The 64,960-nt window shown below is 55.5% G+C and overlaps 8 protein-coding genes across 10 annotated transcripts in view; 4 read left to right on the top strand and 4 right to left on the bottom strand.

Moving 5' to 3' along the window:
• The window catches only part of IRF6 (interferon regulatory factor 6), an 8,443-nt gene extending 5,643 nt beyond the window's left edge, over positions 1-2,800 (bottom strand). Inside the window, exon 1 of one of the 2 annotated variants that reach the window (XM_059487882.1) lies at positions 2,786-2,800. The gene's annotated coding sequence lies outside the window, so the exon portion shown is untranslated. Of the gene's footprint in view, positions 1-1,692; positions 1,885-2,785 lie in introns of those variants that run through there. The other variant, XM_059487881.1, reaches the window with a different exon arrangement.
• A 3,936-nt stretch (positions 2,801-6,736) lies between these two features.
• GUCA1B (guanylate cyclase activator 1B) lies at positions 6,737-10,506 on the top strand. The gene is made up of 4 exons (XM_059488006.1): positions 6,737-6,940; positions 8,118-8,267; positions 9,131-9,245; positions 10,379-10,506. The coding sequence occupies exons 1-4, from the start codon at positions 6,737-6,739 to the stop codon at positions 10,504-10,506; spliced, it is 597 nt and encodes a 198-aa protein (XP_059343989.1).
• Positions 10,507-15,480: 4,974 nt separating this feature from the next.
• On the bottom strand, positions 15,481-20,299 carry GUCA1A (guanylate cyclase activator 1A). Of its 2 annotated transcripts, XM_059488035.1 has the most exons (5): positions 20,102-20,299; positions 17,972-18,121; positions 17,388-17,478; positions 17,047-17,155; positions 15,481-15,502 (listed from the first exon to the last, which is right to left on the bottom strand). In XM_059488035.1, the coding sequence occupies exons 1-5, from the start codon at positions 20,297-20,299 to the stop codon at positions 15,481-15,483; spliced, it is 570 nt and encodes a 189-aa protein (XP_059344018.1). The 2 variants fall into 2 exon arrangements, with proteins under 2 accessions (XP_059344018.1, XP_059344017.1); XM_059488034.1 differs by lacking the exon at positions 15,481-15,502 and having other exon boundaries at positions 16,995-17,155.
• An 8,152-nt stretch (positions 20,300-28,451) lies between these two features.
• On the top strand, positions 28,452-42,898 carry C23H6orf132 (chromosome 23 C6orf132 homolog). The gene is made up of 5 exons (XM_059488135.1): positions 28,452-28,640; positions 32,398-32,513; positions 36,082-36,157; positions 36,476-39,404; positions 39,700-42,898. The coding sequence occupies exons 1-5, from the start codon at positions 28,490-28,492 to the stop codon at positions 39,800-39,802; spliced, it is 3,375 nt and encodes a 1,124-aa protein (XP_059344118.1). The 5' UTR covers positions 28,452-28,489; the 3' UTR covers positions 39,803-42,898.
• A 2,560-nt stretch (positions 42,899-45,458) lies between these two features.
• On the bottom strand, positions 45,459-49,244 carry WDR77 (WD repeat domain 77). Its single transcript, XM_059487852.1, has 10 exons — positions 49,049-49,244; positions 48,754-48,939; positions 48,154-48,295; positions 48,001-48,050; positions 47,640-47,710; positions 47,229-47,283; positions 46,920-46,991; positions 46,724-46,832; positions 46,228-46,296; positions 45,459-45,920 (listed from the first exon to the last, which is right to left on the bottom strand). Exons 1-10 carry the CDS (start codon positions 49,242-49,244, stop codon positions 45,761-45,763), a joined length of 1,110 nt encoding a protein of 369 aa, XP_059343835.1. The 3' UTR covers positions 45,459-45,760.
• Positions 49,245-49,337: 93 nt separating this feature from the next.
• On the top strand, positions 49,338-52,221 carry ATP5PB (ATP synthase peripheral stalk-membrane subunit b). The gene is made up of 7 exons (XM_059487946.1): positions 49,338-49,484; positions 49,586-49,628; positions 50,070-50,215; positions 50,696-50,859; positions 51,336-51,461; positions 51,573-51,752; positions 52,065-52,221. Exons 1-7 carry the CDS (start codon positions 49,457-49,459, stop codon positions 52,143-52,145), a joined length of 768 nt encoding a protein of 255 aa, XP_059343929.1. The 5' UTR covers positions 49,338-49,456; the 3' UTR covers positions 52,146-52,221.
• An 892-nt stretch (positions 52,222-53,113) lies between these two features.
• LOC132083457 (transmembrane protein C1orf162 homolog) lies at positions 53,114-56,058 on the top strand. Its single transcript, XM_059488144.1, has 6 exons — positions 53,114-53,233; positions 53,929-53,991; positions 54,281-54,380; positions 54,687-54,775; positions 55,174-55,253; positions 55,681-56,058. The coding sequence occupies exons 2-6, from the start codon at positions 53,961-53,963 to the stop codon at positions 55,738-55,740; spliced, it is 360 nt and encodes a 119-aa protein (XP_059344127.1). The 5' UTR covers positions 53,114-53,233; positions 53,929-53,960; the 3' UTR covers positions 55,741-56,058.
• Positions 56,059-56,637: 579 nt separating this feature from the next.
• Positions 56,638-58,796, bottom strand: ADORA3 (adenosine A3 receptor). Its single transcript, XM_059488020.1, has 2 exons — positions 58,447-58,796; positions 56,638-57,619 (listed from the first exon to the last, which is right to left on the bottom strand). Exons 1-2 carry the CDS (start codon positions 58,794-58,796, stop codon positions 57,025-57,027), a joined length of 945 nt encoding a protein of 314 aa, XP_059344003.1. The 3' UTR covers positions 56,638-57,024.
• Positions 58,797-64,960: the final 6,164 nt, after the last annotated feature.

The raw sequence follows: 64,960 nt of genomic DNA, 5'->3' as shown, positions 1-64,960 counted from the left end.
CTACAATGCTTTATGACCTTTTATCACCAATGACTTGTTGACACAATAACTGAGAGCAAATCAACTTGAATCCCATTGCTGGGCTCAGACGGTGAGTCAGCCTCTCAACAACCTTCACCTTCGATCTGGTGGGTTCCACTAATGCCAGACACCTGGGGAACAGCTTGGTACATCCACAGTGGGTTCCACCAATGCCAGACACCTGGGGAATGAATGCCTGGGCACATCCACGGTGGCATGCCAGACACCTGGGGATGGCTGGGCACACTCACAGTGGGTTTCACTAATGCCAGACACCTGGGGAATGAATACCTGGGCACATCCACGGTGAGATGCCAGACACCTGGGGATGGCTGGGCACACTCACAGTGGGTTTCACTAATGCCAGACACCTGGGGATGGCTGGGCACACTCACAGTGGGTTTCACTAATGCCAGACACCTGGGGAATGCCTGGGCACACTCACAGCTCTGCCAAGGCAGAGGCTCCTCAGTGCACAAACCCAGGGACTGTCCATCTCCCTTTATTCCCACTCAATCTGGGTGCTGGGTAGGGATAATTAGCACATCCCTGTGCTGCTAATGCATCTCTGGTCAGTGATGTAATTACTGCCTGTACCCTAATTACTGGTATTTCTCCTTGGGCCCAACAAGAGCCACTCCGAGCCAGGAAGGAGCAGACAGCCTGCATGCACTCCCCGCAGGGCTGCAGAGGAGTGACCAAGGTCAGGGACAGCCCCGGTCCCTGTGCTGACACTCGGGGCCCTGGTGAGGTCCCAGTCAGTTCAACAGCCCACGGAGCACCAGGAAAACCATCCTGAGGCCCAGCTCAGCTTTGCTGCACGGATGCTTTTGCTTCTCGCCTGCAGATCCAAATATGCTCGGTGTTCCTGCTCCACCTCATCCATTGAAGCCTCTGAAGATGGAAGGGTCTTCTCAAGGTTCACTGCTGCGAACCCACAAACCCCTCTGCTTTCTTGTTACCTTTGTTTGACTGTATTATCCTGGATTTCATGGACCTGCATTCATTTCTTCAAAGGCAAGCCTTCCAAAGAGGCTGAATTGCCGACGCTGAATCACCTCCCTGCACCGGGAACCTGGGGCTCCCACATTTCACAGCTCTGTACATCTCCTGCCTCCCACCACACCTGCTGTCCCCAGCACACCCGAACACGATCAGAACTCTGAATTCTCAGTTTGCACACCCCAATCTGGTCAGCTCAGCCCCCACCACGGCCGGGCAGCCCCTGAAGTTGGAAGGGGCACGAGCTGTTACACAAACTGCGGGGATTTGGGGCGTAACAGCTGCGATCCGAAGGCAGCGGAGGGTGGGGGTAACACACCAGCCTCGCTCTAACTTCAGGCCTCGCTTTCCGCCGGTAGGAAGGCGTAGCCCGGGGCTAGCCCGGCGCTGCCCGGGAGCCGGGGGCAAGGAGCGCTCCATCGGCGTTTGCAGCGGGCTCTGCCCTCCCGGACCCGCACGGCGCCCCCGCACCGCCGCCCCTGCCCCGGGGCCAGGCAATGCAGCCTGCAGAGCCCCGCACGGAGCCCCGAGGTGCCCGAATCCCGCACGGAGCCCGCACCGGCCCCGCTGCGCCCGGAGCCCCACGCGGGACGGGGCCGCGCCCCGCAGCTCCCGGGCCGGGCGGCTCCGGGGCCGGCACCGCCCGATCCCCGCGCCCCCACAGCTCACCCCGTCCGTCTGTGCGTCCGTCCGTCCGTCCGTCCGTCCGTGGGGCTGGGGCGGGTCCGTCCCGCGGGGGCTCGGGGCCGCCCCGCGGGGCCCGCGCGTGGGGCAGCGGCGCTCGGGCAGCGGCGGCCGCGCTCGCCCAGCGCCCGCCCCGCCTCACCTGGCCCGGCCCACCTGGCCCGGCCCGCCCCTCACCTGCCCCGCCTCACCTGGCCCGGCCCACCTGGCCCGGCCCGCCCCTCACCTGCCCCGCCTCACCTGCCCCGCCTCACCTGGCCCGGCCCGGCCTCCCCTCACCTGCCCCGCCTCACCTGCCCCGCCTCACCTGGCCCGGCCCGGCCTCCCCTCACCTGGCCCGGCCCGCCCCTCACCTGCCCAGGTGCGCTCAGCGCAGCCGCGCCGCCCGCCCCGCTCCGCTCCCGCAGATCCCGGGGCAAGCGGAGCCCCCCGCACCCCCGCTCTTCTGCCGCGGCCCTTTTCCTGTCAAACGGAGTCTTTAGGAAACTTCCGAACGGGATATTTTTTTCCCCCCGGTAAATGGAGTGGTTAGGAAAGGAAGTTGGCTTTTAAGCGGGACGTCTTTGCTTTTTATATGGAATATTTTGGGCAGAAAGCATTAAGTTCCTGGGCTTTTTCTCGGTTCAAGGCATACTCAGCTGAGTCATAGAATCACGGCATGATTAAGACCTGGAAAAGACCTGAAGATCATCAAGTCCAAACATTAACCCAGCACTGCCGGGTCCACCCGCAATCTGTGTCCCTCGGCGCCACATCCGCAGGGTTCTGAGCACTTCCAGGGCCGCTGGCTCCCTGCTTCCCCAGGCAGCCTGCTCCAATGCTTGTCCGTCCTTTCAGTGAAGAAATTCTCCCAAATATCCAATCTAAACATCCCCTAGCACAACCTAAGTACATTTGCTCTTGTCCCCCATCCATCCATCCATCCATCCATCCATCCACGTAAATCCATATCCAGGCAATGATAGAACAGGATGAAGCCAAACCGTAAACTCAGCTCTGATTAAAGCCACAGGCACACAGATTTTTCTCTGAAAAATCCCTCTTCCCTGGCTCCGTCCCCGCTCTGGGTCACACCTACCCCTGGGAAGGGGCTCAGCAGCTTCTCCCTGGTCCCTCTGCAGGCTCCTGCCCTCCAGCCTCGCGTCTTATTTATTTTCCTCGTAGGTGGAGAACCGTGACTCAGTGGTGAATCTTGGTTTCAAGGATCATACAGTGCTTCACCTTTCAGTTTCAATGAACCAGGAAAAAAATGGGAATTTCCCTTCTCCTTCTCACCATGAGCACTGTGGAAAATACTGAGCCCTGGCTTTGGGAAGGCTGACTTACGCCCACAGCTCAGACCCGAGCCAAGAGGCTGGAACTGGACAAAATCTTGGAGATATTCACAGAGACAAAACAATTTATTGTTTTTCTGGGCAAGTTTGCCGTGCTGGATACCAAGTGCAAGATAAATATTTCAGGCTTCATTCAGGAATTCCGCTCAGAGGAAACATGCAGGAGTTTGTCAGCACATAAGAAAATCTTCCTGGCAATAAGCAGAGTACCAGATGTGACACTCAGAGCTCTCTGTGGTGAGTGAGATGGTTCCCTTAGTGGTACTTGACCATTCCTGGTGTGTAAATCAGGGAACAGCTATTCCTGCAGTAAAACACCCCTGTTATCCCTGCTGTGTAAATCGTGCAGTGGCAGAACAATTTTGGGAGCATCCAGGAAGAGACACAGGCAGATATTGGGCTGGACTCCAGGGCAAGCTCTGCAGCATCTTTGATCTCTCCCCAGCCAGGGCAGCACAAAAGCTCCTGCATTCCTGCTGTGCACACCTGTGTCCCACAGGGAAAGGGCAGGATGCTCTGGGCTGGCTGTGCAGGGGGGCACCAGGGATGCTGCTCACTCTGCTGCTGCCCTGGCAGTGCCTGGGCACGGTTTGTCCTTCCCGGGCACATTGGAAGGACACTCAGATGCCCAACCTGCAGGAAGGGTCCTGGGGCAGGTCAGGGCTGGGGGATTTAAAAAATGGAGCAATGTGGCAAAGCAGCTGGGTGAGGATTGCTGAGCTTGGGAGAAGGGTCCAGTCCTGCCTGCAGTGTCCCTGCGGCTGCTCAGGGCAGGCAGCTCTGCCTCTGCCACAGCCCCTCTGCCCTCCCAGCACCGGCACAGATGCCAGACTAATGACTGTGCCCAGCCCTCTGCAGGTTTGGTGGTTTTTCCCTGCTGAGTTTCTCCCAGCCCGTGCCGGGGCGTGTGGCAGCACGTTGGGGTAGGCAGCTGCCGGGAAAGCAGCTGCACATCTTTTTCCATGCTCTTGGCTGGGAAAGTGCGCGGCTCTGGAGCGGCAGAGGTGATAATGCGGGGTGGCTCATGAGGCAGGATGTGCGGGCAGGTGTTACCTGTCTGGAACTGATCATCCACAGAGTGAACACCACTCTGACACAACACCAGAGCATTGATCCTGCTCCCTCAGGCACACAGACTGCCCCAGCCTCTGCACTCTGGTGTTTTATAGAAATTATTCTTTTTATTTTTACTTCTCTCTGCCTATATTACCTCTATCCACATCATTTTTTTAATCAAGTGAAGAGGTCTGTTGGCTGATAAACTGTACCTAGCGCAGTGACATCCTGCTGCCTGAGAGCAGCTCTTCCAGGGCAGTCTGCAGAGCACACAGGGGGTGTGCAGAGGAATCTCCATACCAGGAGCCATGGGATTTACTTTATTTCAGTGCCAAATTAATATCACTATTTTATCAACACGATTGTATGTCATGATACCTGCAAGAGCAGCAGCTGGGCTTTGTACTCCAGGTCTGCTGCAGCCCTTTGTTCCCAGCTGGAGAAGATTGCAGTCATCAAAACAAAAAGGAACCATTTTCTCTCCTGGGAACAGATCACCAAGTTCCCATAAGGCAAAACAAAATTATGCAATGAGTCAAGACAATGTCCTGGGCATGTGGAGTCTTGCTGTGTGCTCTCAGCACTCACATTCCAGCAGGCAGCTCCGTGCAGGAGAGCAGCACAAAATGGTGGAGAGGCTTCACCCAGCACATCCCAGACTGCCCAGCTGTGCTGCAGGAAAAGGAACAAATCCTTCCCTCCCTGTCCTGGCAGCCCCTCTGTGGCCTGGGGCTCTTTGGGACCGGGGAGAGCTCCTGGCCTCACCAGCCAGGATAATCCCAAAAACTATATTAAATCATTTATAAACATGACTGTGGCTACCACAGACTCCTTCCAGTAGCTCTAGTGAGGAGGAAAATGGGGGGATGGATTTATTTATTGTTGGTTTTCTGGTGGGCAGCCCCACAGCTGCTCTGCTGTGATGAGGCAGCCCTGAGTCAGGGGCTGAAGCACTCCCAAAAGGAAGGGCTGAGTTCATTGTTGTGTTGCATTCTTCTAGGCACGAGGATAGACAAGAATACCATTAGACAGAAATGCTTTAACTGAAATAGAACAGTCTTAAATTTTCTGGCAACTCCTCTGGCCCTTCCCATCCACCTCCAGGCCTCTGCTGTGCTGCCTCTGTCCTCTCTTTGCTCCTCTTTTAAGTGAAACCAAACCTTGCCTGGGTGTCCTTACATGTAAAGGTGTCAGCTTGTGTTGTACTCCTGCAAATCTCTGTGTGTGTATATAAATATATAAATATATAAATATATAAATATATAAATATATAAATATATAAATATATAAATATATAAATATATAAATATATAAATATATAAATATACAGTACCTCTGCTGGGTCACTTGCAGGTGTGAGTGGCTTCAGACCAAACACCACTCTGACACTGCAGCATGAATTGCTCCACTGTTCTGCAATATCAAATTCAATTTTCAGCCAGGTTCTTAACCAGCATTCTTCCATGAGAGAGGCTCTTCTTACCTAACCAACACCAAAAAAAGTTCCAAAAAACGAGCAGCTTAAATCTATCTGGGCCTTGACATGTGGGATAAGAGAATCTATGGTTTCCTATTAATGCTGCTCCAATCCTCTTAATGAAGATATTGGGCTGGCTTGGGCACATTTATAGCTCAGGTCATTCTTTCCACTGACACAGATACTGGTGGGGTTCAGAACAATGGGGCTGTGAGGAAGAGGAAGAGGAAGAGGAAGAGGAAGGGGCTCTGGGCGTGCTGAACAGGAGGAGCCAGCCCAGGGAAGAGCTGCACTTTGTGTCTGCCACCATCAGAGCCATAAATGAGCTTCAGGGGAAGGGGTGAGCAGGAGAATTTCCATGGGCACAAAGGGGGAAGGGAATAAGGAGAAAATGCTCTAAAAACATGGAAATAAACAACTCGTGCTCTCTTTAGCTTAAAGCTTTAAGATGGAGATGTGACAGTAGAGGAATGTGTGTGTATCTAGTGCTTATCACTAATTGTCCCACAGCCTACTGCAGGCATTCAATTAATTTAATCCACCAGCGGGTTTTTCAGTGGAAGTGTTTGTTTTCTCAGGATCCCCTCTCTGTAGCTGCTGTTTTTCCTGTGCCCCATCTCACAGGAGCACTGAGCAGCCCCCACAGGCAGTAACACAAGCCAGCACTGCAAAGATTAATGTTCCTTCCCCTATAATCCCTTTTTTCCCCCAGAAAACCCTACAGGACAGTGAGTGGGGCTGTGTGTTGTGTGTACAGGGAACCTCTGCTCCCAAATTCTCTGACAGGGAGGCATCAATGTGCAGAAAGACCCTGAGCCCCTGGAGTTTGCTTCTAAATAGGGCACAGCTCAGAACATCTGAAGGTCTCTGGGGCTCATGGGTGGGAATCTCCTAATGATCTTTAGTTATTTTTATCCGTGCCCAGCGCTCAGTGCTCAGTGCACAGGAGCCACTCTGAGATCTCCTGGGCAGCGCACGGAGCTCCAGCACCTGGGCAGGGAGGAGGAACAGAAAATAAAGCACAAAAAAGGGAAGGTGACACAGCAAGACACAGCACTGCCATCAGAGGAAGGCACGGGACAGAGAGCAGACAAAGAACAAAGGACTTTGGCAGGGTTCTTCTTCTTTTCCTTCTGTTTTTAATCCTGCTTGCTGGAGGAAAATGGGGCAGCAGTTCACCAACGCTGAAGGGGAGCAAGGGGAGATTGATGTTGCAGAGCTGCAGGAATGGTACAAGAAGTTTGTGGTGGAATGTCCCAGTGGGACCCTCTTCATGCACGAGTTCAAGAGGTTCTTCGGGGTCCAGGACAACCAGGAGGCAGCAGAGTATGTGGAGAACATGTTCAGGGCTTTTGACAAGAATGGGGTAAGTGCTCAGAGGGTTCTGCAGTCATTTATTTCTGTATATTATATATGTAACAGGGGACCAGCGAGGGCAGCAGAAGGAGCACAGGCTGGCCTGGATTTATCTCCTCAAATCTCCACCTAAATTAAGGTCAGAATGTCCCCTTGAGGGACTAAGGGTGGATTAAAAAGTTGAAACTTGGGCAGTCACATTTTGAGGCCCTCAAACAGCCAAGGCTCCCACATGGCAGAAATATTTCTGTGTTGAGATAGAGGGGAAATCACAGTGCAGGAAAATCCTACCCAGGCTTGTTCTGTGTTGGAGGGAGTGTCTGCAGCAGGTACCAGCAGGTGGTTTGTAATAAAATATCGATTTTAGCTCTGCTTTCCAAAAGCAGAGGAATGCAGAACAATTCAGACATTAGGGGTTTGATTCCCTGTGCCATATTTGCCATGGAACACCTGGGGAAATTGGGATTTGTGGTTTAGCCACAGCTCCTGCATCCCTGCCCTGCTGCAGGGCAGCCTGGCCTGCTTTGGGTTCTCGGCTGCCCTGGCTGAGCAGCACTTGCCAAATGGGGAAATTGTTATTTTCCTGAAGCTCCTGATGATATTCCAGCTGTGGGGATGTTTGTTCCTTGTATCAATGAATGTTTGTTCCTCGAATCAATACAGGAAAAGGGGGCTCGGGCTCTTCATCCCTCATCAACTCATCTCCCTTAAGCTCCCTTTGAAAATAGGGTCAAAATCTCACGGAAGTGGCAGCAAAAGTCACTTTGTGGGAAAGGATTTAAAAAGGCCGTGGAAGATGTTGGCAGGTCAGGCTTGTCTCAGAATTCCAAGTTGTGAAAAACCAAATTCCTGCAGGATGCCAAATTCCGTTATGAAAGCTGTGGGGAAAGGCAGCAGAGCAAACTGTGCATAGAAGGTGGAGTCCCATTCCTAATTTACAGGAGATTTCCTAGCAGCGCAGAGGCTCTGTTTTTGGGGGTGCCGGTAGATGCAGGATGGGGAGGGGAGCCCAGGCTGGCCGCAGGTCCTGGACTGCCACAAACCTTCTCAGAGTGCCAAGCAAGCCCTGCTCCATGCCCTGTCCTCCTGGCAGCTCCGACCAGGCTTCCTGGGGGCTGTAAAGCGCTTTTCCACCAGCTCTCTGCCCTGCCAAGTGTCACCCAGCTGCTGATTCTCTGCTGGCACAGGACAACACCATTGATTTCCTGGAGTATGTGGCTGCCTTGAACCTGGTTTTGAGGGGGAAGCTGGAGCACAAGCTGAGGTGGACGTTCAAAGTGTACGACAAGGATGGCAACGGCTGCATAGACAAACCTGAGCTGCTGGAAATCGTTGAGGTAGGTGGGCATTGCCCAACCCCTGCTTTCAGCAATCCCTGCCCTGTGGCAACGCTCTGGGCTGTGTGGGGTTTGGGGTAACGGGGTTCCAAGGGTGCTGCGGGGCTGAGCAGGTACCCAGGTACCGGTGCTCCTGAGGCTGGGGAGAGGCTGGGGAGCACATCCCGTGTCTGAGCACTGCTCATCCCCATGTGAGCATCCCAGGGATGTGCAGGGCCCCTCCTGTGGGCAGCAGGGCCCTGCCAGGAGGGTGAGCAGCTGGGAAAGCAGGGCAGCCTGTCTGGGCCACCTCCCACTGCACTTTTGAGGTCAGCCAAGAGGTGCCCAGAACTGTGAGGCCACTGCTAATCCTCTCTGTGGGCAGACTTGGCACAAAACCCTTCAACCTGGGCAGCAAAGGTAACCACGGACAGGTGGTGCCATGGCAGGGGTGGATGCTGTCTGAGCCTTTCCCTGGCAAAGGGGGGCAGAAACTGAGGGTCAGAATGTGAGCTGAGCCAGGCTGGATCTGCAGGCTGGGCACTGCTGCCCCAGGGCTGGCTCAGTCCAGCTGTGCCCGGCTTGGGATGCCAGCAAACACTTCCATTCAAGGCCTGTGATGTTTCCCATCTGTGGAATTCCCACTTTGTTCTCTGCCAAGGAGCCCTGAGCTCTGCCCATGTGTATATGAGCAGAGCAGGAGGGCAGCAGCCTCACGGAGCAAACGGGGTCACTGATGTGGGGTCAGGGGCTCCATCCCACATCTGAGCTGCTGAGGGGCAGAACCTTCCAGAAGGGTTAAACCCAGCCTTTGGGAAAGGCTCCACAGCCAGGGGGCACAGAGAGCTCAGTGCTTCATGCCCTGATTTGGGAGCTGCTTGCAGTCCATCTACAGGCTGAAGAAGGTGTGCTGGTCGGACGTGGAGGACAGGACCCCGCTGCTGACCCCGGAGGAGGTGGTGGACAGGATATTCCAGCTGGTGGATGAGAACGGGGATGGTGAGTGATGCCCAGGAGCATTCCTGAGAGCTCACCTGGGCTGGGCTGGCCAGAGACCCCTGGGCTGTGCTGTGTTCTCACCATGGGCAGCTGGGCTTGGCTCTGCTCTGTTCCCACCGTGCACAGCTGGGCTTGGTTCTGCTGTGTTCCCACCGTGCACAGCTGGGCTTGGTTCTGCTCTGCTCTCACCATGGGCAGCTGGGCTTGGTTCTGCTCTGTTCCCACCGTGCACAGCTGGGCTTGGTTCTGCTCTGCTCTCACCATGGGCAGCTGGGCTTGGTTCTGCTCTGTTCCCACCGTGCACAGCTGGGCTTGGTTCTGCTCTGTTCCCACCATGCACAGCTGGGCTTGGTTCTGCTCTGTTCCCACCATGGGCAGCTGGGCTTGGTTCTGCTCTGTTCCCACCATGCACAGCTGGGCTTGGTTCTGCTCTGTTCCCACCGTGCACAGCTGGGCTTGGTTCTGCTCTGTTCTCACCATGGGCAGCTGGGCTTGGTTCTGCTCTGTTCTCACCATGGGCAGCTGGGCTTGGTTCTGCTCTGTTCTCACCATGCACAGCTGGGCTTGGTTCTGCTCTGTTCCCACCGTGCACAGCTGGGCTTGGTTCTGCTCTGCTCTCACCATGGGCAGCTGGGCTTGGTTCTGCTCTGCTCTCACCATGCACAGCTGGGCTTGGTTCTGCTGTGTTCCCACCATGCACAGCTGGGCTTGGTTCTGCTCTGTTCCCCAGAGCCAAAGGTGTCCTGGTGGAGCAGGATAAGATCCTTTTCGTTGTTATTTTAGTGTAAAACACGGAGGAGTCCCTGCTGGGGCAGCTTTGGTGCCACTCAGATCCCCCTGCTCTGGCAGGTCCCAGCACCAGGAGCTGGGTGAGGACACTGGATCCAGTCAGGCTGGGCCTTGCAGGACCTGGCTGGGTCCTGGCAGGGCCTGGGTGAGCCCTGCAGCATCCAGTGTCCCGTTGGGGTGGGACGGGGGGGAAATGCTGGGTCACAGCCCCTGGTTTGTCCTTCAGCCTCAGAGCTGGGGGATCCCCTGAGACCGTCCCTGATCAGCATTTTAGGTGACCCGGGGTGGAACCCTGCTCCTCCTCCTCCTCCTCCCTTATCTGCCTGTCCCGCTCCCGCCCACAGGGCAGCTGTCCCTGGACGAGTTCATTGACGGCGCCAGGAAGGACAAGTGGGTGATGAAGATGCTGCAAATGGACGTGAACCCCGGCGGCTGGATCACCGAGCAGAGGAGGAAGAGCGCTTTGTTCTGAGAGAATTGGCTCTGGCACGGCTGCGATGGCGATGCTGAGTCCCAGGGTGACCCTTCCTCCCTCTAGCCTGGTAACGACTTTCCTTTCAACTCCATCTCAGCATCCGGATGCAAACCTGAGTGCTTCAGGGAGCCGTCTCTGCTGTAAACCCCGCGTGCTGAGCGCTGCTGGTACCCAGGACTATTTCTGGCCCGTGAATAACCCTTGCTGTGTACACAATCCCGTGTTTGCCAGCTCTGCTCTTTGGTTACGCCCCAAGGAACAAACTCTGGAGGCAGATCCTGAGCAGGGCTTGGGGCTGGCAGTGGGGATGGAGCCTGAGTGCTGTCCCAGAGCAGCCTGGCCATGGCTCAGCCCTGCAGGGCAGCACGGGCAGCTGGGGATGCTCAGGGGGCTCTGTGGATGCTCAGGGGGCTCTGGATGCTCAGGGGGCTCTGTGGGATGCTCAGGGGGTCTCTATGGGATGCTCAGGGGGGCTTTGGGGATGCTCAGGGGGCTCTGTGGATGCTCAGGGGTCTCTGGATGCTCAGGGGTCTCTGTGGATGCTCAGGGGTCTCTGTGGATGCTCAGGGGGCTCTGTGGATGCTCAGGGGGTGTCTATGGGATGCTCAGGGGGCTCTGTGGATGCTCAGGGGGCTCTGTGGATGCTCAGGGGTCCCTGTGGATGCTCAGGGGGCTCTGTGGATGCTCAGGGGTCCCTGTGGATGCTCAGGGGTCCCTGTTTGATGCTCAGGGGTCCCTGTGGGATGCTCAGGGGTCCCTGTGGGATGCTCAGGGGGCTCTGTGGATGCTCAGGGGGCTCTATGGGATGCTCAGGGGTCCCTGTGTGTGATTTGCAGCCTTTACTGCTGCTCATGTCCAACATAACCCCACCAGAAATGAGATTTGGGTGTGAGCAGTGGCCAGGGCAGCACGCAGAGCTGAGGGAAACAACCTCAGGGCTGGGCAGGAGCGGCAGCAGCTCCTTCCTGCCCCTCCTGGGGACCAGAGGCTGCTCCTGCCTGCCCAGAGGCCCGAGGGGCTGAGGGATGCTGGCCCCAAACTGTGGCATTTCCCAGCCCCACGCAGAGCCCAGAACAGCCCGGGTGGGGTCAGCTCCTGCCAGCCCCTGGTTCTGGGGAACCCTCACTGGAGCAGCTTCTCCTGCCCTGGAAGGGTGGATGAGCCCAGGGAGCCCCAGGATTTTCACTGCTCTGGGAACAGTTTGGCGCGGGAGCGGAGGTGAGGGAAGAGCAGGGCTGTGCTTGGCAGTGTCTCTGCAAAGGGAGGATTTGTGCTGCTCCATTGGCAGAACCACAGAATCAGAAATCAGGGATGGTTTGGGTTGGGGAAAACCTGAAAACTCCCTGATTTCCAAGCCCCCTGCCCTGGGCAGGGATGCCACATCAGATTGCTCCAAGCCCTGTCCAAACTGGCCTTGAAAAGTGGGAAAAGTGACAAAATTCCAGTACAGTGGTTTTACACTGGACCTAATTTAACCCCAGAGTACAGATATAGAATTTACCCAAGTTGCAGGCTGAGCTCTGCTGTTCTAACCCATGTTTCTACATAGATGTATGTGGGAAAAGGATTTGGGTTGAATCAATATTTTGGTTCACCTTTATTGGATTTACTGGTTCATTCAAAAGAAGAAAACCCCCCAGGAAAATAACATGAGCTTGTCTGTTCCATCTGAATTTTCCTATGGGATCAGTGGGCCAGGTCATACCAATGAAAAGATTTACAACCCCTTTTTTGTGGCCTTTAATTAGGACTGCAGTAGCTGTCATTAGCTGATTAGTGTGCTGGTTTGTGGTCTTGTCAGTTTAGCCAGTGCTTAAATTCCATGGGGAAGTGCTCAGGATCAGACACAATCAGTGCAGGAGTTCAGATTGTGCACATTTCCACTTTGAAACAGCCTTTCTATGAGTTCTCTGTAAATACTGAGCAGTTTGTGCTGTGCTGACTTATCAGGGCTGATTACACTTGTGCTTTCTGCTGCTCGAGGCAGCTGCTCAAAGCTCTCTCTGGTCAATAGTTCATCAGCTCAAGATCTGAGAGGAAAATCTGACTTCTGGCTTGGGAGCCTGGATGAAAACATTCACATTTATTGATTTTCCAGCTTGTGAAAAAATGTTTTCATTGCAGGATACAAATCTCTAAGAATTCCTTACATTTCAGCATCTCAACCCAGGTAACCCCCCCTGCTCCCTTGCACGGATTTAGAGAGGCTGTTTAGTTCATAGAATTGCATTTTGCTGCTTCACTGAAAGGCTTCAAATTCTGCAATTCTGCTCACCTAGCCAGCCCAGGCTCTGCAGGGGCTGCTTGGGGACCCTCCCTGGTGAGCCCTTGTACAGATGTTGGTAGAAGTTTTGTAAAACACGACTTGAATAAAGAAATATTTATTAAAACCCTTTGTTTTGCAGTATCTGTTTGTTGATTAGGTGAAGAGCTGTGTGAGTACCCGAGTGAAACTGCAGCCTGTGAGTGTGATATATTGAATTTAGGGGAGGAGCAGCTGGGTCGGACGGAGATAAGGCAGAGATGACGATGCTGGTGCGGAGTTGGGAAGGAGCCTCTTGTGCTTAACTTCGTGTGATGACAGCCAAAACCGTGAGAGTAGGATTGAAAATACAACGTTTCTCAATGGAACTGGGAAGGGGTGTTTAGAACAAAGAGAGCAGAGCGCTGCAGTTGGATGTGAGTGACCCTGGAGCAGCCCTGGAGCTGCCTCTGAGCCCGGGCACGGAGCTGCAGGGGCTGCGCTGCTGTCAGAGCTGGCACAGCCCGTGGAAAATCCTTCCTCTTATCAATTGTGTAATCTCTGGCCGAGGAACGCAAGGCGCTATTTTAGAGCCCTGGCTACAGGGCCCTGATCTCTCGCAGCCCCATCAGCGCTCAGCCGGCTGTGGATGTCACAATTTGCATAATCCCATTGCCAGACTTAGGGCCGGCCCCAATTGGATTGCGCTGATCCGATCGGATTTCTTTCTGCTCTAAACGGGGAAGCAGGAGGGCTCGGAAAAGGCAAATGCCACCTGACGTTTCTGGGCTGCCATCTGCTCCGTGCCCTGCGGCCGGGCGGGACTGAAGGAGCAATAACCGGGCTGGGAAGCTGCAGCTGAGGCTGAGGTGGAAGGGAAAGGGGAACAGGAGCCAGGGAGGCGTCAATCACACCCTGAAATAGCCCGGGAGATGCACAGCATCCCTGGGAGAGGCTGAGCGATGGGAGGCTGAGGGAGGGGGATCCCTGCCCTGCTCTGGGTGCAGCTGAGCCTGGGGCAGGGGCGGCTCTCGGGCTCGGGTTTGTGCCCAGGTCATTCCCGGAGCGTCTGGGGCAGGTTCCCTTCGGAAATGTCCTGAGCGAGGCCAGAGTGACCTCCTGAGCCCCGTGCCGGTCACTGCAGGCAGTGCCTGTGGTCCCTTACAGCTGTTTTGTTACAGCACCTGTGCCCAGCTGTGCCATGGCAAAATTCCTTTCCTTTCTTTCCTCCCTTTCCTTCTTTTCCTCCCTTTCCTTTCTTTCCTCCCTTTCATTCTTTTCCTCTCTTTCCTCCTTTATTTTCCTTCCTTCCTTTCTTCCCTTCCTGTCTGCCGTTCCTCCTTTCCTTTCCTTTCCTTTCCTTTCCTTTCCTTTCCTTTCCTTTCCTTTCCTTTCCTTTCCTTTCCTTTCCTTTCCTTTCCTTTCCTTTCCTTTCCTTTCCTTTCCTTTCCTTTCCTTTCCTTTCCTTTCCTTTCCTTTCCTTTCCTTTCCTTTCCTTTCCTTTCCTTTCCTTTCCTTTCCTTTCCGTCCTCCCTTTCTCTTCTTTCATTTCTTCAAAGTTAAACTCAGCTCAGAACCTTAGAAGGTGTCTCAAGTTTGGGGGGTCCCTTGGGTTTGGGGTCCCGAGGCTGTTTTGGGGGTTCTGTTGGGTTCGGGGTCCCGGGGCAGTTTTGGGGGTTCCCGGGGCTGTTTTGGGGGTTCCCGGGGCTGTTTTGGGGGGTTCCGGGGCTGTTTTTGGGGGTTTCTCTCGGTTTTTGGGGGATTCTCTCGGGTTCGGGGTCTCGGTCCCGGCGCGTTCCCGCTGCTCCCGGCGGGGCCGGCAGGGGGCGCTGCGGGACGGGACACGGCGGGAACGGGGGGGGGAAAAACCGGGACGGGAACGGGATAGTGGGAACGGGAACGGGATAGTGGGAACGGGATAGTGGGAACGGGAACGGGATAATGGGAACGGGATAGTGGGAACGGGATAGTGGGAACGGGAACGGGATAGTGGGAACGGGATAGTGGGAACGGGAACGGGATAATGGGAACGGGATAGTGGGAACGGGATAATGGGAACGGGATAGTGGGAACGGGAACAGGATAATGGGAACGGGATAGTAGGAACGGGAACGGGATAGTGGGAACGGGATAGTGGGAACGGGAACGGGATAGTGGGAACGGGATAGTGGGAACGGGAACGGGATAGTGGGAACGGGATAGTGGGAACGGGAATATGGGAACAGGATAGTGGGAACGGGAACGGGATAATGGGAACGGGATAGTGGGAACGGGAACGGGATAATGGGAACAGGATAGTGGGAACGGGAATATGGGAACAGGATAGTGGGAACGGGAACGGGATAGTGGGAACGGGATAGTGGGAACGGGAATATGGGATAATGGGAACGGGATAGTGGGAACGGGATAGTGGGAACGGGAACGGGATAATGGGAACGGGATAGTGGGAACGGGAATATGGGATAGTGGGATAACGGGAATATGGGATAGTGGGAACGGGATAGTGGGAACGGGATAGTGGGAACGGGAACGGGATAGTGGGAACGGGAATATGGGATAGTGGGAACGGGATAGTGGGAATGGGAATGGGATAATGGGATGGGATCGATGGGATGGGATAGGAATGGGATAATGGCATGGCATGGCACAGAGATGGGGACAGGGATGGGATGGGGACAGGGGTGAGATGGGACAGGGACAGCCCTTTTAGAACTACTTTGGCTTTCTAACTAGAGATCTGGCTGCTTCCCGCTGCCCCTGGGCACCGAGGGGAGCTCAGGAAAGCTCTGGCAGAGCTGATGCTGTCTGTGCCAGGGAGGTGCTCACAAAGCCCACGCTGAGCTCAGCTCCCTTCCCGTGCTGTGCCAAGGCCAAAGGGCTCTGGGTTTGGTGCTGGTCACCTGTGGGGGAGTTGGTTGTGCTGCAAGAAGGAGAGTTACACTGCTGTATTGCACTAGGATCTGACATTACACTGCTGTATTGCACTAGGATCTGACATTATCCTGATGTATTGCACTAGGATCTGACATTACACTGCTGTATTGCTCTAGGATCTGACATTATCCTGATGTATTGCTCTAGGATCTGACATTACACTGCTGTATTGCTCTAGGATCTGACATTACACTGCTGTATTGCACTAGGATCTGACATTATCCTGATGTATTGCTCTAGGATCTGACATTACACTGTGAGTAACAGCTCAGTCCACTCTAATGAGGGGTTGAAGCCGCTCCCTCCTGCAGGGCTGAGAGTGGACAGGCTGGCCATCAAGGGCTCCTGCCCAGGGTGCTGTGGTTTGTGAGCCCCAGAACAACCCCAGAGCAGCTCTTCCTGTGCTTGTGTGAGCCACTAAATCTGTCCTGCTGGAAACAGGAGGGTTGATTGCAAGAGAGGAGAGGCACAACCTGAAATAATATTGTAAAACATCTTTATTAGCTCACCATAGGACTGGAAGTACAAAAGCTTCCAGGTAAAACTCTGTCCAGTGAAAAGGACACACAGGAAAAATGGTCAGGAAAATGGTCCTGCTCGTCTGGAAGCACTTCCTTCCTTCCTTCCTTCCTTCCTTGCAGATCCTTCAGGGAGAAACATTTCCTTACAGTCCAGGGGGTTGTTAGAAAAAGGCACCATTCCATGTTTTTAGTGCTTTTAAACAAAGAAAAGCCACTGCATTCACCCCTCCCCTTGTGCTAGCTCACACATGTTGTAACTCACATTATCACTGCTCACTGCTGACCAAATAATAATGAGTGAAGGAAGGAGCGACCAGAACAGGAGATTGCTTGCTCTGGAAATTCAAATGGAAGGGGAAGGTTTGGATCTGCTTTTCCAGGACCCCTTTCACGGGGCCAAGTCCTGGTTGGACCCCACTGGGGCGTGCTGGCCACGGCCTCAGTGGCAGTTTTGGGGTGTTCTCAGTGAGTTCTTACCCTGCACAGCCTCGTGCAGCACTGGCTGTCCCCTCTGGCCTCAGTGGATATTTTGGGGTGTTCTCAGTGAGTTCTTACCCTGCACAGCCTCGTGCAGCACTGGCTGTCCCCTCTCTGAGCTCAGCAGTGTCCAGAGCCATCCCAGCTCCGTGTGGGATGGACATTGAGTTATTTAGCTCTGCACCCCTCTCCTCTGGTACCCAGGGGTGTCCCCCCGGTGCCCGTGCCCAGGGGACAGTTCTGTCAGCAGGGAGTGCAGGCACAGCTGATCAGTGGCAGTGCCAGGGCAGGCCAAGGCACAGCCCAGGGAGCTACTGGGCAGCCTGGGCGTCCTGCCCGGCCTCGTGGGGGTTCTTGCCGTCGTTCTGGATCAGCCTCACGATGTGGGTCAGGTCCAGGCTGCGCGTCAGGATGTCCAGCAGCATCTCGTCCTTCTGCACGCCCTCCATGAACTCCTCCAGGGACAGCTCGCCTGCAGGGCACAGAGCTCTGTTAAACCCACAGCTCCCTGCAGCTCCCTGCACCCCAGGACTGGCACAGAGCCTGCAGTGGGGGCCCAGCACCCTCACTGTGCCCCAAAGCCCAGCACAAAGCCAGGGCGCACGGGGGGCTCAGCCTGCACAGGGAGCCACCCTCTGCCAGCCCTCCCACCCTGGTGTTCTGGGGCTCAGGGAAGGGAGGGCAGTGCCCAGGAGGGGCCTCACCATCTCCATTGATGTCGATTTTGTTGAACACCATGTCTGTGAACTCCTCTGCCGTCATCTTCTCGTTGCAGCGGTTGATGGAGCGAATGGCCTGGGGGGAACGAGGGCACAGGAGTTACTGAGAGCTCTGCAGGGGTGTGGGTGTCCATCAGAACAAGTGGCCAAATCACCAGCACAAAAGTCCAAACACTTTTTCAGGGCTAAACTTGTTTTCAGGCAGTTAGGCTTGGAAAGGAGTGAGTCTTGTCTGAAAGGCTGGAGATTAAAGTCACCCAAAAAGGCCACCAATGCTTCACAAGATTTACTGGGCATGCTGGGATAAGCCAGGAGCCATTCACCTCTGAGAACCCTCAGATTAAATTGAGGCGCTTATCTCAGCCCCGGTTTCAATGCCCAGGGTCAGGCAAGGACAGGACAGGGGTGCTGGAGGCACAGCTGGCACAGCTGGCACAGCTGGCACAGCACAGCAGCAGCTTTGGGCAGCTCTGCAGCTGACCGTGGCATTCATGGCTGGAAGTTCCTGCTGCAGCCCCCCTGCACCCAGGGCCCATCTGGGCAGGGATGGAGGGGCTGTTCCCACTCACTTTGATGATGTTCAGCAGCTCAGCCCGGTCGATGCAGCCGTTGCCATCCACATCATAGAGCTTGAAATACCACCTGAGCTTCTGGTCCACCTTGCCCTTCAGCACCAGGCTCAGGGCTGCCACATACTCCATGAAATCAATGTAGCCATCCTACAGGCAGAAGGTTAGAAGCTGAGATTAAAAGCAGAGTCAGGCAATAAAGGATTATTTTGGTTGCTTCTGAAGTTCCCCCTGGAACTTCACCTCCAGCCTGAGAGCAGGGGCTTGTGGAGTGCAGTGGTGAAAGCCAAGGTTCTGCCTTGTACAGAAATGCTGTACAATGATGGAATTACAGAATCATAAAGGCTGGCAGAGGCTCCCATGTCACCAAGCCCAGCCTTGCACCGTTAGGGTTGGGACTGGCTGGTGGATGTGGCTCAGGGACAGGGCTGGCCTGGCTCAGGGAATTAACACGCCAGGCATTAATTACCAGCCCAAAGCAGGGGATTCAGAGGTCACAGAGGTTTATGCAGATGGGCCCTGATAAATCCCCCAGCCCCATTCTGCCTGCACACACCCTCAGCTCCTTTCTCCTGCCTGGGGTCCCATTCCCAGGAGAGGAGCAGACTCAGGGGTGACCCCAGCACGCTGTGACATCTCAGGCTGGGGTTCCTCTGTCCCTGTGCCATTGCTGTGCCCGCTCCACGTTTGGAGCACAAACACTTTTATCTTTGACTTTCCTGCCGGGTGTTTGCCCACCCCAGCTGGTGCCATGGTTCGGGTGCCCAGCTGGGGCCAGGATGGTGGCAGCACTGCAGAGCTGCTGCCCCGAGCCCGTAGCCACCAAAGTGCCCCCAGACGAGCCTGTGACGCTCACAGCTCCCAGGGGGGTGTTAAAATGCCTCCTGCCCACCCCAGAGCCTTCCCAGTGTTTGAAAGGATCCATTGCCCTGCTGTGGCTTGTGGCTCTTCCCTGCGAGGGCTCCTGTGGCACTGGGGACACGTTCATGTGAACCCGCAGTGGCACCCGGGCTCAGGGATCCCAGGGCCCTTTCCACCCTCAGTGATTCCATGATTCCCAGTAGAGAGCATAATCCAGGGTTTGTCAGTGAACAGAGGCACTGCCCCGGGGCCAGGACCTTGCAGAGATCATCTGCTTGATCCCAGGGCTGCAGCAGCCAGATTAGGGACAAATAACTGCTAAGCCCCTTCCCAGCAGGATTTCCTGTGCATCAATTCCCCTTTCAGGCATGCATTCAAACAGCAGTGAGCAAGGGAAAGGTCAAGGCACCAACCAAACACCTGAAGGGTTTAGGGCCTGATTTGCATTTTTGTCAATGGGATTAATGCCACTAAGCCCTTTGGGTTGCCATAAAATAGATTCCTCACCTCACAGGAGGTGCAATTTCAGGTCATTTGCAAGCAGAGGAGGATGCAGTTTGCTGTCGGAGACACAGCATTGACCTGCTCCCCAAAAATCTGCTCATGGACTGCTCCCCAAAAATCTGCTCTGGAACTGCATCCCCAAATCCCAATGCTCTGGGACTGCATTCCCAAATATCTGCTCTGGGATTGCATTCCCAAATCCCTGCTCCGGGACTGCATTCCCAAATATCAGCTCTGGAACTGTATTCCCAAAAATCCCAATGCTCTGGAATTCCATTCCCAAATCCCTGCTCTGGAATTCCATTCCCCAATCCCAAAGCCTCTCCCCAGGGATTCCAAGCTCGTTCTCCCATGGAATAAAATCCCTCCCAGTGCAATCCATTCACAGTTTCCAGTTTCCCAGAGCACCAGCAGCCCCAGCCCGTGCTGGGGACTCACTGAATGCAGCCCTTGTCCTCACAGCCACTGTCACAACATTCAGTGTTTAGGGATTAAAGGGCACTTCATTTTAAAGGGATCAAAGGCTGCCAGATAGAGCCCCCCTGTTTCAGAAGGAAAATGTCAGTTCTGGGAGAAGCCTGTGTGTCCCTGCAGGGCAGGCAGTGGGTGAGGGCTCCTGCTGGCATTTCTCATGTCCCAGAACCGATTCCACACTTTATGAGGCTGCGGTGAACCAGGCTGCACATACCCAGAGCAGGTTCTGCTCCCTCCCTCCCTCCCAGCCAGCCCAGCCCTGCACGGCCCAGTGGGAAGGACAATATTTACCTTATTAAAGTCAAACGTCTCAAACATTTGCTCAACGTATTTGTTCGCTGCCGGACTCAGGTTTTTCAGGCCAAAAAACTGTTTGAACTCGTAGAGGGTGAGCTGGCCAGAAGGACACTCTGTCATGAACTTCTTGTACCACTGGTGGCACTCGGTGGTGCTCAGCTCCTCCACGGTTTTCCCATCCATGTTCCCCATCTCCACACCGGCTGCTGGGCCCTTTGCGGCCAAAGGCGGAGGGTTTGTGAGATTTAGGGAAAATAAAAATATCTCACAATTCTGCTTCTTGCCTCCGAAGCCCAGACGTCCCCAGCAGCGCAGGGTCAGGGCATCAGGAAATCCCTGGTGCTGTACAGATCCCAGCAGGGATGGACACAGGAGGCTCCTCTTGCCGGCAAACCCAAAAGCACAGAGCCCTCCTTGGAGGGAAGGTGGCATTTAAGCACCCAGCAAATCCCTCCCCAGCCAATGAGGCTGCAGGGGCGGTGGGCTCCTGCCAGGCATTAAGAGTTCAGGTTAAAATAGAAAAAGGTAAAATGGGGGAAGTCTTGCAGATTACAGGCCCAGCAGGAGATTAGGAGGGTGGAATTTTCTCTGTGATGAGCTAATCTCTTAATCCACTTCATTTATCTTTGTGGCAAGGGGGGCTGGCATCACATGAGCAACAACTTTTGGACCAGAACCAGAGTGGGAAAAATGAGAGAAAAAACCACTCTGGATCCTCTGTGCTGTTTGTGCTTTTTGCTGTCCCTTCCCCTCACTCTGCCAGAGGGTTCCAGAGGGTTCCAGAGCTGGAACCCAGGCAGGGGCAAGAGCCAAAGAGCCACCTCAGCTCCTGAGGAGACAGCAGGAGGGTGAATTTGGTCTGAGGAGACAAATATAGAAATGTAATTGCCTTGAATGGTACAGGTTTAAGTCTGCTTTAATTGCAGACAGCAGGAAGGGGAAGGGCCCTCTCCCCCCAGCTCCAGGGGTCCTGCGTCCAGTCTTGGTCCTGTTAATTGAGTGGTTTTTCCTCAAAATTGTCCCACACCCTGCTCACCCCAGCAGTGTGTCCTGGCTGCTGCACTACAAACTCAGTGCAGTTAAATGCAGCTTCAATTTTCACTTGTGATGGATCGCCATGAAAAATTCTCCATGTAAAACAAGCAAATCCAATGTTGTTTTCACTTCAGCACACCGCATTCTGAGAAATACTCAGGAATAAAATCTCAGACAGCACCACGGGCCAGATCCTGGGCTGGAAGTGAAAGGTGTGAGCCCAGGGTGTCCCACAAAGTTTATCCATAACACACATTTAATATATAACTGCAGTTATCTAACAAGTAACAGAGGCCGGTATTGCTTCTGCACCTCAGTAAATTAGGAATAACTCTGCTAAAAAAAGCAGCATTACACAATCAAAAACCACTCACGGAAAAGGAATTAAGCTGAGGGACGCTAATTGGATGTGCTAATTCTGTAGTGGCCCTGTTGAGCAGGTGAGGCTGCAGAGGAGCCCCGAGCCCAGCCCAGGCCGTGCTGAGCCAGGTGAGCTGGGCTGGGTGGGCTGGCAGTGCCCTGTGCTGTGGCACCCGGGCAGCAGGAAGGGACAGGACGGGCTGGGCAGGGCTGCAGAGCAAACTGCACGCTGCATATTTCCCTGGGGAGCAGCGGCACAGCCTCCCCACCCAGCCCAGCTGCCCTGCCCGAGGCTGTCACACTGCTGGGACACGGTGCCCGTGGCACTCACAGCGATGGGATGCTGCTCATACTCAGGGGACACGGTGCCTGTGGGTGTCACACTGATGGGACACACATGGTGCCCATGGCTCTCACACCATGGCACACTGTCACACCATGGCACACTGTCACCCTGTGGCTCTCACACCATGGCACACTGTCACACCATGGCACACTGTCACCCTGTGGCTCTCACACCATGGCACACTGTCACACCATGGCACACTGTCACCCTGTGGCTCTCACACCATGGCACACTGTCACACCATGGCACACTGTCACCCTGTGGCTCTCACACCATGGCACACTGTCCCCCCGTGCTGTCCCAGCCTTTATTGCCCCGAGGGACACTATGTTGCCCCCCAGCTATGGCTTGGGGCCGTGGCAGGCTCCATGGCACTGTCACCCCGTGCTGTCACACCGTGTCACACTGTCCCACCATGGCACACTGTCCCCCCATGCTGTCCCAGCCTTTATTGCCCCGAGGGACACTCTGTTGCCCCCCAGCTATGGCTTGGGGCCGTGGCAGGCTCGCCACTTGCGGATGTCGGTGCTGGGCACCCCGAGCCGTGCCCGGCCGTGCGCGGTGCCCTCCTGGAAGCGGAAGCCGCAGAAGGGTTTCTGCGCCGTGCAGAACGGGGCCAGCGAGTTGGGCCAGGCCCGCTGGTAGAACACGAAGTGGAAGGAGCTGAGGGGGCGGCCCCCGGTGTGCACGACCACGGGCACCAGGTGGGAGCCCGGGGGGGCGCCGGGGGGCGGCCGGTGCCTGGGCCTGGGGGGCGCCCGGGGGACCCCCGGCTCTGCCCTGGCCTCCTCCATCCCCTGGGCTCTCCTTGGTGGGCTCTGCCAGGGGCTGCTGCTGTTCCAGCCACCTGTGGAGGAACAGATGCAGGGAAATGTGAATTGCCCCCGGGCTCAGCATCCCCAGCAGGGCAGGCAGGCACCGTGGGTGCTGAGGGGTTTGCACATGTAAAATCTGAGCTGGTGCTGCTTAAAGAGAAAGGGACTTTAAACCCAAGTGATGCTCTGGAAATATGGAAGAGACTTGAAACAAATGCTGAGAGAATAGGAGCGGTGAGACACAAAGGACTTGATTGTCTCTTGGCTCTCAGTTAGAACACTGAAAAATCCAGCAACACACGGTGCTGGTGATGGCAGCAGCCACAGCCGTGGCAAACCTGCCTCGAAAAGGGTTCGACACAATCTGAGCCAAGAGGACGTAGCAGCGATGGCAGAACTGGCACTGTCCTTTGGGGCAGCAGCTCTGGGTGCCTCTGCAGGGACCCCACAGCTCCCTGAGCCCCCTCCTGCTCTGGGCATTGCTCTCAGTCCATCTCCACTCGGGTTTTACCCCAAAAATGTGAGGGATGCCTGCCCACCCAGGGCACAAGGAGCAGGGAAAGAGCCCTGGGCATCTGCAAGAGCCCTTGGCGGAGGAGGGGTGTGAGCCCCAGGACACACAGGGGTGAGCTGTGACCTACAGGGCTGGGTGTGACCCCCAGGACACACAGGGGTGTGAGCCCCAGGACACACAGGGGTGAGCTGTGACCCACAGGGCTGGGTGTGACCCCCAGGACACACAGGGGTGACCCACGGCTGCTGCAGGGCCGTGCTGGGCTGCAGACACGTTTCTGCTGCTGTTACCTAAGCATGACTCAGTTATCTTTTCATTGACGACACCTCCGTGCGAATGGAAACTGGCTCTTCCCTCAGCAATTAGCCACCCTGTCCTAAATAAATGCTCTGCTCTTTGCTTATTTTTAACCCTGTAAAGAGGTTTCCTACTTTCCGTGACGTGCTTGGTGCTATTTCTGTTCCCCGGCTCCTAAATCTATTAAGAAGGGGAATGCCTGCAAATTGTTTGGAAATGTCCTTAGAGCCTCTGAGGGGAATCACCAGCTCCCTGCAGGTTCACCACCTCTTTCTGTCTCTCATTTCTCCAGGGCAGGTGCCTGGAAGGCTGGACACAGCTCACAGAGGTTATTCCACAGCTGCTGCCACGAGGAAACCTCAGTCCATTTCCCCCCAGGGGATAAAGTAATGGGATTTTGACTGCTGAAAAGCAGATTTTATACCACCACAGCCATCCCAGTGAAGTTTGTGCCCCCGTGTTCTGGCCTTGGATTGTTCAGATCTGCTGCTTTCACAGAGGTGAGTGCTGGCAGCTCCTGCCCCCTTGCCCTTTGGAGGAGCCAGGCACACACAGGACTGTGCTGTGCCTGTGCACCCACCCAGCAGGAGCACTCAGTCACCAGTTTGGGCATGGAGGGGAGGCTGCAGCTGCCCTGGCAGCCCCATTGCTAAGTCATGCAGGTGCCTAGGGATGAGCAGGGCTCTGCAGTCACTCAGTGCTGAGCTCTGAGCTCTGGCTCTGCCCCTGCCCCAGGTTCCTGCTCCTCCTCTGCAGCCCCTGGAGCTCTGGGGGAAGCTCAGAGGCTCCTCCTGCCCGGGTGGAGGCACCTGCCTGGTGATCCCTGCCTCGGAGGGGAAGCACCAGCTTAAGGTCCAGGTGCTATTTATGGCTCCGTGCCTCAATGGAGAGTCCCACTAATCCTATTGCACCCGTTGTTCCTACGTAGAGAGATCCCTAATCCCTCCCAAAGTGCTGCTGGCGGTCACAGCAAATCCCCCGGAGGGTCCCAGGGAAAGGCTGCGGAAGCAGGAAGGGTTCAGAGGGAAACCTCCCTGGCGAGGAGCTCCTGGGCAGCTGCCAGAGCCTGGCTGGCAGGGCTGCCCATGCCAGAGCCATCCCAGAGCCCAGAGCCCTCCAGAGCCCTCCACAGCCATCCACAGCCCTCCAGAGCCCTCCACAGCCATCCACAGCCCTCCACAGCCATCCACAGCCATCCACAGCCATCCCAGAGCCCAGAGCCCTCCACAGCCCTCCACAGCCATCCACAGCCATCCAGGGCCATCCAAGCAGCAGGTGTGTTTGCAGAAACGGGATGGAGCCTCCCACTGACATCACCGTGACCTGGTCACCTGCAGACAAGGAGCTGCAGCCCGCAGGAAGGGGACAGGGTGGCACAGTGCCCTGCTGTGAGCTGTGAGCTGGGACACCCACCTGGGCGGCGCTGTCAGGAGGGCAGGGCGCTGCCTGGGGCAGAGGCAGGGCCAGCACTGCAGGGTGGCTCTCAGGGCTCCCAGGGCATTGTGACCTCAGGGCCGTGGTGACCCCGGGGTGTCACAGGGGTGCACACAGGGGAGCACGTGGGGACAGGGTTTAAGGATTTACAGCCCTGGTGCAGCTGGGGCTCTGCAGGACACTGCTGGCACTGCCACCCCAGCTGCAGCACGGGCCCCTGCCCCCTGTCCTGCTCCTCTATCCCTGTTTGCTGTTCTGCAGGCTCACCTGAGGGATTCTCCTCACAGCCCTTCCTCCTCCGGGTCCAGCCCTCGCTGCACACACCCCTCTGACACCCGCGAGTGCAGCAGGAACCTTCCACATGTGAGGGTGCAGCTGCTCCCCTGATGCGAAAGCAGATAGTTCTGGGTGTTTACTGTGTTGGGATCAAAGGCAGCCTCACAGTGCGCTGTGTTACATCACACCACTGCTCACACGGCGCTTTCTCTGCCATAAAATCTGCTGGAGATCTTCCAAGTGCTTTCCTGAGCTCCGCGCCCAGCCCAGCTCAGCCCAGTCCCTTTGCTGTGTGGCCCCGATCACACACAGCAGTGACAGTTGTGCTTGCTCAGAAACAGCCCCGGCACCCAGCCCGGCACCTCCTGCGCCTCTGCAGCTGCATTTCACAGAAGCCACCGTGCCCAGCCTGCTGCCCGTGCTGCTGCCCCTCTGAGGGGAGGTCTGGAGCTGGAAGGTGAAACCAAACATCTTTGATGTGAACGCACAGATGGGAACGTGCACCGGAGCCCTGGCAGGGCTGTGCGGCAGCCTGTGCTCTGTGGGGTGATAAATTCACCTCGGGATCCCTGCGTGCGCTGAGGGCGATGTGTGCCTGTGCTCACCACCCAGGGCGAGGCAGGGCTGGCATGTGGGGCAGGAGCAGGGCTGGGATGTGGGGGTGTGGGGATGTGGAGATGTGGGGATGTGGGGATGTGGGGGTGTGGGGATGTGGGGGTGTGGGGATGTGGGGGTGTGGGGATGTGGGGATGTGGAGATGTGGGGGTGTGGGGATGTGGGGATGTGGGGATGTGGGGATGTGGGGATGTGGGGATGTGGGGATGCAGGGATGTGGGGGTGTGGGGATGTGGGGATGTGGGGATGTGGGGATGTGGGGATGCAGGGATGTGGGGGTGTGGGGATGCAGGGATGTGGGGATGCAGGGATGTGGGGGTGTGGGGATGTGGGGATGTGGGGATGTGGCACCCCGGGCCCTGGAGCACCCAGCAGTGACAGGAGCAGCTGAGTCACCCCTGCTGCTCCCACCCCTTTGAAGTCTCCTTGCTGTAATAATGAGATTTTGTGGGACACCTTCATGCACGAGCCCAGGCTCTCTCATTCCACAGGATTTTATTGGCTTGGCCGCTGCAGCTCTGTTCCTTTTTTTTTTTTTTTGTTTTTCCTCCTAAAGAGAAATAAAATTTATTATATGTTGAAATAGCTGGCTTCTTGCTCTGGTGTTCTAGGCAGAACAAAATGTGACTGAATGCTCTCAGGAAAGCCAAAACAAGATTACAGAAGTAATACGTTGCTGCACTAAAATCACTTTCGCTTGATAATTTCTGGTTTCCAGCTGACAGGATGGGTTTCTTCAGTAGCAGCATCATCTTCTTTGTGTACTTTTATCAGCTTCAGCTGTTAGCAATCTGCTTTCTGGCTGGTCAAAACCACAAGCAAACATTCCTGATTCACTGTCCAAGGAAGCTGGCTGCACAGCTGCAGAAATTGTACCCAGTTCTGCAGCCCCAGGCGTGCACGGTGCCATTACCAGCTCCTGACACCAGACCAGCACCAGAATGTGCAGCCAGCGTGTTTCCAACAGCATTGTCACCAGAGAGGTTCTGAATGGGGATTCCAGCCGGGAATTTCCACACGGTGCCAGCTGTGGCTCTGCTGCAGCAGGGATCCTGCACAAGGGGGGAGTTTTGCTCTGCAGCTCCAGGGGTGCTGAGATGGGCCTGGGCTCCTCTGGCAATGCAGTGGCTGCTGTTTCCCAGTTTCCATCCCATCCCATCCCATTATCCCATTATCCCATTATCCCATCCCTCTCTTTCCCCACATGCAGGACAATCCCCTTTCCCCCAGCCCACTGCAGTGCCAGGGCAGCTCCCCCTCTGTCTGTCTGTCTGTCTGTGTGTGTGTCTGCAGCGGCGTTTCCTCTCACAAACACCATTTAAGATAACTGTCAGGACACGGCAGTAATTGCAGGGCTGGCGCAGGGAGCGGCCCCAGCCAGGGAGAGGCACCCGAGCAGCGCCCGGAGCCGCAGCCCCGCTGAAATCCCCGAAAATCCCTTAAAGTGTCCCAGCTCCTCTGCCACGGCCACGGAATTGAATTTGACATTTTAATTCTCCTTTTCCCGCCCCGTTTCCCATTCATAATTCACTTTATTTAAGTGCTGCCTCGTATCTGTGCCACGATTAGACTTTTGGAATATCCTAACAGTGCTCATTTTTCATTGATCACAAGGTATTTAATGTGTTGCTTTGCTTAGTTCTTTAAAGCAAAAAAGAAGATGCTTTTCACAAGAAAAACATCATTTTAAAGCGATTAAGAAAGTGATATTTATAACTTAAAAAAAATCAATCTATACTGTTTTGACTCTCAAAACTTGATAGAGATAGAAAGAGGTGTAAGATGTTAACACCTGGAGGAGCGGGGCACTTGGATGAGCAGGGACACCTGGCACAGCAGGCACACCTGGAGGAGAGGGGGCACCTGGCAGAGGGGGGCACCTGGATGAGAGGGACACCTGGCACAGCAGGGGCACCTGGATGAGCAGGGACACCTGGCAGAGCAGGAACACCTGGCACAGCAGGCACACCTGGATGAGCAGGGACACCTGGATGAGAGGGACACCTGGCAGAGCAGGGACACCTGGATGAGAGGGACACCTGGCACAGCAGGGGCACCTGGATGAGCAGGGACACCTGGATGAGAGGGACACCTGGAGGAGCGGGGACACCTGGCAGAGCAGGGACACCTGGATGAGAGGGACACCTGGATGAGCAGGGACACCTGGAGGAGCAGGGACACCTGGATGAGAGGGACACCTGGATGAGCAGGGACACCTGGAGGAGCAGGGACACCTGGATGAGAGGGACACCTGGATGAGCGGGGACACCTGGAGGAGCGGGGACACCTGGCACAGCAGGGACACCTGGATGAGCAGGGACACCTGGATGAGAGGGACACCTGGATGAGAGGGACACCTGGCACAGCAGGGACACCTGGATGAGAGGGACACCTGGAGGAGCGGGGACACCTGGATGGGAGGGACACCTGGAGGAGCGGGGACACCTGGAGGAGCGGGGACGCCTGGCACAGCAGGCACACCTGGCAGAGCAGGGACACCTGGAGGAGCGGGGACACCTGGCAGAGCGGGGACGCCTGGCACAGCAGGGGCACCTGGATGAGCAGGGACACCTGGCGGAGGGCGGGCCCGGGGTGGGTGGGGCCGTCCCCGCCCCTCCGGAGCTCTCGGCCCCGTCCCCCCGGTGCCGCGGGATGCCCGGCACGGCTCGGCGCGGCTCGGCTCGGCCAGCATGAAGAAGCACCAGCCGCATTCGGTGCAGGGCACCTTCAGCCGCCTGTTCGGCAAGCGCCACTCCAGCCCCAGCGCCGCGTCCCTGTTCGCCACCAACCCGCCCTGGATCTTCACGCAGGAGGTGACCTCGGACAGCGCGGGTGGCACCGGTCAGTGGCCCAGGGTCCCCCGGCGGCCGCGGGGCTCGGACGGGCGGTCCCGGGGCAGGAGGGTGCGGTGGGCTCGGGGGCTCCGCTGCTGCCCGGCCGGGGGGCTCCGGGAGGGCTCGGGGGGCCCCGGGAGCCCTCGGTGGCAATGGGAGGTCTCCGGGAGCGCTCGGTGGCAATGGGAGGTCTCCGGGAGCGCTCGGTGGTCCCGGGAGCGCTCGGTGGCAATGGGAGGTCTCCGGGAGCGCTCGGTGGCACCGGGAGCGCTCGGTGGCAATGGGAGGGCTCCGGGAGGGCTCGGGGGGCCCCGGGGGCCCTCGGTGGCAATGGGAGGTCTCCGGGAGCGCTCGGGGGGCCCCGGGGGCCCTCGGTGGCAATGGGAGGTCTCCGGGAGCGCTCGGTGGCACCGGGAGCGCTCGGTGGCAATGGGATGCGGCAGCGCCGGTCCCGCAGCTGTGCCCGAGCTGGAGCGGGGTGTCCGAACCCCGGCTGGGTCGCTGCCGCTCCCGGCGGGTTAAACTCGGCTCAAAGAGGCCGATGAGTGACTGAAAATTCACTTTATTGCTTCCCGTCGCGCTTTCCCACGCCATGTTTGATCCGCGCCTTGCCCGCTCGGAGTTATTTACTCATAAACCTGTTTCTCGCAGGGCTGCGAGCGAGGACGGAGCTGAGGGTTGCATATTCCTCGGGATTTATTTGTGTTTCTTTGTGGTTTTAATTGCAATACGGTGCCCTGGAGGCTCATGTAGGAGGGAGCCAAATTAATAGTAATGGAGCCAGGTAGATAGAAGATAGCAGTTTGTGGATGAAGTTTGGTGGCTCCAAGAGCCCAACAAACTCTTCCAAGATTAGAAAAATGGAAGCGCTGCCTGCTGAGCTATGCAGGGCGAAGTATTGTCTGTGAAAGCAACTGCGAGGTGGTTACACCCCAAAGGCCAAGCTGCTGAAACCAAGATAAAATGAAAATGCGACAGGGAGTTTCGTGCAACTCTGCAACCTGGGAGGAAAATTGCTGATTTCTAACTGTCGTAAATCTGAGGAGGATTCAAACTTCTCTCTGATGTGGTTTGGATTAGAAAAAAGAAAAGAAGTTGCTGTGTCTGCTTATTAGGAGCCTGATTTCCGTGGCTGCGGTTCTGCAGGGGCAGTAGGGAGGCTTTCTGCTCAGGTGTGGGTCGGAGCGCGGGGAAGGGCTGGGAATCCTGAAACCTGAGCCTGGGGAGCAGCTGGTGGATCGCTCCTTCCTTAGCATCCTCCTGGTGGAGTTTGTGCCCGGAATGGGGCTCCGTGAGGGCGCGGTGGCAGTGGGACAGAGACAGCTCAGGAAGGGGGGCCGGCAGCCCAGGGAGCGATGCGCTGTCCCCAGACCCACACACAGCCCGCCCTGCCCCAGCCCTGGCCCCGTTCCTGGCCCGTTTCCTGCAGGGCTCCGTGCCCGCAGGAGTCCCCTGCTCCTGCAGATCCCCACCTTGGTTTCTCATACAAAGTAAACACAAGTTAGGCAACGTGCGATGGGTGTAGGTTTGCATGTCCCTGACTCAGAGATTCCTGAATTTAGTGACTGCAGCCTCCTCCTCCTCCTCCTGCTGTGGGCACCCCGGCTCAAACCTGCTGCGCCTCCTCCAGGTGATGCAACCCCCGGGGAGGAAGAAGTTCCATTACATGCGTGGCAAATTGTTTATTTGATTTCCCGTGGCCGAGCAAACACGAATGTCTCCGGGACAGGCTGGATGTCAGAGAGTGGCCCAAGCAAGGCCGGTGCTTTGAGCCAGCTGCTCCCCACAGCCTCCAAGGGTGCATTTCCTGATCCTCCTTCCAGGAAAGGAGGCTGGCAGGGCTCAGGGCTTGCTGCTGATGGGCTCCCAGCAGGCAAGTCCTGTTTATCTAGCAGAGAAAACACAACTACAAGCACTTCATTTTCCTTTAATTAAAGCATTCAGGGTAGCGATGCTTAGTAATCTAGGATCAAAGTCCCTGTGATCTTTAATCCAGTTTCTCACTGGGTTTACCTAGTGACTGTTAAATATAAAACTCATCGTTTCAAGTCTCAGAACTGCTCTGTTGCTGCTTGGGCTGTCTGAGTCCAAACTCTCCTGTTGCCTTGGCCTTAATTCCTGCTCCTTACTCACTGCGTGCGGGGTCACCCACAGAATTAATCATCACAGAATCACAGAGTGATTGGGTGGAAAGGGACCTTAAAACTCATCTTATTCCACTCCCTGTCATGGGCAGGGACGCCTTCCACCAGGTCAGGCTGCTCCAAGCCCCATCCAGCCTGGCCTTGAACACTTGCAGACAATTTGCTGGCACCTGCTGTCCTCCCCGGGACTGCAGCAGCTCCTCCTGGGTGCTTCTGGGCCCCTCCCAGGCTTGGTAGGACCAGGCTGGCTGAAGCACAGCTGGGAGGTGATTTGAAAGCTGGAGCAAATGTCCTGTGTGTAAAGAATCACTCGTGGTGGGAGAAGTTTGGTGTGAGGGAGGGGAGGCTGTGATTGCCTGCAGGGACAGCAGGGCAGGTGCTCCTGGGGGTGTCCCAGGGTAACCTGGGGGTGCTGAGTGGGAGAAGGGAGAAGCTGGCGTGCTCCTGGGCTCTGTGGTGTGTTTGAAGGCTGTGTGGAACCCTCCTGCCTCCATCCCTCAGCAGAGGCTGTGCTGCCTCATGCCCAGCCCCTGGTGTGGGCAGGTTCCCCATTCCAGGTGTTCGTGCAAGTGTTTTCCTCCTGTGGGACGCACACAGAGTATTTGCCCTCCTCTTTTTCCTGGACTTGGGGTAAAGCTGTTTCCTTGGGAGGTTCCTCCTCATTTCTTCCCATCCTTCTTCTCCTCCCTTCCTTTACTATCAAAGTCTGTTGGGAGCACTCCTGCAGTTTTCCCTTCAATCAGAGCCATTTTGTTGTTTCCCCTTCTTCCTCAAACTCTCAGAATTTCTTTAATGTCTGTCTCCTTGGCTACGAGTTATTTGTGTATCTCCTTCCAGCCAAGGTGGGGTTTACATGCTTCACTATTTTCTGCTTGTTAATTCATGCTACTAATCAGACACAAAGAACGTAATTAAATTAATTTTATGAGCTTTATTCGCTGTCAGAAATAAACCAGCCCAAGAGGTGTGGCTCCAGGTGAAAGCACAAGGCTGGGAACCAGGAATTCCTGACGGCTGCTCCTGCTTGTCACAGCAGGGCCCTGGGACTTCCTGCCCTGCTGTCTCCCCACGCAGGGCACTGTTCTGTGGGCAGGCTGGAGCACCTGGCATCCCTCTGGCTGGGATGGCAGAGCTGTGCCCAGAGTGCTGGGCAGGGCAGGAGCTGTCCCTGCTCCTCCCATCAATTCCTGCTGCTCAGCCCAGCCAGGATTGCCTCCTGATCCTTCTGAGCTGCTCCAGCTCATCCTGCAGAGCTCAGGGAAGGCTCATTGTGCTCTGCAGGCGTGTGACAGGGCTGCGAGTGCCTGTCCTGCACACAGGGCCCTTCCTCTCCTTTATCCCTCTCACCTCCAGGATACCCAGCTTTTCCCCAGGCTCTCTGTGCTCTGCAGGCGTGTGACAGGGCTGCGAGTGCCTGTCCTGCACACAGGGCCCTTCCTGTCCTGTGTTCCCCTCACCTCCAGGACACCCAGCTTTTCCTCAGGGTCTGATGGGCTCTGCCCACTCCTGGGGCTGCTGCAGCCAATTCTGCCCAGCTCTGTGTGAGCTCAGGGTGCCTGTGCTGTTGTCAGCAGTGCCCAGCTCAGTGCTGCTGCTGCTCACTCTCTGCTCTCCCCCCAGGTGATGTGATCGAGGTCTATTACGGGGACAATCGCTTCGGGACGGTGACAGACTCGGGCACGGCCACGCTGAAACCCCGCCCGAGGGTCCGGCCCCTGCTGACCTTCCTGCCCCTGGTGAGTGCCCCAGACCCAGCTGGGCTGCAGCTGGTGCCTGGAACCAACAGGGCTGGAGCTGGTGCCCAGTCACTGCTGGGCTGCAGCTGGTGCCCAGAATGAACAGGGCTGCTCTGGTGCTCAGAATGAACAGGGCTGGAGCTGGTGCCTGGAACCAACAGGGCTGGAGCTGGTGCCTGGAACCAACAGGGCTGGAGCTGGTGCCCAGTCACTGCTGGGCTGCAGCTGGTGCTCAGAATGAACAGGGCTGCTCTGGTGCTCAGAATGAACAGGGCTGCTCTGGTGCTCAGAATGAACAGGGCTGGAGCTGGTGCCCAGAATGAACAGGGCTGCTCTGGTGCTCAGACCCAGAGCTGCTGCTCTCAGCCAAGGGGAGCAGAAATGAAAGCAGAACCCCTCTGTAATGAGGCTGGCTGTGAGGGATTGGGGGTGGTCTGAGCTCAGGCTGCTCTGGGGCACAGAGGAGGCACTGAGGGAGAGGTGTGAGCGCTGTCAGACTGCATTTTCCATTAAAAGCTGATTGCTGAGCACGGGGATGGTAGATCAGGCTTGCACTGCAGTTCATCTCCCTGGTGCTGTCCCAGATCAGGAGTGTGGCTGGAGCCTGCAGTGCTGCACCCAGTCCTGCTGAGCACAGGGTGAGGTGATGCTGTGGCTGTGCAGGGGTGATTCTCTTCAATCTCTGTATGAAAAACCATTCCCAATCCTCAGAGCTGTCACCCCAGCCCTGCTGCTGCTGCCCACACAGGCACAGCTGGCCCTAGGGCTCTCTGTCCCTTCTGAGGGTCCCTCACAAACCTGGGTTTCCCCTCCCAGCCCCAGCTGTGACTGAAGCAATCAGCAGGCAAAGGCAGCGTTTTGGAGGCCCGGTGTGTGCTGGGTGTTTGCACGCTTTTGGTGAGGTTTGATGATGATTTGATCTGGCACTGACTCTGCTGTTGCCTCGCACATACCTGCCCCAGGTACACACCTGCACGGGGCTGTTCTGCAGCTCCTGCCTTAACCCTTTCCACCCACCCAGGAGCAGCTCTGGGTGAGTCAGGAGGATGCTCCCGCCCTGCCCTGCAGCTCCTGAGCCTCTGCACCTGGCAGCTCTTCCCAAGGAGCAGCAGCTCCCTGCCCCAGCCCTGCTGTCCCACAGGAATGCAGCAGGGACTGCTCAGAGGGGTCCCCCTGCTCCCCCAGCACTGCAGGTATCCCAGGGAACGAACTCCTGCAGCAAACTCCACACTGCCCTACTCAAAACCAGGGAGTTTGGGGCAGCTGCTCATACTCAGAGTAATTCTTGGTGTCTCTGAGAGCCCGGGTGCTCAGCAGTTGTATTTTGGGTGGGGTTTGTAAGGGGCAGCTCAAGCCCTGGTGATTGAATGGGAGGGCTCCTGAGGGCTGGGGACCACGGGGACAGGCAGGCTCCCTTCACTGGGGATGGCTGACTCTGTTCCAGGGATGAGAAGTGATTCCTGGTGCTTGCAGTGAAAGCTTCCCCCCCACGGGATCCTCAGCAGGCCCCGATCTGATTCATGCACCACAAACTGGAAATGCAGGTTCCTGGCACAGCACCCAGAGCCTGCCCTGAATCAGCTGGAGCTTTTCTGGGCTGGCCACACCCCAGCAAGCACCGGGAACAATCTTCCCCACCATCTCTGCAGGCTGGCAGCGTGCTGGGGATGCTTTCCACCTCATGACGTGGGGATGGGTGGTTTTGGAGAGATGCTGAGCACTAGCAGCTGCCACAGAAGGTTTTGGTGAGGAACAGGCTTGCCCAGTTTGAAATGACACGTCCGCGATTTCTGCTCCTTTATGGAGTGCAGGCTGTGTCCTCCAGCCTTGCAGGGCTCTGTTCTGACTGCCAGTCCCTCTGCACTCCTCCAACAGGTGATGCAGGGCTCAGACATTTCTGTTTCCCTGCAAAGGAGCAGCTCCCTCGGGGTGCTCTGCAAACCTGCAGCAATGCATTTCCATTGCAAATGGGGACTGCTGGTTTGTTCTTTGTGATTTTGGTGTCTCATTGCTCTGGACAGTTTAACTATCAGCTCTTGAAGTGCCTCTCTTGGCCTTTGTCTTCCCTCTGGCTCCCAGATGAAGTTCAGGGTCTGCCCTTGTGCCTTTGCAGCCCTTGGCTTCTCCATCAGCTCGGAGTTTTCTGGTCCTTTGTGCAATCCCAGGGTAGGAATTCCCTCACTCCTGGCTCACCTGTGGCTGCTCAGGCCCTTGTGGTTATCGGGGATCTTTGGTCACTGCAGGGTGATGGATGTAGCAAGTGAAATATGTGCATTTCCCATTATTTTGGCCAGATCTGGGGCTTTGCAGGGCTCTTCCACAGGAGCCCAGGTGCTGCTGTTGAATGAGGTCCCCAGGCAGGGCAAAGTGGCTGTGATGAGCCTGGATGGACAAATCCAAGTGACCTTTGATCCAGGAGACTTTGGAATCCCACGGCAATCTCCTGTAAAAACGGTGATAACGGCAGAGAAAGGCAAAGGGCAGGGGCTCAATCATTATCCAGGCTTTTGTGCGCAGGAAATGGCTGGGGAGAGGCGCAGGCTGATGGCAGGATAACAATTCCTTTGTCAAGGGCTGTTAGCAGCGCAAACAGCTGCCTGCTGGTGAGCAGGGATGGATGTGGGGCCTGCCAATGGGACAGTGCGTCCCTCTTGGGGTGCTCCATCGAGCTTTGTGTCTCTGACATTGCTGTGCCCCAGATGCCCCCAGGCCCCGTGTGAGACCCCCTGGCTGTGCTGCTCATCCCAGCTGTGCCCAGCTCATCCCAGGTGTGCCCTGCACACGGGTGCCAGGTGTGTCCCGGGTGCCCAGGTGTGTCCCGGAGCCACCCCAGCCCCTCGGAGCCACCCCAGCCGTGAGTCAGGGACAGGAGAGGCTTTTGCTGCTGGCTCCAGGTGAGTCACCTGCCCCGATGGCTCACCTGGGTGGCTGCAATTACCAATTACAGCAGTGCCCTGGCTGCAGGCGCCCTCCCGGGTGTGTAGGCTGCCAAATTGTCGGTCCTGTACCAGCTACAGGCACTGCCGAGCTCTCAGCATGAAGGGAGTAACTGAGCAAAACACAAACCACACAAGGAGCAGCTTTCCCCACAGTGCTCAGGTATGCTGTGCCAGTCTCACAAAAGCTGGAGGTCTGTCTGTGTGTAGGTGACTGTGGCAGTGCTTGCTGCAGGGAAATGCCCACCAAAGTGCCCAGTGCTCTGGTTCATCAATGGTGAGGGCTGCTGCTGCTGCTGGCAGCTGGGCAGCCCCGAGGGGGATGTGAAATAGCTGAATTCCTCCCGGGGCATGGGAAATAGCTGAATTCCTTGAGGGAGATGGGAAATAGCAGAATTCCTCTCCAGCCTTGGTGCCTGACCACAGGGGAATCCTGGCCATGGCCTGTGCAGCCTCGATGACTTCACTTGTCCCCTCAAAGCCTGTCAACAGCAGCCTCCACAGGGACCTCCATATCACAGACACTGCCCCGATCCATCAGGGCTCTGTGGACAAATTACCGGCTGCTTGTCGGCCCTTTGCTCTGATCCCTGGCTGTAAGACTGACAGCTCTGTTTTCTCAACTCCTGCAGAACGCCCAGGAATCCCACGGGGTGGCTGTGCCAACGCCGTCGGTGCCAGAAGACTTTGTGGAGAAGGCAGCTCTTGGTAAGGGATGTTCTCTGTGCAGCCCTGGCCAGCACAGAGCGCTCATGGAGCCCTCGGGGCAGGAAATGTGTGTGTGTACCCAGCTCAGGAGCAGACAGTCTGCTCATAGATTTTCATGCTCAAATAGAGTCTGCTATTAATTATTTTTTGAAGTCATTGAGAATTAATAAATTCCTCAGGGGTGAAGCAGAGCGGCTGTTAAGTTCAGGGAGTTTTAGACAAGCCTGGCAAGGGGCTGGCTGGCTGGGCAGGCCACTGGCGCAGGCCAGACTCAGCAGTGCTGGGGAGGTGCTCACAGCTGTGCTCTCTCTCCTGCAGGCTCTGGCTCCCAGCTCAATGGCAATATTCGCATGTACAGCTCGGTGGGCGACCTGCGCCCGCAGGCCCTCGACGGGCACGACCTGGATGAAGACATCCCCCCGCCGCCATCGGTGCCCCCACCACCTCCTCCAGCACCCGTGTCACCGCCCGTGGCCTCGCCGGTGCCTCCACCCCCCGAGATGCTGCCGCCACCGCCGCCAGTGCCACCCGAGGCGGTGCCAGTGCCACCCGAGGCGGTGCCACCGCCCCCCGCCATGGCAGCGCCGCCGCCGCCTGCCTCAGCCCTGCCCTCGCCCAGCACTCCTGCTCCTCCAGACTTCATCCCTCCTGCCCCGCCAGGCGCCCGCGACCCCTCCGGCCCCGGCATGTCCAAGTGGAAATCAGAGACCGTGCTGAACTCGAGGCAGGGGGACGCCGAGGGGCCGCTCTGCGCTGCCGAGCCCGGGGTGCCCGCGGCCCCCAGCCCCAAGGAGAGCCTGCAGCCCAAGGCCGAGCCCCACCTGACCTTCCCCAGGTCGTTCAAGGTGCCGCCGCCGGCCCCGGCGCGCTCCTCGTCCATCCCGGTGCAGGAGGGCCGGCAGGAGCCCCCCGTGCCCAGGCAGCCTCACGCCCGGCCGCCCCTGCCGCCCTGCTTCACCATCAGAGCCGCCAGCAAGGCGCGGCCGGGAGAGGCCGAGCAGAGGAGCTCCGGGCTCAGACAGGGCCTGGGGAAGGTGGCTGTGCCCCCTCCACTGAGCCCCAAGCCGGGCACAGGCCTCGGCCAAGGCGTGAATCCCCCCGGCCGCCGGTCCCCTCTGCCAGGCTCCGAGGGGGAGAGGATTCCCCAGCTGAAAACAGCCGGGAGAGAGTCCCCTCCAAAATCTGAACCTCTCACTGCCAACGACCTGGATCTGCCTCCTCCGGACTACCCGAGCTGCGAGGATGACTGGAAGGATGCCAGCAACCTGAACAAGCTGCGGGACGAGCTCTCGGCGCTGCTGCGCTCCCCGCGCCGCGAGGAGAAGCCGCTGGAGAGGCCGCTGGAGAAGCCAGGAGCTCCCCAGCCCATGGACAGCGGTCCCAGCCGTGCTGGCAGCCGTGAGCCGGGGCCCGGCGAGCCCCAGATCACCAGGAAGGACATGGGGTTACCCAAGGGAGGGGACACTGAGAAGAAAGAGGTGCCCAGCAGCACCCCCAGCACCAGTGTGGGCTCTCCCATCACGGCAGTCACTGCCCCAGACAGCAACCCTGACACACAGCCCCGCAGTGTGATGATGATCAGAAACGAGCTGGAGGCTGTGCTGTCCCTGAAGAAAGAGGGGAAACCTGCCCCAGGGCCCAGCAGCCAGAAGCAGGCTGTGGAGAATGGCATCAGCACCCCACAAGTGAGGAAGAGCCCCCCTGACGTGAGGAAGGGCCATCCTGACACGAGAGACTCAGTGGTGCCAAAGCCGGTCCCCAGCTCGCTCCCAGCCCCGGTGGCTGCTGTGGAGAAGGATGAGACAGACCATGAGGACCATCCTGCTCCTGCTGCTGGCAAGGTCACAGAGGACGTGAGCCCTGCTCCTGGGTCCCTCAGCAGCAGCAGTGTGAGTCCCCCAGAGCCACCTCAGGCGCCGGCAGAGGAGCCCCCAGCTCCCAGCCCGCCCTCGGCCCCTGTGTCCCCTGCTCAGAGCCCGGCACCACAGCCCAGCTCGGCCGTCTTCCAGTACAAAGTGCACCGGGCTGGGGCTAGCTCGGCCGAGCTGCCCCGCGCCCCAGGCTCAGCTGAGCCACCACCCCATGCCCTGAGCTCAGCCGAGCCGCCCTGTGCATCGGGCTCTGCCGAGCCACCCTGCCCCAGGAGCTCAGGCAGCAGCCACCCAGGCCCCTCGGGAGCGGGGCAGGAGGAGGTGCTGATCCACCCGGTGACGGGGGAGCGCGTGGAGCGGGGCTCGCCCATGGCCCTGCTGCTGGCAGCCCGGCAGCGTGCCCAGCGGGGCCGCCAGCCCGGGGATGGAGCAGCTGCACTCAGGGTGAGGCCAGCCCTGAGACTCGGCAGTGCCTCGTCGGACACCACCTCCTCCACCAGCTTCTTCCGCAACGAGTCCAAGCCCTTCTCCTTCACCGTGGTGCCTCGGCCGTCTGCGGCCAGCCCGGCGGGGTCTGGCTGGAGCAAACCCCCCTCGTTCTCCAGCTCCTCGGAGCAGGGCCGGGCCGTGCGGGCGGTGGGTGAGGCGCAGCTCCCCAGGCCCCAGCGAGCCGCTGCCTCCAGCCTGCTCCGGGGGCTGCTGGACTCGGGACAGCCCAGCCCGGCCCGGCACGGAGCTCCCAGCGAGGAGGAGAACGGGGACGCGGCGCTGGACTTTGGCATTATCCCCCCGCCCCCCGAATTCAGCAATGAGGCGGACCAGGCTTCCCTCCCGAGCCGGGAGGAGAGCCGCAAGTGCCCCAGCGTCCCTGACAGCGGCCGGGGCTCGGGAGAGCCACGCTATTTTAGGTGGGCTGGCTACAGCCGCATCTATGGGGCCAACAACCCAGAACCAGCGGCTCTGCCGCCCTTGGAGAAGAGCCGGAGGAACGGAGACCTCGCACCGCAGTACCCGGATAACAGCAGCTCCTCGAGCTTCCCCAGCCACGGCCCCAACCCACGGCCGCTGATCAAGAAGCGCCTGTACGTGTCGGAGCCCGACAGCTCCTACCCCCGGGCCGCCGCTGCCCCCCGGGCCTCGGGCACCCTGTCCTCCACCCTCTCCTCCTACGGCCCCGGGGGATTCAGCTCCACGCCCGGGGAGGGGGCTCGGCGCCCGGGCCCCGGCCTCAGGAACGGCCCCTCGAGCGCCCAGGGCAGGCGGGCGTCCATGGATGCTGCAGGGAAAGCCGCGGCCTACGGCGGCAGCGGGGCTGAGGCCAAGTACAAGGGGCAGAATGGGGACTTCTCGCCCGCCAGCGTGCTGACGGCCAGCAGGTACGTGTCCCCTGAGCCCATGTGCCACCCTGAGCCCACCCTCCCTGCCCTCGGTGTCTCTTGGAATGGCCCCAGAGCAGCACTGGGGCTCCAGGAGCCCCCTGGCTCCTGCTCTGAGGGCAGTGACCATTCCTGGTTCCTCCCTGGTGCCAGCTGTGACCCTGTGCACGTCCCTCCCTATCCCACCTCACTGAGGGGAGACACCAAGCACTGAAATGCATCCCCATGGTGCTGACCCAACACCGAGGTTTGCCTGGGCTCCCTTTGGGTGACTGTCCCTCTGTTCTCCCTGCAGGCCTGCCCACGGCACCCCACACTACGGGGCACCCTCCAACACCTTCACGGTGCGGCCTGGCACCCGTCAGCCCATCTCCTACGCCTACCCGAGCCACCGGTAGGCCGAGCTCGGGGCCGCCCCACTGGCAGCTGCTGGAAAGGGATGAGAAGGTGCCTGGGTTGGACATTTCCTTCTCTACGGGCACCAGGGATGGTCCCAACCCAGCCTGGAAATGCACTTGCTTGGAACTGCTGGTGGGGAATGAGCCCGAGACCGGACTTTTCTCAAAGACTGCCATGGAGAGTTGTTACTGCGGAGGGCAGGCCGCTGCCGTGTTACGTGAGCAATCATGGTTTCCCTCTTTCCCGTTCTCCCTCCTGGATTATTTTCAGAATTGCGGCCTGATTGGCTGTCTAGGAAAGCCAAAGAGCATCCTCAGCTCTCTTCAGAGAGCGTCACCACTGGAAAGGTTGGTTTTGGTTTGGTTTTTAATTGGTTTGACTCCAGCATGTTTGGGAGCAGGGAGCAACCAACTGAGAGATGTGCACAATGGAAATAAAGCAGTGTATAGCTAAATGTCAGGGATTGAAATAAGAATGTGAGCCCAGTGGCGAAGGAGGAGAGTTTAGGATGCCTTGATCCTGACCCTTGCTGTCCTTAAGAGTTTGGAGCAAATCAGTTCTGCCTTAAGCCCAGCTCTGAGCAGTCAGTGCCTGTCCTGCCATGCCAGGCTCTGACCCTTCTCCAGGAGCAGCTTTGGGAGCAGGGGCCCTGCTTTGCTGTGCCTTTTGGTCACTGTAAATGTTTCTGTTGGCAATTATTCCTCGTGGAAGGAGGCTGTGAGGCCTGGCTGGAAGGCTGTGAAGCACTTTGGAGGTGTAGGACACGGAGCAATCCTTTTCCTTGGGCTGGTGGGTGCCAGTGACTCACCCGGTGCTGCGCTGCTCTCTCTGAGGGGTCCCTTGCCACTCACAGCCCTGTGCCCCCCAAAGTGTCCTTATTTCCTCAGTTGTTAATAAGCGTCTTTATGAACTGTTGCACTGATCTGGGGCTGAGGAGCTCCATTTCAGTGTGGCTGTTTGTGCAGGAGGGTGTCCGCAGGGACACCCAAAGGGAGCTGGCTCTCTCTGTTTCCCTCAGCGCTGTTCCAGGTGCTGCAGGTGCAGCCCTGCCCTGCTCCCCTCTGCTGCCTGGGCAGGGTGGGAGCTCTGAGAAGCCTTAAAGAGGGTTCCAGCTTCCAGAGTGAGCCGTAGGGTCTCACAGCTGACCTGAGTTGTGAATAGCCAACGTGCTGAAACTAGAAACAGAGACTCTTCCTTGGAGGCAAACCTGCTGAAAATCACTGTAAGATAACTGTAAAAACTTGTAGAGAAATTTTTCTTGTCACTGATAAACTGAAAGCACTTTGAGACATGAGTCTGTTTTTATGGAAAGCACTTTCTATTTTCAATGCTATAAATGCCACTGATTCCACTCCAGCTGACCCTGCCTGGCACACACCTGGATGTGGCCTGCAAGCAGATCCTGCTTTACAATGCAGCTCAAAATCAGGGATTAATTTTCCTTCACTGTGGAGTTCTCAAAAGTTATCTTGATATTCGAGTCATGTCATTGACGTTCTGTGTTTTGTGTTATTTCCAGCTTTACCTAATAATTTAACAGCCCTTTGAGATATTGCAGCAGCTTTAAAGTATTCTGAACTTCACTTTGCTGTGAATAAAATGAAAATGCAAATACAATAATCAGTCTAATAGCTAATTCAAAGGGCATTTTTATGCCAGCAAGTCACAGTGGCTTAGAAGATTTCCACTGCTCACCCCAGCCAATATTGAAATAATAGGCCTTTAATATATGGGTGTTGGTTTTAAAAAAATATTTATGGGGAAAAGTGACTATGGAGTAACTATAAGGACATTTAAGTGTACCAAGTGTCATGTGGAATACCACCTGCCCCAAAACATGGAATTTTCTCCACGCAAGGAGCATCTTGAGCGTTCTTATTCATCTGTAGAAGTAAATCCGTGCTCCCCTTGAGGGGCTTCAGGGTCATGTTTTGGTACTGGATGAAGTTTCACAAGTTTAACTTGAAAGCAAACAAAGAAGTCTCTTTGGTAATGTTGCAACTTAATGGTTTTTTCTTCCTGATACTTCTTTTTTCAAAATAATAAGCTATATTTGGAAACGAGCTCTCGGAAACAATTTTAAGGCTGGGTGGGCAATTTCAGCTTTTGATACTGACTTTGCCCAGACGGGAAGGGCAGGGGGGTATGTGTGCAGTGTTCCACCTCAAGAATTCTTCCAAATTGCAATCTCCTGAAGTTGTTTTTTCTCTTTTTAGAGAAAAATGTGACACTCCAATGTTGGTACCTGCTTTAAATGTTACATTTACTTCACCCAGACACACAATTCACATGTAGGTGAAATATGGTCTTAGACACCACGGAGTGTCTCATTTCTAGCAGACATAATTGCTTTCATTTAGCATTAGAAGTGTGATAATAGAATCAGCTTTATAAAGTAGCCACTCCTCATTCAAGAACAGCACTCAGGGGCTGCCCAGGGGCCTGAGCTGTCACTGGACCAGGTTGGACTCTGCTCCCAGTTGTAGGACTGGTTAGCAGGCAGGTTCTCAGCAGTGGGACTCTTCTATTCTTCACTTTGCACTATCCCTGCTTCTTTTGAATGCATTCAGCAGATTCTGGTATTTCAGGAACAGCTCAGCATTGATTCTGGGGCCGCTGTGACAAAGGGAGCACTGTCAGAGCTGTTGGCAGCCAAAGGGGACAGAGTTGGATCTCTCAGGAGTGAGGACTGCAGGGCGGGGACGAGCCCCCCTTCCTGGGGCAGGTAACTGGATAAACAAACTGTCCTTGCATTCCATTACCCCTCCCAGCTCTTTCACTACAGGCATTTAGCAATAGAGAAAGAGGAAACAAAACCAAGGGGTATTAATGGAGCAAAGCACCCTGCCTCAGCCCAGTGCTGAGAGCAATGCTGAAGCCTGAGTGTGGAATTGTTCTCACTTCACCCTCTCTGAGGCAGTGTGGTAATTCAAGTCGTGACACAACTGAAATTATCCCCTGCAGCTGCCTCTTCCTCACAGGTTCCTGCTAGGGGAGCGTAACGGAGCTTAGCTGTAAAGTATTGAACAAAGTCTCTTATTTATGAGTGCCACTGAACACCAACCTTATTGCATTAAACATTTCTGGATGTTTTATTACCTGTGCGGCCTGACTTTTTTTGGTGTTGCTTACACGGTATGTCTGCTGGAGGACTGGGAAGTTTGCACATCCCTGAAAGGATGGGGAAAGGTTTGAATTTCAGCTTGCCCAGGGCTTGGTCCGGTGTCTCCGAGCCCGACCCAAAGCCTGCGGCCGTGTCAGTGTTTGCAGGAGCCCAGGCAGGGCAGGAAGGGGCAGCTGAGGCCCAGGAGCTCTGTCACTCACACCCAGCAGGTTGGGCAGGCTGGCAGAGGAGCAGCCTCTATAAATAGGCTGGGCTGGAGCTGCTCAGCAGGGCTGAAACTCTCCTGCCTGCTGCAAGTCCCAACTGGAGCGCTGCGCCCACAACTGCAGGCAGCGTGAGCAATGCACACAGCATGAAGGGCTTGTCTGCAGCGTGGCTGCTCCTCTGCACTCAGAACTGAACTGATTTGCATTCCACCTCCTTCAGCCAGCTCTGCCACAGAAGCAGGCTCTGTGAGGGAGGGAAGGGTGCAATGTGTGCCTTGAAGCTTTACTGGAGCCACAGTGGCTGTCCCCAAGTGTCCCCAAACCTGAATGCTGTGTGGTGGGGCAGGGACAGCTGAGCAAGGCACAAACCCCCCAGCACTGCCCCCATTCCTTAGGGAGCTGCAGAGGCAGCCAGCACTGATGTGGGACTGCTGCTGTCCCTGTGACTTCACTGCCAGCACTGGTACAGCAGCTCTGAGCCCAGCTGCACCCCAGCAGTGACTCCTGAACTGCTGCTCCTCTGTGCCCATGAGTGAAACACCCCGGGTGCAAGTGCCAGACACGCCAAAAGCAGACACCCCACTCCTTCGGGCAATGGTGCCTTGCCCTTGTCAAGGGCAGCTGCTGCCATCCTGTGGCACCACAAACACCTGCCAGACACTGAAGCACTGAGGCTTGTTTGGTCTTTAATTGCAAAAATGAGTTAATGTATCACCAATGACCTGCTCTCCCTACAGGCTTCAGCACCCACCAGAGTCTTTTGCCATGGACTGCTGTGTTTTGCTCAGGTGTGGCAATGTGAGCAGCCTAATGTGGTTTAATGTCTGGCATTTGAACTTTTATTTTTAGCTGTGCATGACGGAACCCCAAGTTCAGAGTTCTGGCAAGAACAACTTCCTGAAAGCAGCAGGAGCTAGAACCTGCCTTGCAGCAGTGCTGAAGAACTGCAGTACCCTGGCATTGAACAGGAATACGGTGAACATTTATTTAAGAACAGTTTCAATATCAGGGACTGAAATCACAACTTGAACTGTGTAGATGATCTCAGCTGGCTCTTGAGTGCTACAGAAGTGGCCCAGTGAAAGTCAACCCCAGTTACAAATAAAAACCATCTTCCAAGACATTTTCAGAACCAGCACAAGGCCTGTTTCAGTACAGCATCCCCCAAGAGAGGACTTTGTGGTTCAAGGGGTATTTCTGAGGAAATGTGTCAGTTTTTATCACCATTGACCGTTTCTTGTCATACCCTGCTCTAGAACAGGCAGCTGCTGTGAACACCTGTATGACAGGGGAATTTAAAAAGCAGCAAGTGAGGTTTACAGAGAGTATGAGAGAAGTACAGAGCCTGGGAAAGCTTAGTCTGCCTCAAAATTAATTGTGGGCTTTGCACAACTAAACCTATGTGGATGCAGAGGTAAAGATTGGAAGCAGTGTACATTTAAGTGCTGCTATCATGCTAAAGAACCAGGGATAACATTCACTTCAATGGTATTTTTGCTTCATCAGTCAGGACTTGCTTAATTCTGTCTAGCAAACACTAGGCCAGACCAAGCCATACCTAGAGCAGCAGCAATGCATGCAGAGCAGCGACTTTCTCCAGGTAAACAGCTGAGTTAGAAATGTCTGTGGTATTTGACAAAAACACCTCTGTGGGTTCAGTGCAGGCTGGCCTGGGCTGGGGCAGTGTCCTGTCCCCTCAGTGCCAGCACAAGAAGTCACTTGTCACAAGTGCGTGGATCTGGCCTATCACTAAGCACAGGCTGGTACAGGAGCAAGCAAATGACAACTGAAGTCCTTGGTCCAGTTTTACCCCACATAAACCTTCTGTTCACAGCTCTTATCCTTGAGGGAGTTGCCTTCAGCACAGAGGAGATGAACCCTGGTGTCCAAGAGCACAGCAGCCACTCTCTCCTGTTTCCAGCCCCTGCCAGTGTCTCCTGGCACACCAGGATTCCAGCACCATCCCAGTGTTGAACTGCAGGGATCCTCACTTTACATCCTGACACCAATCACTGGTATTCTACACCAAACTCTGGTATTTTACACCAAACACTGGTATTCTACATCAGTGCACACCACAGGCTCCCCACTGGTACTGAGGCTGAATCCTCTCCACCCACCACGAGCTGCATTAAGGACAACACTGGAACCCTTCCAGCCCCTGGATCCCAACAGGTATTTTCATTCCACCTGATTTACAGAGCAAAGAACTTGGCTCAAGGGTGAGGCTCTCACATCTACCCAGCAAGAGGTGTGTTGTAAACCTCCCCCAGAAGCTCTATGAATTCCATGGGTAGTCTGGAGAACTGAGGAAAGGATCAAGTCTTTTTGACTTTATTTCTTTTTCCATTACACCTAATTCCCTGTCTCTCCAAGTCTCCTCTGTGCCTGAAGTCAGTTTTTTTCTGAGTAAAACCTAAGTCTTTTATTACAGGAGAAGCCACCACTCCTGAGGAGAGGGTAAAGCTTGGTTTGTAACTAACTTATGCCTAATTCAAAATTACTACAGGAACCTTCTTAGCCACAAGCTTGGAGGCAGACACCAGACCCCGCTCCAGCTCACACACCTGCGACTTCAGCAGAATCAAAGTGATGCCAGCAAGAACTTGGACCACGAGTTTATAAAACTATTCTTTTACACAGTTGATTCCAGAAGCTTCACCAGCTGGTAGGGGGACAGTGTGATGTAAAACCTGATGATCCCATCCAACCGTAGTGAGCAAGGCATCATCTGAAGGAGACCAGGACAAGCCTTTTACAAAGTCTCGATGAGAATGGTTTCTGAACCTGGAAAACACCAACACTCCATTAGCCATCACTAGAGAGTACTGGGCTTGTGCAATCCCTAACTGCTGGCTTGTCAGGATGATGCTCCTCCATTTAGGAACATTTTCACCTCGTGGCTGCCCCAGGCCTGGCAGTGCCCAAGGCCAGGCTGGAGGGGGCTTGGAGAGCCCTGGGATAGTGGAAGGTGTCCTGCCCGTGGCAGAGAGTGGGATGAATGATCTTTAAGGTGCCTTCCACCCCCAACCATCCTATGTATTAATAATTAACTCGAGAAGACAACAGCAATGAGTATTCTGTCTGTACTTACACCTCTGAGAGGTCTGAGTCCAGAACAGCAACTGAACAGTCTTCACTGATGGAAGCCAGTAAGGGTGAACTAGAGAGAGATGAGAGCACAGTCAGAACAAGCAAATACAAGAACTTTTAGGGACAAACTTGTAAACAGCAGGATTCTTAGTGATCAAGACCCAGGTTCAGTAAATGAACTCACAAAAATCTTACACTGAGTGGGAATACTCAATCAGAATACTCGATCAGAATGTGAAAACAAGAGATCCTTCTTTAATCAGGGGTGACTGTAATTAGAGAAATCCCCAGTGTGTGGGTCAGTAATTCTGAAGCTGCAGAATTCTTGCTGTGGACATTCACATGTCAGAAGTAAGATGTTGCTTGGTTTACTCTATTCTCTGCTACCATCTCCTGGATGAGAAGACCAAAACTGGTACTCTCACAGGTTTCACCCAAGAAGAACTAAGGCTTCTGAGGGGAGGCAGAGCCACGTTGTGTGCCAGAATCACCAGTACCTGTGTGCAGAGAAAGCAAAGCCTGTGATGGCTCGGGTGTGCACGGCTGCGCTGAGGGCAGAGTCAGGATTCTTTGTGTCCACCAGTGCAACTGTTCCACTTTCATCACCTGGGAGAGAGGGGCACCGAGGTTACAGCAGAAACTGTCCTGTGAAACAGCCACCTTGGCACGCCTGGGGGGAGAGCAGGCTCTTACCCAAGACAAAGATGTCACTTTTCTGTGGATGCCACATGACTGAGGTAGGGAGGTAATTACAGGCACTGCAAACTGCAAGGGAACAAACTGGGCTGAGAGTGGAAGGAGGCAGCACAAGGACATTCCTCATCTATCTCCTTCAGCACTGCTACTGCAGCAGGACAAGTGTTTTAAGCTTACTGTATTTCTGTGACAGTGTTAGATCTCCTCAGGTTTTAACAGGCACTCCAATCACTAGATTTGGAGTTAAAATAATTTATTTCTTCCAACACACTCACGCAGAAGCAGTGACTGCACACAGACACATACCAATTCGGGTAGCCGGTTTGGGGCATCTGGTGTCCCAGAGTAAAGTTCTGTTGTCCTAGAAATCCAAAAGGAATTAGAAGAATTTTACAATTTCTTTGTGGCATAAATTCAGATTCACTGCTGACTCACAGGCAAAATGACCCTGTGTTTTCCTCTGGGTTAAAATGATGCTGTCACCAAGTGCAGCCTTCAGTCATCCCCAGGACAGACCTAGGAGCTCCCAAAATTTGATACAAACCTGCAGGAATCAGCTTGGCAAACTGATTATAAATTTATCAGACTGGAACACTGCAGTAACACAGGGAGGCAGGTTGCAATACATGACGTGGTTTCTAAGTGCATTAAACTGTAAATAACTAAAGCTAAATCTCGTTTAAATGGGGTAGATTTAGAGAATAGAATGAGCTTTACCTCAGCACAGGACAGGAACACAGTGTCCTTGCCAGGACAGGAAGCCACACATGTCACTGCATCGGAGTGAGCTACCAAAAGCACAAAAGGATAAAGAGCCTCAAAGATGGGATCCAACTTTCCCACATATTCCCAAGGCCCACCAGAGGCACAGCAGTTTAACAGTTATGCCCAGACAGTGATAACTCCTGCTTAGCAGCAGCTGCCTCCTACCAAGGTGATGAGCTGCCCAATCCAGCCATGGCCACAGTCCCTGTGACAGCCCTGAGCTTGAGGGAGCCAGACAGGGGCTCCGGGGAAAGGGTCAAAGTGGGACATAAAGGGGATTATCAAAGGGAGAGAGGGGTGTGTTGGCACTCACCTCTGTAGGAGTGCAGCACCGTTTGCTCTGGGATGTCCCAGACCTTCACACTGTGGATGACAGGGAGCAGTGATTGCCCAGCACAGCCTGGGCACACAGCTGGGCACACAGTTGCCAGGCCAGGCACAGGGATGCCAGGCCGGGCGCACTCACCAGCAGTCTCTGCCCCCGCTGACAGCCTGGCTGCTGCCAGCCAGCACCGACACCGAGGTGACGATGTCATCGTGCTCATATTTACAGAACTTGTTCACGATGAGGCTCTCGTTCTCCTCCAGCTCCCACAGCTCCACTGCACCTGGGGGATGCAGGGGAACACTCACCACAGTGACAGGGACACCCAGCTCAGTGATGGACAAGGACACCCAGCTGAGTGATGGCCAGGGACACTCACCCCAGTGACAGGGACACCCAGCTCAGTGATGGACAGGGACACTCACCCCAGTGACAGGGACACCCATCTCAGTGGCAGGGACACCCATCTCAGTGACAGGGACACTCACCACAGTGACAGGGACACCCAGCTCAGTGATGGACAAGGACACCCAGCTGAGTGATGGCCAGGGACACTCACCCCAGTGACAGGGACACCCATCTCAGTGGCAGGGACACTCACCTGAGTGATGCACAGGGACACCCGTCCGCCTTTGAGCAGGGGAGGGGGCCGCACACCTCAGGGGAGGGACCAGGGGACCCCCAGCTCAGCAGAGGGGACAGGCGCACCCCAGGAAGGACGGGGCCGTGCCCACGGCTTACCGGAGTCGGAGGCCACCAGGATGCCCCTGTCAGCCAGCCAGCACACGTCGGCCACCCCCGCCTCGGTCTGCACGCCGGCGGTGCAGAAGCCCTCGCTGGGGGCGCGCCGGGGCTCGGCGAACACCCACAGCGAGCCGGTCCAGCAGCGCCCGTTCAGCCCGGAGGCGCCCAGCAGCAGGGCCCCGTCTGCGGGAGAGACACGAGGGGAGGCGCGGGGAGCGGCGCGGGGAGAGGCGCGGGCGGCGCCCCGGAGCGCTCCCCGGCCCCGGGCCCGCCGCGCCCCCCGCCCCGCTACCTGCGCGGTAGTGCGCGCGCTCCAGGTGCCGCTCCATGCAGGCGGGCGCGTTGGGCGGGATGTTCCACTCGGCGGCGGCCTCGGCCGCGGGGTCCCCATCCAGCGGGACGGCGGGGGCCGCGCCGTCGGGCGGGGCGGGCGGCGGGGCCGCCTGGGGCAGCAGCGGCGGCGGCGGCGGCGGCAGCGGCTCCTCCATGGCGGCGGCGGCGGGGCCGGCCGTGCCCCCACGTGTCTCCCGCCGCCGCCTCCTCTCGCGAGAGCGCCCGCCCCGCGCCCGCCCCGCCCGCGCTCTCGCGAGAGCCGCGCCGCCATCTCAGCGCCCGGCGGCGGCGGTCAAGGACCGGGACGAGCTCGGCGCCGCCGCTCCTCCTGCCCCGCCGCTCCTCACAGCCCGCGCCGTGCCCTGCCATGCTGTCCCGCCTCGTCCTGCGCGCCGGTGAGCCCGGGCGGTGCCGCCCCCCGGGGGGAGCGGGTGGCGGGCGGGGGGTGCCGGCCGAGCCCTGCCCTGACGCGCTCTCTGCCCTCTTGTCCCCTCAGCCCCCGCCGCCCTCAGGGCGCTGCCGCCGCCCGTCGCCGTGGGGTGAGTACCGGGGGCACCGGCCGGGATTTGGGCTCAAACAGCGTCATTGTGGGGTTTTGTCTCGCGTTTTTCTCATTGTGTTGCGGGAGTGTAGAGCAGGGACGCTGGAAGGAGCCTGTGGAGGTTATCTAGTCCCACCCACTTGGGGGGGGAGGTGTGTCCAGGCAGTGCCTCCTTCTTCGAATCACGGACGGGTCTGGGGCGGAAAGGACCTTAAAGCTCATCCAGTTCCACCGCCTGCATGGACAGGGACACCTTCCACCAGAGCAGGGCCAGCCTGACCTTGGGCACGGCCAGGGATGGGGCATCCTGTGCCCGGCCTCACCAGTTACTGCTTATTTCATTGGAAATTGTGCTTGAGCCTCATCTAAGGGTGCTCTGGGGGACTTTCTGTCTATTTCTTTAATGAGAATTATAATTGAATGTTCTCCTTGTTCACAGGGTGTTGCACACCACAAGACCACTGCACACAACTCAGCAGAGTTTGGCTCCTGTGCCACCTCTGCCTGAGAAGGGAGGAGAAGTTCGTCATGGTTTGATTCCTGAGGAGTTTTTCCAGTTTCTCTACCCTAAAACAGGAGTGACAGGTTAATATAGACTTTTACCATTTTTAGCTATGTTTAACGTGGTTCTGTTCACTAGTTCTGGCTGCTGAAAAGGTAAAATATTACTCAAAATGAGTATTTTGCAGGTGCAGGTTGTGAATAACAAGTCACTGTAGAACTCCTGGCTCTAAATTTGACACCAATGGCTGAAAGAATTCCATGAGCTTGATTTTATAGAAAGATTTAGTTGCCTGATTGTCCTTAAAAAAATTTAAATTCTTCCTGTTTCTCTGAATGAGCAGAAGCAGCAGGTCCCACGTCAGGTGCAAGCTGCTCCCACTTTTATTGAGATTTCTTGTGGCACCTTTGCTAGGTGGAATTGTGGCTCTGCTTTTTGTCCTGGTAAAATAGAACACTTCTTCCTGACCTTGTGAGCCTTTAAAGTATCTGCTTCTTAGGTATTTGAGTTTATTGGTGCTCGTTGTGCTTCATACAAGTAGTGCTGCTTCATTTCTCCTGTAGGGCCCTACATGTTGGGCACTGGCCTCCTGCTCTACTTCCTTTCCAAGGAGATCTACGTGGTCAACCATGAGACAGCAGCAGCTGCCTGCATACTCACAGTCCTCGTGTATGCCATCAAGAAGTTTGGGCCTGAGGTGGCAGCTTTTGCTGACAAACTTAACGAGGTAATGAAGAAACTGCAGTTTGACTTGGCAGCTGTTAGTCTGCAAAGGAAGGGTTTTGTTAAAGTACAGATGGCATCAGTCTGCCAGAGGGCAGGGCTGGATGGGATGTTGGGCAGGAATTGTTCCCTGGGAGGGTGGCAGGCCCTGGCACGGGGTGCCCAGAGCAGCTGTGGCTGCCCCTGCATCCCTGGCAGTGCCCAAAGCCAGGCTGGACAGGGCTTGGAGCAGCCTGGGACAGTAGGAGGTGTCCCTGCCATGGCAGGGCTGGCACTGGATGGGATTTAAGCCCCTTCCAACCCAAACCAGTCTGGGATTCCATGACTGTTTGTGAGCCCTCGTTCTGCTCTGTTGGCATAACCTCAGCCCTGGCCCAGGGCAGTTGGCACACAGGTTCTCACAGCTCAGTGCAGCATTAACTGCAGAGCACTGGTTTTCCTTGCCTCTAAAGCGTGGAGTCCTCTCTTTCTTTCCTGCAGGAGAAGATGGCCTCAGCTCTGGCCATGAAGAACGACACCATCCAGGCGCTGCAGACGGCCATCGAGGAGGAGAAGAAGGAGCAGTGGAGGGCCGAGGGCCGCAGTTACCTCTTCGATGCCAAACGGGTGAGCGCTGCTGCAGTGCCAGGGCTGCCTGCCCTGCTGGGCCCCTGGCACCCCTGCACACACGCCACGCTCTGTGCCAGCCTCCAGCCCCCGTGTGCCGCTGTGTTGCAGAACAACATCGCAATGCTGCTGGAAGCCAACTACCGGGAGCGCCTGCTGACCGTGTACAACGAGGTGAAGAAGAGGCTGGACTACCAGGTGGCCCTGCAGAACCTGAAGCGGCAGAAGGAGCAGGACCACATGATCCAGTGGGTGGAGAAGAGCGTTGTTCAGAGCATCACACCTCAGCAGGTACTTGCTGGGGTTTACCTGCTTTACATTTTAGCCTGCACAAAGGTTTGCTGTTCAGGGATCCTGGCTCGTGAGGTGGTGGGTGACCTTGGCCAGGGGTGGGACTGGATGAGCTTTGACTCACTTCCAACTCAAACCTTCTGGGATTCCAGGAATCTGTGCTTTAGTGGATGTGAATCTCTCACTTCATGAGCTATAATTGCGTCCCTCTTGATCAGTAACTTAGAGGTCTAAAAAGGTTTATCTAAAATGCACTAAAATGTTTATTTTCTTGTTGAAATGTCCCTGAAGGCTGTTTCCTGTCTCTTGCAGCAGAAGGAAAGCATTGCCAAGTGCATCCTGGACCTGAAGGTGCTGTCCAAGAGTGCCCAAGCAACTGTGCGAGCAGTCTGAGCCCACTGACATGTCCCAGTACCTCCTCTTGGATAGTGTATGACTCTAAAATACCATTAAACAGACAAAAAACCTCCTCTGCTGTCTTTTCAGTGCCTGCCTGTCTGTTTGAAGTCACTGGATGGTCACAGCAGCCACTACAGCTGGTTTGTGGTGGGGGATGAGTTGGAACCACAGTGTGTGAGATCCTGTTGGATTCCTGTTTGGTCAGGAACGCTTCCACAGATACAGAGAAAAATTCTGCTGCTGAATCTGATTCCCGTGTTAGAATTCTGGGTGATAGCAGCCCCAGATACCTGCTGTCTTGTACACACGTTCTAAAGTCAGGAGGGTTTGTGCTCCCATTCACCTTGCTCTGGGCTGGGAGGGGCTCTGGGTGAACGTTCTTGTTCTCCAGAGGAGCTGGAAACTCCCTTTCACCATAAAGCCTTGTGATGTATTGAAAGTCTGGGTTCTGGGAAAAGAGATGGGGCAGGAAATGTGTCAAAGGCGCCTGAAAAACGCCCTCAGCTGGCCGTGTGTGTGCACTCAGTCTGAAATGGGACATGGGCACATTTATTCCAAAAGGGTTTTTCTGGACTTCCATCGTTCTGTTCATTTTATGGGAAGCTTTTCCTTGAAGGAATTTGTTAAAACTCAAAAATCCCAGCAAAGCACCCACACAAATAAACTCCTGGTGTGTGTGCTGTGATTTATGGAGTCCACAAACCCAAGTGGGCAGACTGGGGCCGCCTGCAATCACATTTCTCTGTGAGGTTAAGAAACAGTTTTCCTACATTTCCAGTACCGCAGTTCACCAAAATGGTGTTCTTTAGAGGCAAGAACCTGACTTCAGCCCAACCTAAGCTGAAGCTGCCTTCCTTTTTTAGACTAACAGTTCCAGAGAATGCAGGTGTCTTTCATGGTTTCCTGTTATTTGTCAATTTAAATAAAAAAGTGAAGTTGCTTAACTTCCACAATTGTGTAAGCCCACATCTGATTGACATTTGAGCTTTTAGCTCGTGTGACAGATTCTTCTCACACAGCAAGTGGTTAGAGTGGTGTGCTGACACTTGGGGAGTTTTCCAGCAGCACTTCCATGGTGGGAGGTAAGATGGAGCCGTATCATTTCTTGTTTCTTTTATTCTTGTACACTCTGTGAGGTTTGGTGTGGGAAACTGGGAGGTTTCATGGCTTGACTCCTCTGGAATGTGGCAACAATGGGATGCAGGAGGAAAAGTGGCAGCAGCAGAGAACGGGGTGTTTGTTTTCATGTTGTTGGAATATTTTCACATTGTTCACGATCCACAGTTTGCAAAGCATGTGGTGAGAAATGCCAGTGCAGGGGTTTTGTAGTGGAATATCTTTTAGAATCCCTATCTCTAAGATTCCACACACAAATTGGAGAAAGTTACTGTTCCTGTTCTGGTGGGAAAAGTCAATTTAACTTAAAAAACATCAAGGGAGGAACTTTTCAAAGCCGCTTCTGATCATGAAAATGTTCATAGGGTTTTAACTGCTGCAAAAATAATTCTGTAGGTGCTTTTTAGTTATTAAATATCCTCCATTTTCTGGGTGGAGAAGGCGCTGTGCCCGGCAGGCAGCAGTGAACTCTGTGTACAGGAACAAGACACAGGGGCTGGTGCTGAGGAACTGCCAGGTTTGAGTGGCTTTGTGCCACTTCTACAAGATTTCCAAGAAATGGATAGAAACTAAGTCAAGTCTTTTGAGTTAGAAGAGGATAACAAGTTTGTTTTGCTTATTTGTATGTGTATATAAATACAACTCTCAGCCTTTCTTTCAGCTTCTCTTCCTGTCAGTTAATGCTCTGAGAAAATGGGAGGCTGGTCCTCAAAAGAAGATTCAGGTATTTTATATTTTAAGGAATTTCCTTAGCTGCAGTGTTGCTGACTGAGGTGGTGTCCTGCTCTGGGGGGGCTCAGCCCCTGGGGGTGTTTGGGGAAGAGCTGCACGGCTGCCAGGGGCTGCCTGCCACAGTCACCGTCTGAGCAGCAGAATTTTCCTGTCTGCTGGTTCCACTTTCAGACAGACTGCACAGACACAGCCCCCCGTGTGCTTCTAGTTGCTTGTAGTACTGCTGGAGAAATTCTAAAACATTCTAAAACAAGCTTGTGATTTTTTTTTTTCTATTGCAGTTGTACCAGGACCCATTTGCCCTACTGTCCCTGTCCCCACCACTGCCCACACCCCTACAGATGATTTCAGAGCTGCAGAAGTCAGATGTGGGATTAATAAGTAAATACTGCACCTTTATTTCCTGATTTCAAACCCAGAGTTCCCTGAGACCGCAGACTCCTGCTGCAAGGGAAGGGTTGTATATCACATGTTTAACATCTTGGGGGGTTAAGTTTGGTTAGAATTGCCTGCTCTGTGCACTGGATGGGTGTTCCTAGAGATACTCAGTGCAGACACACACGTTAGTCTCATGGGGCTGGGGATAAATGTTACACTCCATAAAGTCTGGTGAATTTGAGCACTGCTGGTGCTTCAATCCCTCTGCTGAAACTGAGGATTCTGACACGATGTCCTGTGTACCAACAGCTATGAAATACTGTACATGTCACTGGCCTTCATCTCTGGCATCCTCCTGACTGTCCTGGTTTTTGCAATCATCTTCCTCGTCAGGAAAAGTGAGTGACACACTCGAGGGCATAGCAGCAGACAGATGGTGGCTGCAGAAGTTACTTGGAAAGTGGCTCAAATAATGTCTGCCTTGAATGATTGTGTGTTGGTGAACAGCTCACCTCTGGCAGTAACTCCTCGTGAATTGTCCCAGTGGTGTTTTCAGGAAAGAATTCACTTTGCCACTGATGAGTTCTGGGGGTTTCTGTTGGCTGTGGGCTTTTCTCATCCTAATCCTGGCTGCACTGAATTCATCCTGGCCACTTCCAGCAGGTGGGCAGGGACTGGGCAGCCCAAAGTGCCACTTTGCTGTGCAGGTGTGTGCCAGATGTTACACATCACCTGTCTGTCACCCTCTGCAGCCTCCCTTGCAAACACCTGAGACTGGGATCCCTTTCCTTCCTAGGGTCTAAAAGATGCCACCAAAATTTACAAGAGGAAACTTTCTCCCAGATGGCAGCTGAAGAATCTGTTAGGAACACCCAGGTAAATGTCACAACTGTCATTTTAATGCTTCTTGCAGATATTTCACATTCTTGATAGTGTGGTAAATATTAATTTGGGATGGGAGGGAGAAAAGTCATGTTTGAGACTCAACTGTTATTCAGCAGTTCTATTGACAACTTCAGGGGTTCTGGGGCTCAACCACTGATGAGGCAGCTTAGGAGAAATCTTTTTAAAGGGGGAGCATGTCTGCAGTTTTCCTCTGTGATATGAATTTTTTGGAAGCCCCTAAAGGAGACTTTACCCTGAGCCTACTGGCCTGTGGGATGAACCAGCATTTAGCAATTTCCCATGCACGACAGGCTGCTAATGGGATGTGGTGTTGAGGACAAGTCACAAGTGGGAAATCCCTGCTGACATGCAGTGTTCATGCATCCTCTAACGTCTGTGGCTTCTCTCACATCCCCAGAGTGAAGTGACCTACAGCACTCTGGTCTTCCAGCGGGGCAGGACACCACTGCCTGTGTGATGAGGAAGCTCCAAATGGAATAAAAACGATCCCACTTTCTGGACATCAAAAGCCACGAGGGTGTTACACCGAGGGAATGCCCTGGGAATGCCCCCATGCCCTCTGTAACACAGCTCTTTTTGTAGTTACAACAGGAAATTGTCTCCTGTTCAAACTGGCTGCCAACGGCTGCGGGCAAATGGAGAGTTTCGATACAGGATTTCCTCGTCTGTAGAAATCTCCCTGCCTTGTAAAGTTTCCGTTTGTGAGAACCACCAGAGAGACGTGAGAAATGAAAATGTTTCTCTGCATCTATCCATATCTGTGCCCTCGTGTTTCCCTTTTCTGTCACCAACTCCAACATTTTCTGTTTTTTTTTTTTTTTTTTGATTGCCAAGTGTTCTGCTTAGTTATTTTCTGTTATTGAAGTGACGATCATGAAACGTTTGGATGCAAATCTGTGCTTCCTGGTTGGCTCCCATGAAGGGAATGCACAATCAGAGAGTGACAACCAAAATCCCCGGGAATGTTCATGCAGGTGTTTTCCCCACGGAGTTCTAAGTGCGGTGTGAAAATCGTTCCCTGTGCATGGGCGGGGATGACGTTCCTGGGCTGGCAGCGTCCGAGCAGGGCTGGAGGTGCCACCTGATGGCAGCAGCAGCCTGGGCTGGGGCTGCCGGGTGCCCTGCGCTGCTCCAGCTCCGCACACCCAGCAGGGCTCCTGGTCCTTTATTTGAAGATGGAGAAAGAAAAGAGCCTGGCCTTTAACAACCTCTTTTCAGTCTGACGCACGTTCCCTAACCGTGGGCAGTGCCAGCTGTGGTGTAACTATTGCTGCCACTTCTGAGCCATCCCAGGCAGGACATCGACTGGAACTGAGCAGGTTTTTTTGGTCATGGGAGGACTCAGCAGGCAGAATTAATATAAAATCCATCTACTGTTTATTATTACTCATGAAAACATGACAACACTGGCTGAAGCACAAGCTGGTCGGACTCAAGTTTAGTCTGAATGGACAGACAAGAATGGTCAGTGAGCTTGTGAGCTGCTGGATTATGAACAGCAAAGAACACATCCTATCTTTCAATCAACTCATCCAATCCTTGTGTTAAAAAAACCCAAAACCCCCAATCAGAAAAAGTTTCCATCTTCTGTGTTTAGAAATTATATTACATAGAGGCATATATTCACGTGGAGCTTTAGAGCAGCCTCAGACCCACCGGTTGCTGCATTTCCCAGGAGTTTCTTGGCAAAGCCAGGTGCTTTATCAATGCTCTGGTGCTCAATGGCTGCTTCAGCCTCTGTTTATGACTCTGGGTCTGTTGTTTGCTCTGCAAGAGCTGGCTCTGGTTTTTTGCACAGGATGTAGGTCCTTAAAACGAAAAGGTATGTGGTTCTGAATTTCTTTATCTTGTAGGCATAGACAATGGGGTTCATGACTGAGTTGGCATGGGATAAGAGGATCACCAAGTAAATCAAATATGGGGGGATCTGAGAGTCAGGGTGAAAATAGAAAACACAGTTTATAGTGCACAGAGGCAGCCAGGAGATTGCAAACAGGAGGAGGACAAGGGCAAGAGACTTGGCTGTCCTGAACTCGTGGCCATAGAAAGCCCCAGCCCCTCTGACTCCTTGGCTGAGCTTGGTGCGGATGATGTAGAAGATCTCGGCATACAGAGCACACATGATGAGCAGGGGCACGAGGGTCCACAGGAAGAAGCAGAAATACACCATGTAATCCATCCTCATCACGGAGATGAACCTGCAGCGGAGGAAGCTGGAGCTCCTGGGGCCTGCCTTGTTCCAGCCAAACATGGGGACCAGCCCTCCCAGCAGGGACAGGCACCAGCACAGCCCCAGGGCCCACCAAACTCTCCTCTCTGTGGTGATTGTTTTATATCTGTAGGGGAAGAAATCCCAGGCCATGTTAAAGAGAAGCATTTCAAGGTAGTCAAGGATGAACTCACCTGTTCAGGTACTGCAGGAACCCAAATTTTATCTTGACGCAAGCCCCACCTCCTCATTTGAAGCAGTGACTTTGCAGCATCAGCAGGAACTGTACTTAAGTTCCCTTGTTTAAAATTGGATGTTTAACCTATTTTATTTCTTGTTTCATTATGATCCTAGTTCTCCTCTTGCCAGGATATTGCTTTGCTGCGCTTGGAAGTCCTATCTCATTTCTTGGCTTCCTTGGGTGTACCTTCCTCTTTTTATTTGGCTTATGCCATTTGTAGGGAAAATTAATTCTACAGCTCCACAGGTCCTTTCCCATTATAAAACATGACTTCTTGGGTGCTTGAGGTTATGCTTTGCTGTTCTAGCTTGTGTACTTTTCATTTAAATGTAAACAGTGAGTGAGACCAATTAACGCTGAGTTAACTGTTAATGTTTGTTACCACTTTTGTATTTTCAGCAAATACTAAAAGGAATTTTATTTAAAAGATAAGCCTCAGAAGCCTAAAAAAACCCTATAACACACTCAGCATCCTGTGCGATTACCAAAAGTGCTGAAAATATAACACTCTGCCCACAGATGCATCCTGTGACCGCACTCTGATCGGGGATAACAGAGCTGAGATGGTTATCCAGCTCATGAGAAACTGCTCCTTGAGCACCCCCAGCTCTCTGGAAAGCCCATCCCAGGTGGGCTCTGAGGCACAAGCATCCATTTCACGGTAATGGGAGGCTGGGGAGGAGGGCAGAGGATCCAGGGTGGGGCAGCCTCACCTGGTGGGCAGCTTGACGCGCAGGTACCTGTCGATGGCGATGGCCAGCAGGGACAGGATGGAGGCGTTGCTGAACACCAGCATCAGGCAGCACACGAAGAGGCAGCCGTAGGTGGGCATGGCCGTGCCCAGGCTCACCACGATGGCCAGGGGCATCACCAGCAGCCCCATGGCAGCGTCGGCCAGCGCCAGGGAGGCGATGAAATAGAGCGTGGTGTTGTGGAAAGCCGCGTTCAGCCGCACTGCCCAGATCACCAGGGCGTTGCCCAGCGTGGCACACAGGGCCAGCAGGCACTCGGTGCCGATGTAGATCCCGTCCAGGCTGCTCAGGGCCAGGCTGCTGTTGGGCATCCCGGGCTCTGCAGCTGCAGCAACGTGACAGCATCGACGGCCACGCTGGGATCCTCGGGCTGTGCTCGCCTGTTCCGGGGCTCTGACAGACACCCACACCTCTGTGCTATCTCATGACCTCAGCACTCGGGCAGCAAATCAGATATCTGCTGCTATCTCAGCACCAGGAGCTGTTCCCCTCTCTGCAGACCCCTCTGGAGCTCACTGCATCCCTCCAGCAGCCTCGAGCCAGCACGGTGCCTTGGGAAGACGTGTGGAAGGGAGAACTGTCCTCCCACAGTCCTTACCAGCAACTTATAAAGAAATCGTTCCGCAGGTTCCTCTTTCAAGCCCCTTTGGAGGTGCAAAAGTGGCAACAGCAGTTGGCTGCAAAGAGGCCGCTTATCAGTGCAGCTTCGTCTCGCTGTCACTGTCACGCTGCTCGGGCACTTATCAGTGCAGTGACTGTCCCTCACTGTCACTCTGAGACAGCTCGGGGATGCAGTGACTGTCCCTCACTGTCAGTCTGAGGCAGCTCGGGGATGCAGTGACTGTCCCTCACTGTCACTCTGAGGCAGCTCGGGGGTGCAGTGACTGTCCCTCACTGTCACTCTGAGGCAGCTCGGGGGTGCAGTGACTGTCCCTCACTGTCAGTCACTCTGAGACAGCTCGGGGATGCAGTGACTGTCCCTCACTGTCAGTCACTCTGAGACAGCTCGGGGATGCAGTGACTGTCCCTCACTGTCAGTCTGAGACAGCTCGGGGATGCAGTGACTGTCCCTCACTGTCACTCTGAGGCAGCTCGGGGGGTGCAATGAATCTGTCCCTCACTGTCAGTCACGCTGAGGAAGCTCGGGCACTTATCAGTGCAGTGAATCTGTCCCTCACTGTCACACTGAGGCAGCTCAGCTGCGGGGTGGTGAAGGGGCTGCATTTGAAAACCAAAGGATGAAGGTAAGGACCAGGAGAAGTCACTCTGCTGCTACCAACATGGGGAAAACAGACTTGACCCGGGAAAAAATTAATTCCCAATCAAATGAGAGCAGGAAAACGAGAAAGAAAGGCAAGTTGCTGAGGCAGAGGGCGGGTGCTGGAGCAGAGGCTCCTCCCTGGCCTGGCTGGACAGGGCAGCCGGAGCTGGAGCCAGAGGATGGAGCAGCCCCTGCCCAGGGGCTCACGGATCTGCTCCTGCAGCTCGGATTTAACAGCTCTGCCTCTGCCCGTGCCCTTCCCTCCAAGGCAGGTGCTTTTCCTTGGGGACACTGTGCGCGAGGGCGATGCCACCGAGCCCAGCTGGGGCCGGATCGGGGGTTCCAGCCAGCACCCCCGGTTCCCTGCAGGTTCCTGCCGGGGCGGGCACAAGACGCTCTGATGCTCCTCAGGTGCTTCCTCAGCAGGCAGCATCTGTTTCCTGTGCTAACCCTGACAGAGCCCGGCTGCGGTGACTCCTGTGTCCCCGCAGGAGGATGAGCCGTGCCCTCTGCTGTCCCGGCACGGGCAGGGCTCTCCCTGTGCCCTGGGGCAGCAGGCAGAGGTTTGGGGCAGGTCGGGGCTCCAAGGTCGCGGCTCCAAAGTTGGAGTTCCAAGACTGGGGCTCCAAGGTCGGGGCTCCAAGGCTGGGGCTCCAAGGCTGGAGTTCCAAGGTTGGGATTCCCAGGTTGGGGCTCCAAGGCTGGGGCTCCAAGGCTGGGGCTCCAAGGTTGGAGTTCCAAGGTTGGGATTCCCAGGTCGGGGCTCCAAGGTCGGGGCTCCAAGGCTGGGGTTCCAAGGTTGGAGTTCCAAGGTTGGGATTCCCAGGTTGGGGCTCCAAGGTTGGGGCTCCAAGGCTGGGGCTCCAAGGTTGGAGTTCCAAGGTTGGGATTCCCAGGTTGGGGTTCCAAGGTTGGGGCTCCAAAGTTGGGGTTCCAAGGTTGGAGTTCCAAGGTTGGGGTTCCAAGATTGGGGCTCCAGGGTTGGGGTTCCAAGGTTGGGGCTCCAGGGTTGGGGTTCCAAGGTCAGGGCTCCAAGGCTGGGATTCCCAGGTTGGGGTTCCAAGGTCGGGGCTCCAAGGGGTGTTTTTGTTATCCATTGAGGTGGCTCCGTGCCGGGCAGGTTGGGATTGGGAGAGTGCCGGGGATGTCACCCTGAGATGGGGTTAAAGCTCTCAGATCCTCAGCACTCGATGGTTTTGCCATTTAAAGGCTGAGCTCGGTTCTTGGATGGCTCCAGCGAAAGGCTTCCAGCTCCTCCCGAGGGATCCTCCTACATCCTGGTGAGATAAGGATCAGGAAGGGAAGGTCTCTGCAACCTCAGCTGCGGCTTTGAGCACAGATTCCCTTTGCACTCCGGGGGTGGAGGGGAGGAGAACAAATTCGCTAGGAAAAAAATCATGTCTAAGTGACACAGGGAAAAAAAAATGTCCCACAACAATGATCTTATCCTGTGAGTCAACAACAGCCACATCTGCCTTTGTTCTGGGGGGGTTTGGGGCGCTGGGGGGAGCACAGGGCAGCCTCTCCAGGGTGAGAGCCCCGGGAGGCAGAGGGAGGATGTGAGTGTGGGGCAGAGTCCCAGCTGGGTGGCTGTGGGCTGCTGGATCATGAACAGAACGAGAGGCTGGAGCCTGGCATGGGGGACAGCGTCCTGTCACTGTGCCTCAGTTTCCCCATCATGGTACAAGGAGGGTTAATCTGGTCTACACAAACTTGGGAAGGGCTGGACAGGAGCAGAACAGTTTGGGTTTCCCTCTGAAATTCCCCGTTTGGGATTTTTCCCCCCGTCTCTCCAATGGGGGCACAGTGGTGTTGGAAAACCGCTGCTGGTTTTTCTCACAGATGCACAAACCTGAAGGAACCCTTCCTCTGGCACACAGAGCTGTGCTGAAAGGCAGAGTTCACGGTCCTTAGAACGCAGGGCTGGTTCCAAAGATGATTTCAGCTGCTGTCAAGAGCAAATTGTCAGAGGAGAATCAGATCTGGAAAGCTCTTCCCTTCCACATCCCATTCCCTGAGTGTGAGCCGTGCTGGGCTCGGGTTCTCTGCAGGATTTGGTCCCAAAGCCCCAGAGCTGGAGGAGCTGAGTTTGCTGCTCCTGCTGAGTCCCTGTGAGAGGAGCTGGGGCTGCCAAGCCAGTGCAGCCCAGTGCCTTTGCTGGGAGGGATGCCCCCCTGCGCCCCATGGCTGCCCTGGAGCTCCAGCTGCAAACAGGGCAGGGGTGCAGGGCAGGGGCTTGGACTGGTTAAACTGTGGTGTGTTTTAAAGCTAACTGTGCTGTAATGGAGTTTTTAGGGTTCTCTTGGGGTGTGGCTGTGGGCTGGGCTGGCACAGGGCCCTGTTTAGTGCCAGCCCCTCTGTGCACAGGCAGATCCGTGCCAGCCTAGGGAGCAGCAGCGTGCCAGGGTTATCCTGCCCTTCCTTCCCAGGACAGGGGGCAGCCCTGGGTCACTGGGGACTGCCTGGAATGTTCCATTCCCAGAGCTGCCCTCCCAGCCTGGGGCTGAGCCGTGCAGAGCCATCAGAGAGCCGTGCAGAGCCATGCAGAGCCGTGCAGAGCCATGCAGGGCTGTGCAGAGCCATTCAGGGCTGTGCAGAGCTGTGCAGAGCCGTGCAGAGCCGTGCAGAGCCGTGCAGAGCCATGCAGAGCCGTGCAGAGCCATGCAGAGCCGTGCAGAGCCGTGCAGAGCCGTGCAGAGCCATGCAGAGCCGTGCAGAGCCGTGCAGAGCCGTGCAGAGCCGTGCAGAGCCATGCAGAGCCGTGCAGAGCCATGCAGAGCCGTGCAGAGCCGTGCAGAGCCGTGCAGAGCCGTGCAGAGCCGTGCAGAGCCACCTCCTGTGTGTGAGGGGAGGAAATCACCTGGCTTTGTGTCCCACAGCCCCTGCCCAGCCCTGCCAAGGACAGCAGATCCAGGACCCCCTGCACAGCACACACCTTTCCATCCTCACTCTCCCTCACAGACTGGTTTACAAGTCCATGGGAATGGCATACAATAAATCCTGGGAGATGAAAGGGAGCTCGGAGCTGGCAGGAGGCTCTTTAGAGAGGCTCCATTTGCACAAATTGTCTGGCTGACAGCAGAGAAACTGTTTTGACATTTTATAAACTCTTCCGCTGATAATTTTGCATCTCAGCGCAGCAGGGCTGGGGGAGGCAGGACGGGGTGAAACAGCAACGCCAGGCCCTGAGCTCCCCTCCCAGCTCTCATTTCTGAGCACCAGGAAAGTGCTAAACTGCACAGCACTGCAAAGGCAGCCTTGCTCTGAAGAGAAAGGGAGGGAAGGCCATTATCTCACCGATGAGCATCCTCAGGAGGGCACAGCTCACCTGGCACAGGCAGCACCCACTGCCACTGCCCTGCCTGTCCCAGGGGCTCTAAGACCCACTTAGCAGCTTCTCCAAAGCAGTTTGTCTCCAGCAAGGCTTGACTGGACGCTGCCAGGAATCAGCTCTGTCACCTACAGTTAATATATGTGCTTCGTACAGGGCCACTGAGTTACTCTGAATTTCGAGTGTTTAGTGGCATCTCAGGCCACAAATGTCCCAGGCTAAATGAATAGGTAGTTCCTGTTTCCAAGGTATTTCCTCACATTTTGGGTCATCCTGTGCAGGGCCAGGAGCTGGATTGGTGATCCCTGTGGGTCCCTCCCAGCTCAGGATATTCTATGATTCTATGAATATCTGTTGTAATTTATTTATGAATCATGACTCACTCTCTGACTGGCATTCGTGGACTAATTCATCACTGCCAGCATGACTGGAGGGGAGAGCTTATATTTCCTCTGGATATCTTTTAAGTGCTTTTTTCCTGCCTTTATTTCCCTAATCAAAGCCAGCCCTTATTTATAGCGCTGCCGTTTCTGTCCGGGTAAGCCCGGCGTGGCCCCAATGGCTTAACAGGATTTATTTACCCAGCCTGACCCGGGTAATGAATGGGGATTTGGCCCTGTGGCTGCTCTAATCCCCTGGGAGGTGGGAGCTGAGGATTTCCCCGAGGAGCTGCAATTCCAAATGGACAAACGAATCCCCACGGGCCCTTGGGCAGGGGAAGGAGCTGCTGGCCCCAAAGCAGAGAGGAGAAAGGTCCCAGTGCCCACACTGACCCCGCACAGGCTCCCCCAGCTCGCTGCCTCTGCCCTGGGCTCAGTTCGTGGCGTCTGAAGGGGCAGAGAGGGAAGGAGGGAAGCTCAGCCCACACCAAGGGCAGCCAGGAAAGCCTTTGGGCCCTCCTTGGATCAAGGATGGGCTGAAAACAACCCATTTGCAGGGAAGAGCTCCTGAGAGGAGCCTGGGCTGTCCCCAGAGCTCGGCTCCACCACGGGAAGATGAGCTGGAGGCAGCCAGGCTCTGGGGGCCAGGCTTGCCAGGGAAGCTCTCTAGGAAGGAAGCATTGTTTGTACCTTTTTATTTTTGATGTATGTATATTTGGATCCAACCTTTTCCATGATGGATGGCAGAAATCAAGGCCTCTTTTGTTCTGCAGCTAACTCAGAGACGGTTTTTAGTTCCTTAGTGAAAAAAAGGAATTTATTTTTCCTTACAACAAAACACACACACAGAGCTTCCACTGCTGTAGAAAACTAGAAAACTGCTTTGTTAATGACACTTATTGCCAGGATTTGGAGGGAAATAAAGTGTTCTGAAACACTGGCTGCAAGTTTTGGAGCCTCACCGTGACATACCTGGAGTTAAGGTTGGTCTGAAGGAACCCCATCGCTGCAGTGGAAGGGAATTCAGAGGGAGCGTGTTCCCAGGTAAATAATAACCCCAGCACCGTGCTCCTGGGCTGAGGGGATGCAGCTCTGCCCTCGTGCAGCCCTGGGCTGGCACAGCCCCTGCGTGGGAGCCGCACGTGGGGCAGGACGAAGGACGGGGACAGAGATAAAATGTCTCTGTTTCCATCTGCTCGGCCCCCGTCACTCCCACCCCACCCCATCCAGACACGGGGGTGAAACTGCTGAGCTGGGCTGGGCTCCCCTGGCAGCAGCGACAGCTCCGCTGGGCGGCCCAGGGTGCGAGCACGGAGCAGAGAGCGCGGGCAGAGATGCAGGGGTGTCCTGAGGGCTGCTGGGGTGGGGAGGTGCCCAGAGAGCTCAGTGGGTGCCCAAGGAGCTCAGTGGGTGCCCAGAGAGCTCAATGGGTGTCCAGAGAGTTCAATGGGTGCCCAGAGAACTCAGTGGGTGCCCAGGGAGCTCTGTGGGTGCCCAGAGAGC

The sequence above is a fragment of the Ammospiza nelsoni genome, chromosome 23 (assembly GCF_027579445.1).
Source record: "Ammospiza nelsoni isolate bAmmNel1 chromosome 23, bAmmNel1.pri, whole genome shotgun sequence".
Taxonomy (NCBI): domain Eukaryota; kingdom Metazoa; phylum Chordata; class Aves; order Passeriformes; family Passerellidae; genus Ammospiza; species Ammospiza nelsoni.
The sequence above is the reverse complement of the archived record's forward strand: the minus strand, read 5'-3'. Positions and strand labels throughout refer to the sequence as shown.

What these genes read in the sequence shown, in the direction of transcription:
- ATP5PB (XM_059487946.1), top strand. Translation starts at nt 49,457, where the DNA reads ATGCTGTCCCGCCTCGTCCTGCGCGCCG. An exon ending in CCGCCGCCCGTCGCCGTGGG is followed by an intron (nt 49,629 to 50,069) that starts GTGAGTACCGGG and finishes CCTTGTTCACAG; the next exon opens with GGTGTTGCACACCACAAGAC. An exon ending in AGAGCATCACACCTCAGCAG is followed by an intron (nt 51,753 to 52,064) that starts GTACTTGCTGGG and finishes TGTCTCTTGCAG; the next exon opens with CAGAAGGAAAGCATTGCCAA.
- GUCA1A (XM_059488034.1), bottom strand. Translation starts at nt 20,299, where the DNA reads ATGGGGAACATGGATGGGAAAACCGTGGAGGAGCTGAGCACCACCGAG. An exon ending in AGACGTTTGACTTTAATAAG is followed by an intron (nt 18,122 to 20,101) that starts GTAAATATTGTC and finishes TTCTGCCTGTAG; the next exon opens with GATGGCTACATTGATTTCAT. An exon ending in AATCGACATCAATGGAGATG is followed by an intron (nt 17,156 to 17,387) that starts GTGAGGCCCCTC and finishes TGTGCCCTGCAG; the next exon opens with GCGAGCTGTCCCTGGAGGAG.
- GUCA1B (XM_059488006.1), top strand. Translation starts at nt 6,737, where the DNA reads ATGGGGCAGCAGTTCACCAACGCTGAAGGGGAGCAAGGGGAGATTGAT. An exon ending in GGGCTTTTGACAAGAATGGG is followed by an intron (nt 6,941 to 8,117) that starts GTAAGTGCTCAG and finishes CTGCTGGCACAG; the next exon opens with GACAACACCATTGATTTCCT. An exon ending in GGTGGATGAGAACGGGGATG is followed by an intron (nt 9,246 to 10,378) that starts GTGAGTGATGCC and finishes TCCCGCCCACAG; the next exon opens with GGCAGCTGTCCCTGGACGAG.
- LOC132083457 (XM_059488144.1), top strand. Translation starts at nt 53,961, where the DNA reads ATGGGAGGCTGGTCCTCAAAAGAAGATTCAG. An exon ending in GTCAGATGTGGGATTAATAA is followed by an intron (nt 54,381 to 54,686) that starts GTAAATACTGCA and finishes GTGTACCAACAG; the next exon opens with CTATGAAATACTGTACATGT. An exon ending in AATCTGTTAGGAACACCCAG is followed by an intron (nt 55,254 to 55,680) that starts GTAAATGTCACA and finishes TCACATCCCCAG; the next exon opens with AGTGAAGTGACCTACAGCAC.
- ADORA3 (XM_059488020.1), bottom strand. Translation starts at nt 58,796, where the DNA reads ATGCCCAACAGCAGCCTGGCCCTGAGCAGCCTGGACGGGATCTACATC. An exon ending in CGCGTCAAGCTGCCCACCAG is followed by an intron (nt 57,620 to 58,446) that starts GTGAGGCTGCCC and finishes CTTCCCCTACAG; the next exon opens with ATATAAAACAATCACCACAG.
- C23H6orf132 (XM_059488135.1), top strand. Translation starts at nt 28,490, where the DNA reads ATGAAGAAGCACCAGCCGCATTCGGTGCAGGGCACCTTCAGCCGCCTG. An exon ending in GGACAGCGCGGGTGGCACCG is followed by an intron (nt 28,641 to 32,397) that starts GTCAGTGGCCCA and finishes CTCTCCCCCCAG; the next exon opens with GTGATGTGATCGAGGTCTAT. An exon ending in TGCTGACCTTCCTGCCCCTG is followed by an intron (nt 32,514 to 36,081) that starts GTGAGTGCCCCA and finishes CAACTCCTGCAG; the next exon opens with AACGCCCAGGAATCCCACGG.
- WDR77 (XM_059487852.1), bottom strand. Translation starts at nt 49,244, where the DNA reads ATGGAGGAGCCGCTGCCGCCGCCGCCGCCGCCGCTGCTGCCCCAGGCG. An exon ending in CCTGGTGGCCTCCGACTCCG is followed by an intron (nt 48,296 to 48,753) that starts GTAAGCCGTGGG and finishes TGCATCCCCCAG; the next exon opens with GTGCAGTGGAGCTGTGGGAG. An exon ending in GACTCAGACCTCTCAGAGGT is followed by an intron (nt 45,921 to 46,227) that starts GTAAGTACAGAC and finishes GGTGTTTTCCAG; the next exon opens with GTTCAGAAACCATTCTCATC.